Source organism: Oncorhynchus gorbuscha, linkage group LG12 (assembly GCF_021184085.1).
Source record: "Oncorhynchus gorbuscha isolate QuinsamMale2020 ecotype Even-year linkage group LG12, OgorEven_v1.0, whole genome shotgun sequence".
NCBI classification, from domain to species: Eukaryota; Metazoa; Chordata; class Actinopteri; order Salmoniformes; family Salmonidae; genus Oncorhynchus; species Oncorhynchus gorbuscha.
The window spans coordinates 50,706,187-50,778,275 of record NC_060184.1 but is presented as its reverse complement, the minus strand read 5'-3'; the positions used below and the strand labels follow the sequence as shown (position 1 = coordinate 50,778,275).

Here is a 72,089-nt window from a genome sequence, read left to right as displayed (position 1 = left end):
ACTGACTCTGAAAAACACCAAAAGAAAGTTGCCCAGAGTCACTGCTCATCTGCGTGAACGTACCTTAGGCATGCTGCAAGGAGGCATGAGGACTGGAGATGTGGCCAGGGCAATAAATTGCAATGTTCGTACTGTGAGACACCAAAGACAGTGCTACAGGGAGACAGGACAGACAGCTGATCGTCCTCGCAGTGTCAGACCATGTGTAACAACACCTGCACAGGATCGTTTCATCCGAACATCACACCTGCGGGACAGGTACAGGATGGCAATAACAACTACCCGAGTTACACCAGGAATGCACAATCCCTCCATCAGTGCTCAGGCTGTCCACAATAGGCTGAGAGAGGCTGGACTGAGGGCTTGCAGGCCTGTTGTAAGGCAGGTCCTCACCAGACATCACCAGCAACAACATTGACTATGGGCACAAACCCACCGTCGCTGGACCAGACAGGACTGGCAAAAAGTGTTCTTCACTGACGAGTCGCGGTTTTGTCTCACAGGGATGATGGTTGGATTCGCTTTTATCGTCGAATGATCGTGGACTTCAGGAAACAGCAGAGGGAGCACCCCCCTATTCACATACACCGGACAGTAGTGGAGAGGGTAGAAAGTGTCAAGTCCCTTGGCGTGCACATCACGGACAAACTGAAATGGTCCACCCACACAGACAGAATGGTGAAGAAGGCGCAGCAGAGTCTCTTCAAACTCAGGAGGCTGAAGAAATTCGGCTTGTCACCAAAAACACTCTCAAACTTTTACAGATGCACAATTGAGAACATCCTGTCGGCTGTATCACCACCTGGTACGGCATCTGCTCCGCCCATAACCGTAAGGCTCTCCAGAGGGCAGTGAGGTCTGCAAAACGCATCACCGGGGACAACCTACCTGCCCTCCATGACACCTACACCACCCGACCCTCCAGCATGACAATTTCACCACTCACAGAACGAGCAGTATGGCTGATTTCCTGCAAGACAGGATTGTCAGTATTCTGCCATGGCCAGCGAAGAGCCCGGATCTCAATCCCATTGACCATGTCTGGGACCTGTTTGATCGGAGGTGAGGGCTAGGGCAAATTCCCCCCCAGAAATTTCCGGGAACTTGCAGGTGCCTTGGTGGAAGAGTGGGGTAACATCTCACAGCAAGAACTGGCAAACCTGGTGCAGTCCATGAGGAGGAGATGCACTGCAGTACTTAATGCAGCTTGTGGCGACACCAGTTACTGACTGTTACATTTGATTGTGACCGCCCCTTTGTTCAGGGACACATTAATACATTTCTGTTCGTCACATGTCTGTGGAACTTGTTCAGTTCATGTCTCAGATGTTGAATCATGTTATGTTCATACAAATATTTACACCTGTTAAGTTTGCTGAAAATAAACGCAGTTGAAAGTGAGAGGAACGTTTCTTTTATTGCTGAGTTTGTATGTAGAGTGTGAGACTCTCATTATTTTTTAGAGCTTACAGGTAGCCAAGTAGCAACATACAGCACAGCAGTACGGAGACAACGCGATAGTGTGACAAAAGTGCCATGTCACTAACAAGACAAGTCAGCATGGTGTCAGTTCAGTGGATCTCAACCTTGGGACCTTTGGGTACTCGAGGCTGTATTTTTTTTATTTGAAGTGCATTAATGTTTCAGCAGTGCCACCAGGTGGTTATTGTTACCAAGAACATACAGTGGGGAGAACAAGTATTTGAAACACTGCAGATTTTGCAGGTTTTCCTACTTACAAAGCATGTAGAGATCTGTCATTTTTATCATAGATACACTTCAACTGTGAGAGACAGAATCTAAAACAAAAATCCAGAAAATCACATTGTATGATTTTTAAGTAATTAATTTGCATTTTATTGTTTGACATAAGTATTTGATCACCTCCCAACCAGTAAGAATTCCGGCTCTCACAGACCTGTTAGTTTTTCTTTAAGAAGCCTTCCTGTTCTCCACTCACTTAACTGCACCTGTTTGAACTCGTTACCTGTATAAAAGACACCTGTCCACACACTCAATCAAACAGACTCCAACCTCTCCACAATGGCCAAGGCCAGTGAGGGTGTAAGGACACCAGGGATAGAATTGTAGACCTGCACAATGCTAGGAAGGGCTACAGGATAATAGGCAAGCAGCTTGGTGAGAAGGCAACAACTGTTGGCGCAATTATTCGAAAATGGAAGAAGTTCAAGATGACGGTCAATCACCCTCGGTCTGGGGCTCCATGCAAGATCTCACCTCGTGGGGCATCAATGATCATGAGGAATGTGAGGGATCAGCCCAGAACTACACGGCAGGACCTGGTCAATGACCTGAAGAGAGCTGGAACCACAGTCTCAAAGAAAACTATTAGTAACACACTATGCCGTCATGGATTAAAATCCTGCAGCGCACTCAAGGTCTCCCTGCTCAAGCCAGTGCATGTCCAGGCCCATCTGAAGTTTGCCAATGACCATCTGGATGATCCAGAGGAGGAATGGGAGAAAGTAATGTGGTCTGATGAGACAAAAATAGAGCAGACACAGAGACGGTGTATTTACTTGAGACGGTGTATTTAATGAAGTAAAAAGTGAAGTTCTTCAGGAAAACATGTAACTCCACAACCTCAAAAGGAATTCCACCAGGACAAAGGTAATCCTCCAAGACAAAAACGTAAATCCACAAGGTGGAAGCTATAGCACAAAAAAAAACTCAAAAGATACTTAAAAACAAACAAACAAGAACAAAAAACAGAATTCCACAAGAGAGTCCACCGGGATCAACAAGAGTTCACAGAGTACTAGGGCTGGGTGCTAACATACAAACACAGACCAAAGAACTGAGTAAAACAAAGGGTTTAAATACAATCAGGGGAAACGAGGCACAGGTGCAAATAATAATGGGGATCAAGGGAAAAGAAAAGGTCAAAAGGCACAATGGGGGCATCTAGTGACCAAAAACCTGAACAACCCTGGCCAAATCCTGACACTACATGCTTTGTAAGTAGGAGAACTTGCAAAATCAGCAGTGTATCAAATACTTGTTCTCCCCACTGTATATCCACATACTCAAAAATAAGAGCATGGTTCCATTATAGTGTTGATCCCCGGTGTACAAAAACGTCAAAGGTACACACATAAGGTGTCTTCAGAGGTACACATAGGAACTCACATGGAACTGGTCAGTATTTTCAACCTCACTAGGGTACGTTGGATGCAAGCGTCCTACTTGGCCAACTGTGCCATTAAACCCCTTCAACTCATCCAGAACGCCGCAGCCCGTCTGGTGTTCAACCTTCCCAAGTTCTCTCACGTCACCCCGCTCCTCCGTTCTCTCCACTGGCTTCCAGTTGAAGCTCGCATCCGCTACAAGACCATGGTGCTTGCCTACGGAGCTGTGAGGGGAACGGCACCTCAGTACCTCCAGGCTCTGATCAGGCCCTACACCCAAACAAGGGCACTGCGTTCATCCACCTCTGGCCTGCTCGCCTCCCTACCACTGAGGAAGTACAGCTCCCGCTCAGCCCAGTCAAAACTGTTCGCTGCCCTGGCCCCCCCAATGGTGGAACAAACTCCCTCACGACGCCAGGACAGCGGAGTCAATCACCACCTTCCGGAGACACCTGAAACCCCACCTCTTTAAGGAATACCTAGGATAGGTTAAGTAATCCCTCTCACCCCACCCCCCCTAAGTTTTAGATGCACTATTGTTAAGTGACTGTCCCACTGGATGTCATAAGGTGAATGCACCAATTTGTAAGTCGCTCTGGATAAGAGCGTCTGCTAAATGACTTAAATGTAATGTAAAATGTAAGTTGCAGAGCGCCAAATTCAAAAACAGAAATACTCATAATATAAATTGCTAAAACATACAAGTGTTATACATCGGTTTAAAGATGAATTTCTTGTTAATCCAACCACTGTGTCAGATTTCAAAAAACGCTTTACGGCGAAAGCATACCATGCTTCTGAGAACAGCTCCCAGCAGACAAATCATTACAAACAGTTACCAGCCAAGTAGAGGAGTTACACAAGTCAGAAATAGCGATAAAATGAATCACTTACCTTTGATGATCTTCATATGGTTGCACTCACAAGACTCCCATTTACTCAATAAATGTTTGTTTTGTTCGATAAACTCTTTACATCCAAAAACCTCAATTTTGTTAGCGCGTTATTTTTCAGTAATCCACAGGCTCAAACACAGTCACAACAGGCGAAAAATCCAAATACTATCCGTAAAGTTTGTAGAAACATGTCAAATTATGTTTATAATCAAGCCTCAGGTTGTTTTTAGCCTAAATAATCAATAATATTTCAACCGGACAATAACGTTGTCAATATTTAAAGGGTAAACATGAAAGACGCGCTCTCGGTCGCGAGCATGAAAAACCTCTGGGACACTATTGTGGGCACTCATTCAGGGTAGTCTTACTCTCTCATTTTTCAAAATACAAGACTGAAACAATTTCTAAAGACTGTTGGCATCTAGTGGAAGCCACGGGAAGTGCGATTTGAGTCGTAAGTCAATGGATACTGTAACGGCATTCAATAGAAAACTACAAACATAAAGAAATCCCACTTCCTGGGTGGATTTTTCTCAGGTTTTCGCCTGCCAAATCAGTTCTGTTTTACTCACAGACATTGTTTTAACAGTTTTGGAAACTTTAGTGGTTTCTATCCAAATCTACCAAATATATGCAAATCCTAGCCTCTGGGCCTGAGTAGCAGGCAGTTTACTTTGGGCATGCTTTCATCCGGAGGTGAAAATAGTGCTCCCTACCCTAGTGAAGTTAGACTTTAAGGGTCGATGTGCGTATAATCTAGAATAACATTTTTCTACCCAATATATTAAATACAAAGCTGTGTTTGTAACCATGTGGGAGGTAGCAATCTACCAGTTGTAAAGTCATAAAAAACAGTTGGATGCATTCACATCCTTTGAAATCTTTGATAAATGCCAATTGGCTAATGTTCAACAAGCTGCGTCATCCATTAACTAAAAGTGCAGCTTGTAAAAATGTTTTTAAAGTACTGCTTGTACATCATGCTTGTAAACACATTATGGAGTTACAAATCCATATTAATAGATTGTTTTTATAAATAATGTTTGCATGATGGAGAAGTCGGAGCTCAGGGATGATAGATGCGTTTCCCACTAGTAATTAGTAGATGGAGGGCCGTTCAACTGGATTTTTCCCTGTCATATGTGGTAAGTTCCCGCTTCCCACTTACATACTAAAGCAGTATTAGGTACAATAATTACTGCACATTGATATGTAAGTAGGGGCAATGTGCTGCCGGGGGATCGTTAGCGTATTTGAGGGCATGGTTTAAAATATGTTGTATTTGTGTCAACCGTCAGTGGAAATATTGTACCAGTTTAAGTGGTTTAATCGTTATGTTGATGAAGAATGAGCTTCATTTGACAGAGTCAATCTGAAAATGGTGTAAGACTGTGTGTTAAAGTTGCAATGCATTTTCCAGTAGCTTGATGGGAAGCTGGTTCAGAGAGATTGAAACGGTCTGTGAAGAGCCTGCCAGCTGATCTGTACATGCCCTGAGGACAAACAGAATACCTGGAATAGCGTCTGGCCATGTGGCTTTATGAGTATTGACCCATTTAAAAACCTAACTCAGGTCAGCTTCAGAGAGTGAGAGCACCCAATCTTCCAGGTCAGTGGGGGCCCTTCTGCAGGGCTCTGCATTGTTTGTGTCGAAGCACGCATAAAAAGCATTCAAATCGTCTGGTAGAGAGGCATCATTAGGTAGCTCATGGTTAGGTCCTCTTTTATAATCAGTAACAGACTGTAGTCCTTGCAACATTTTTATTTATTTATTTTTTATTTCACCTTTATTTAACCAGGTTGGCAAGTTGAGAACAAGTTCTCATTGACAATTGCGACCTGGCCAAGATAAAGCAAAGCAGTTCGACAGATACAACGACACATACAGTTAATAATACAGTATAAACAAGACTATATACAATGTGAGCAAATGAGGTGAGAAGGGAGGTAAAGGCAAAAAAGGCCATGGTGGCAAAGTAAATACAATATAGCAAGTAAAATACTGGAATGGTAGTTTTGCAATGGAAGAATGTGCAAAGTAGAAATAAAAACAATGGGGTGCAAAGGAGCAAAATAAATAAATACATTAAATACAGTTGGGAAAGAGGTAGTTGTTTGGGCTAAATTATAGGTGGGCTATGTACAGGTGCAGTAATCTGTAAACTGCTCTGACAGTTGGTGCTTAATAAAGCTTGTGAGGGAGATAAGTGTTTCCAGTTTCAGAGATTTTTGTAGTCATTTTTCCAGTCATTGGCAGCAGAGAACTGGAAGAAGAGGCGGCCAAAGAAAGAAATGGTTTTGGGGGTGACTAGAGAGATATACCTGCTGGAGCGTGTGCTACAGGTGGGAGATGCTATGGTGACCAGCGAGCTGAGATAAGGGGGGACTTTACCTAGCAGGGTCTTGTAGATGAATCAATGAATATGGCTGCACAGTAATGTGTCTTATCGATGGCGGTTAAGATATCGTTTAGGACCTTGAGCGTGGCTGAGGTGCACCCATGACCAGCTCTGAAACCAGATTGCATAGCAGAGAAGGTATTGTGAGATTCGAAATGGTCGGTAATCTGTTTGTTGACTTGGCTTTCGAAAACCTTAGAAAGGCATGGTAGGATAGATATAGATAGGTCTGTAGCAGTTTGGGTCAAGAGTGTCCCCCCCTTTGAAGAGGGGGATGACCGCAGCTGCTTTCCAATCTTTGGGAATCTCAGACGACACGAAAGAGAGGTTAAACAGGCTAGTAATAGGGGTGGCAACAATTTTGGCGGATAATTTTAGAAAGAAAGGGTCCAGATTGTCTTGCCCGGCTGATTTGTAGGGGTCCAGATTTTGCAGCTCTATCAGAACATCAGCTGAACGGATTTGGGAGAAGGAGAAATGGGGAAGGCTTGGGCGAGTTGCTGTTGGGGGTGCAGTGCTGTTGACCGGGGTAGGAGTAGCCAGGTGGAAAGCATGGCCAGCCGTAGAAAAATGCTTATTGAAATTCTCAATTATGGTGGATTTGTCAGTGGTGACAGTGTTTCCTATCTTCAGTGCAGTGGGCAGCTGGGAGGAGGTGTTCTTATTCTCCATGGACTCCAGAACACCATAGGATGTTTTTGTGTTGGTTAAGGGCAGTCAGGTCTGGGGAGACCCAAGGGCTATATCTGTTCCTGGTTCTAAATTTCTTGAATGGGGCATGTTTATTTAAGATGGTTAGGAAGGCATTTAAAAAATATCCAGGCATCCTCTACTGACGGGATGAGATCAATATCCTTCCAGGATACCCCGGCCAGGTCGATTAGAAAGGCCTGCTTGCTGCAGTGTTTCAGGGAGCGTTTTACAGTGATGAGTGGAGGTCGTTTGACCGCTGACCCATTACGGATGCAGGCAATGAGGCAGTGATCGCAGAGATCTTGGTTGAAGACAGCAGAGGTGTATTTAGAGGGGAAGTTGGTTAGGATGATATCTATGAGGGTGCCCGTGTTTAAGGCTTTGGGGAGGTACCTGGTAGGTTCATTGATAATTTGTGTGAGATTGAGGGCATCAAGTTTAGATTGTAGGATGGCTGGGGTGTTAAGCATGTTCCAGTTTAGGTCGCCTAGCAGCACGAGCTCTGAAGATAGATGGGGTGCAATCAGTTCACATATGGTGTCCAGAGCACAGCTGGGAGCAGAGGGTGGTCTATAGCAGGCGGCAATGCCTTAGTACCAGTGTAGCTGGATTCTACTTTATTCATGTATTGTCTTTTCGTATGTTTGGTGGCTCTGTGGAGGTCGTAGCGGAACTTCTTGTACGCGTTTGTAGCCTTTAATAGGTAAACACCTTATTTGGCAATCAGTGCCCCGTCTTGGGGCAATAGTTGTGCTTAAAGTGTTTGATGTCAGTGTTTTAAAAGACAATGCATAATGAATTTCAAAGAAAACCAAAAGAAAAAGCATTTTTATCATCAGCTGTATTTTTTTAATTTAACCAGCCAAGTCAGTTAAGAACACATTCTTATATATAATGACGGCCTAGGAACAGTGGGTTAACTGCCTTGTTCAGGGGCGGAACGACAGATTTTTACCTTGTCACCTCGGGAAATTTAACCTAGCAGCCTTTCGGTTACTGGTCCAACACTCTATCCACCACCCCATCAAGATACAGCAAATGGAATGATATCCTGTGTAGTAATCAGTGTGGTCAGCTTTCCATCAAAGGTTTTCTCACTGCCGTTGAAGAACTTCTGGGGGAAACTCACTCATCCCACATCTGGCACCCTGAATAGCACATGTGAAATGCTAATCAGAGTGTTTGATATGAGCCGAGTGAGCTTTCCTCAGAAGTTCTTCACAGTGTGAAAGTCTTTGACAGAAAGCTTGCCACACTGTTTACAACACACAGCTGGGATTCAAACAAACATAGACAAGCAACATGTGCAGTGTCACAAACTTTTATCTGCGTTTGATTCAGTCCAAGCCACATAATTAATCCAGGAAAGAGAATGGAAGAGAAAAGGTAAAGGGAATGATTTTCCTTATTTTATTTGACATATAGAGAAGTCTCAGCCATGTATAATCGTGTCATTCCCCCCCCCCCACCCGGAATCAGGAGTGAAAAGCTTTTGACATGTCTCATCTGTCATCGCTTTATCCAGTCCTATTCTTCTGTGAGTGATGACATGCCCAGGCAGGGAGGGAAGGAGTGGGCAGGGTGAGGGGGAGTGAGGAAGAGTCTCAGAGTTCACAGTCATCCCTATTTCAGTGAATCAGATAGCCCTCATCTTCGCAAAGGAGAGAGAGTGACGCATGAGCGGAATCCCTCACCATCTCTCTTGCCCAAGGGGTGGTGGCCCCCTTCACCACTGATGACTCACCCCATTATAGGTATGGTACCATGGTAACAGCCTCACACCTGCGCCTTTGATCCTCAGCATCGATTGAACAAGGCTTCAGCCGTCAATGTGACGCCAACAATCCAGATTCCTTCTCAACCTTTTTTCTTTGCTTCCTTTCATCCTCTTTCTTTCTAATTCTCACAATCCAAGGAAAAAGAACATATAGAAAAAAACAGTTACTGCCTAGGTTCTATCTGTAGAAGTGTTTGATGCCAGTTCCGAGCTGTCACTTTTATCCCGTGGATCCAATTCACACACTTTGAATCAGTGTTCCCCCTGTGAACAGAATCGCTTACTGTTTGTTTCATTTAGCAGATTTAGCAGTACGTAAGTGTTTATGTAAAGGTGACGTACTGCACTGCCGCAGTGATGCAATGTGAACTAGGGACGTCACACTTCTCTTAATTTGATCACACCGATATATCCATCACCCTTCCTTTCTGGGCCAAAAAGTAGAGCTAAGCATTGCTATCTCTCACAAAGTCCAACCATGTCTCCATGTCAACTGTGGGGGCTGTCAGTAAGGTCAGCCTGTTGGTTCAAAGCCGAGATTGATCCATCAATCCGTGGCTCAATACGTGATGACACACATGCTAAAACTGAAAGGGCTTGACTGTGCCATTATTCATATTCTTTGGAAAGTACTAAAATACAGTCTTGAAACTTTTGCCTTTCATTCCATACAGATTCTGTTTGAAGTATCATTCTTCAGTTTAAAACAGCGGTATCTTAAAGATGCTGTTTTGAAGTCTAGTTTCACATTTTGTCTAGCTAAAGGCTACAGTTGTTTTTACGTTGATAGCCAAATATAATCTCATATCATCTCTCGTTTAAAAATCGCCTATATTCACGTAAGAATTACTTCTAAACAAAATTTGATTTGATTTTGAACTCCGCTCCAACTCGTAATTACTAGTTGGAAACTATCATCCCTGAGCTCTGACTTCTCCCACATGCTGACCTCTGGTGATCTCTGAAGGGAATTACCTCGATAACAGCCTTCCTGGCAGTTAAATGTAACAACAAAACATTATTTATAGAACGTGATCTATTAAAATGGTTTTTGAACACTATAATATGTTTACAAGCATGATAGATTGACGTTTAGTTCATTGTTGACACAGTTTGTTGGCTACTAGTCAAACAATGTTTCTCAACGACTTCAAACGTGAATGATTCCAACTGGTATTCACAGCTTGTATTTACCTCCTTCCCTCTTGCTTATTAACACAGCATGAGCATGACAATCATATTAAGCTTACGATCCAATTATAATGAGGGCACAGTAGCATAAGAGTCTGAACAGTGAGAAATACATAGATGCCTATATATCAGCTCAAGGAACAGCGTTTATTCTTTCATCACTTTTGTTTTCACGGATTTATAGCAACACTGGTGCTTGTTTTTTAGGGCAGTTTAAATGGATAGATGTAGAGGTAATTATTTTGTGAAAACTTTTTGCAAAAGAGAGAGGAACAAAATAAATGTTTCTGGTTCCATTTCAACCAAAATGTGTTCCATGGTCAACTATAGCTTACTACAAGGAGCCGTCCCTTTCTGTGATGACAAAGGAAACTCGCATACTGCATTTTGTTACGTCGCATAAGGTCTGCAAAAGGCTCTAAGGCAAACAATATATGCTTTTGCTCATGGACATGGGGAGGTGTGCCCCTTTCTGCCCAATGAGGTCATTTCTGGGCAAGCAGTTTAGGTCACTCCTTTTGGCTCAGAACCTCCAGACTTGAAAGTTCTTTATAGCCACTTGAATGTATACAGATAAACACTGTTAAATTTCCCCATGGTAAGACGGTAACCCTGGTCCAAAATAGATGAATTATCTCATTTCTGTGTGTTTCATAAAGTCGTAGAGGGGAGTTAAATGCTGAGATCCGTGATAGGTGAAAGAGCGCCATGGCTGCCCCAGGCGCATTTGTTATTATTTTTGTATTGAGGAAATGACCATCCAGCATCGTGGTAAAAAATATATATAGTAGTACATACTCTGCTGTTCTATCATACTTGCATGATTCCTGAGGGGGAAAACCAGTGTTTGTCGTTTAAGTAATATCTTTGTTGCTGTAACATCGCAAAACAGACGTGGCAGTTTCAGCGCTATGGATTCAAGCTTCAACAATGAAACTGTATACGTTGTGAATTACACTTCTATTTGTTGTCGTGGATTAATTATGAAATGTATGGAAAACGCAGAATCACATTCCATAATTATTGTTATTTGGTAGACTCCCTTTTTACTTCACCGTTGTAGCACGTGTTTAACCAACTGCAATCGCTTCACTCCCAAAGCATTCCAAATTGGACCAGCCACTGAAAAACTTTATTTCCTTTAATGCAAACCACTTCTTATTTCAATGAGAGAAACCTACACTGCCTTTTTGTACAGACATTAGATTACTTTATGATTACTGGAAAGTAACAGAATTAAATTCAATGTATGAAAAGATGAGTTTCTGGGTTAAAAAGTCCATATTACTTTATCATCGGCGTGTGACGCATCTTCGGCACAACCTGCGTGTCACGAATATTACCGAAGGTGACTCCCCTTCTTGTTCGGGTGGCGCTCGGCGGTCGTCGTCACCGGTCTACTAGCTATCGCCGATCCGTTGTTCTGTGTTCGTTTAGTTTTGTCTAATTGGTAGCACCTGTTTCTAGTTTGGTTGTTAGGATAGGGTTATATATAGTCTGTTTAGCCCGCTTCTGTTTTGTGCGGGCTTGTTCGTCTGTTTTGTTGTTTGAGTGTATTTTATTGCCATTTGGGTTTCACGCTGTCCGTTTATATTTCTGTTCATTTGTGTTTCCACTTTTGTACATGTTATGTTTCCGGGACATTAAAGCGTGTTGTTTTTCCCACATCTTTTGCTCTCTGCGCCTGACTCCACACCTCTTCACTCATTACCGTAACAGAAGCCCGCACCCCGATATGGAGTCAGCAGGAGCAGCGACCACTCCTCTTCCCACTATGGAGGAGAGAGTCCATCATCACACATCCATCCTCCATCGCCTAGGATCAGCGATGGATCAGATGATGGAGAGGATGGATCATTGGGAGAGGAATGGTTTCCCTACTACTCCACCGACCCTCCCACCAGCAACTCTACCATCTCCCCCATCTGGATCCGGTTCCAGCGCTATGCACATGACGCCTCCGAGGAAGTACGATGGAGCAGCGACAGGGTGCCAGGGATTCCTGCTGCAATTAGACCTCTACCTGGCCACCGTTTGACCGGCCCCCTCGGAGGAGGAGAGAGTAGGGGTCCTCATCACCTGCCTGACCGGTAGAGCCCTGGAGTGGGCTAATGCGGTCTGGAACGGGCCCGACTCGGCGAAAGACAACTATCCGGAGTTCATCCGCTGTTTCAGGGCCGTTTTCGATCACCCTCCAGAGGGTCGTGCGGCGGGTGAGAGATTGTTCCATCTGAGACAGGGAAGAGGAGCGCGCAGGACTTCGCGCTGGAGTTCCGGACATTGGCTGCGGGAGCAGGGTGGAACGACAGGGCCCTGATAGACCATTACAGGTGTAGCCTGAGAGAGGACGTCCGTAGGGAGCTGGCCTGTCGGGATACTACACTTGGCCTGGATGGACTGATAGACCTGTCGATCCGGTTGGACCATCTGCTAGCTGCTCGTGGACGTTCTGAAAGGGTCCTGTCAGTTCTACCTCCTGATCCTCCTGCCCCTATCCCGATGGAGCTAGGAGGTACCGCGTCAAGGGAGATTGGAGGAGGAAGCTCCTCCTGTACCAGTTGTGGCCGGAGAGGGCACACGTCTGGTCGGTGCTGGAGGAATTCATCTGGGAATCATGAGGGCAGGCAGAACACTCATCGGTCACCCCAGGTGAGTAAGCACCACACTCTCCCAGAGTTTCCTGTTGGTCACATGTTCCTATTAATTTGTTTCCTAAATTATTCTCCTTCTCTCCAGCATAAGGCACTGGTAGATTCAGGCGCAGCTGGAAACTTTATAGATCGCGGACTCGCTCAGAGGTTGAGGATTCCGTTAGTAAAAGTAAACCCCCCTTTTCCCGTGCACTCTTTAGATAGTCGACCATTAGGGTCAGGGCTGGTGAAGAAAGCCACAATTTCGTTGGAGATGATTACGCAGGGGAATCACAAGGAGCGGATTAGTTTGTTCCTTATCGATTCACCTGCGTTTCCAGTTGTTCTGCAGATTCCCTGGCTAGCTATTCATAATCCTACGATTTCGTGGAAACAGGGAACTCTACAGGGGTGGTCTGATGAGTGTTCAGGCAGGTGTGTAGGGGTTTCCATCGGTGCTACAACGGTGGAGAGTCCAGACCAGGTTTCCACCTTGCGCATTCCAGCTGAGTATGACGATTTGGCTATCGTTTTCAGTAAAAAGAAAGCTACCCAATTACCACCCCATAGGCAGGGGGATTGCGTGATAAATCTCCAGGTTAACGCTGCACTCCCCAGGAGTCATGTGTATCCTTTGTCCCAGGAGGAGAAGGTGGCTATGGAATATTATATCACCGAGGCTCTGGGACAGGGGTACATTCAGCCCTCCATGTCACCTGTCTCTTCGAGTTTCTTTTTTGTGAAGAAAAAAGATGGTGGTTTACGTCCGTGTATTGATTATAGAGGTCTAAATTCCATCACAGTGGGTTTTAGTTACCCACTACCTCTCATTGCTACGGTAGTGGAATCATTTCACGGAGCGCAGTTCTTCACTAAACTGGATCTCAGGAGTGCTTATAATTTGGTGCGTATTCGGGAGGGAGATGAGTGGAAAACTGCATTTAGCACTACGTCGGGCCATTATGAGTACCTCGTCATGCCATACGGTTTAAATAATGCTCCAGCTATATTTCAATCCTTCGTGGATGAAATACTCAGAGACCTGCACGGACAGGGTGTAGTGGTTTATATTGACGATATTTTGATCTACTCCGCTTCACGCTCTGCGCATGTATCTCTTGTGTGCAAGGTTCTTAGACGACTGCTGGAGCATGACCTGTATGTGAAGGCGGAGAAATGTGAGTTTTCCAAACAATCAGTTTCCTTCCTTGGTTATCGCATTTCCAGCTCTGGTTTGGTAATGGAGGGTGACCGCGTTAAGGCCGTGCGTAATTGGCCTACTCCGACGACAATAAAAGGAGGTGCAGCGGTTCTTGGGATTTGCCAATTACTACCGGAGGTTTATCCGGGGTTTTGGTCAGGTAGCTGCCCCTATTACCACACTGCTGAAGGGGGGTCCAGTGCATTTACAGTGGTCAGCAGAGGCGAACGGAGCTTTTCATAAGTTGAAGGCGATGTTTACTAAGGCGCCGGTGTTGGCACATCCGGACCCTTCTTTGGCGTTTATAGTAGAGGTGGACGCATCCGAGGCTGGGGTTGGAGCGGTGCTCTCACAGCGTTCGGGTGTGCCACCGAAGCTCCGCCCCTGTGCCTTTTTTTTCTAAGAAACTCGGGCCAGCGGAGCGGAATTATGATATGGGGGATAGGGAGTTGTTGGCTATAGTTAAGGCCCTGAAGGTGTGGAGACACTGGCTTGAGGGGGCTAAGCACCCTTTCCTTATCTGGACTGACCATCGTAACCTGGAGTATATCCGATCAGCTAGGAGACTGAATCCTCGTCAGGCAAGGTGGGCCATGTTTTTCACCAGATTTCGTTTCACTATCTCATATAGACCAGGTTCCCTCAACACTACGGCTGACGCGCTGTCAAGACTCTATGACACTGAGGACAGGTCCATCGATCCTACTCCCATCATTCCGGCAGCTAAGCTGGTGGCACCGGTAGTATGGGATGTGGACGCGGACATCGAGCGGGCGCTAAGGGGGGAACCTACGCCTCCACAGTGTCCGGAGGGTCGTAGGTACGTGCCGCTGGCTGTTCGTGATCAATTGATTCGATGGGCTCATTGTCTACCCTCGTCGGGTCACCCAGGTATTTATAGGACAGTGAGAGGTCTTGAGAGGAAGTACTGGTGGCCCACTTTGAGGAGGGATGTGCGATTCTATGTTTCCTCCTGTTCGGTGTGCGCCCAGAGTAAGGCTCCTAGACACCTGCCAAGAGGTAAATTACAACCTCTTCCCGTTCCACAACGGCCGTGGACACATCTTTCGGTGGATTTTCTTACTGACCTCCCCCCCTCTCAGGGTAACACTACTATCCTGGTCGTTGTGGATCGGTTCTCTAAGTCCTGCCGTCTTATCCCATTGCCGGTCTCCCTACGGCCCTACAGACTGCGGAAGCTCTTTTCACCCATGTCTTCCGGCACTACGGGGTGCCCGAGGATATAGTTTCTGATTGGGGCCCCCAATTTATCTCCCGTGTTTGGAGGGCATTTATGGAACGTCTGGGGGTCTTGGTCAGCCTTACCTCAGGGTATCACCCGGAGAGTAATGGTCAGGTGGAGAGAGTTAACCAGGAGGTGGGTAGGTTTCTGCGGTCGTATTGCCAGGACCGGCCAGGCGAGTGGGCGAGATATATTCCCTGGGCAGAAATAGCCCAGAATTCACTAAGCCACTCTTCTACCAACATGTCACCATTTGAGTGTGTGTTGGGGTACCAGCCGGTCCTGGCACCGTGGCATCAGAGCCAGACTGAGGCTCCTGCGGTGGAGGAGTGGGTACAGCGCTCTAAGGAGACCTGGAGGGCAGTCCAAGAGTCATTACGCCAAGCGAGTATAAGGCAGAAGAAGAGCGCTGATCGTCACCGCAGTGAGGCCCCCGTGTTTGCACCTGGGGACAGGGTCTGGCTCTCGACCCGAAACCTGCCTCTCCGCTTGCCCTGCCGGAAGCTGGGTCCGCAGTGTATAGGGCCATTTAAAGTCCTGAGGAGAATAAATGAGGTTTGTTATCGATTATTACTTCCTTCGTATTATCGTATTAACCCCTCATTTCATGTGTCTCTTCTCAGGCCGGTGGTAGCTGGTCCCATGCAGGAAAATGAGGTACCGGAGGTTCCTCCGCCCCTCTGGACATCGAGGGTCCCCGGCGTACAAGATACGAGCTATTCTGGACTCGAGACGCCGGGTGAGAGGCTTGCAGTACCTCGTCGACTGGGAGGGGTACGGTCCGGAGGAGAGGTGCTGGGTTCCGGTGAGGGATATTCTAGACCCATCCATGTTGAGTGAATTCCATCGCCTCCGTCTGGATCGCCCAGCGCCTCGGCCTCCGGGTCGTCCCCGAGGCCGGCGTCGGCGCTGCGGGAGCTGCGCGTCAGGAGGGGGGTACTGTCACGAATATTACCGAAGGTGACTCCCCTTCTTGTTCGGGTGGCGCTCGGCGGTCGTCGTCACCGGTCTACTAGCTATCGCCGATCCGTTGTTCTGTGTTCGTTTAGTTTTGTCTAATTGGTAGCACCTGTTTCTAGTTTGGTTGTTAGGATAGGGTTATATATAGTCTGTTTAGCCCGCTTCTGTTTCGTGCGGGCTTGTTCGTCTGTTTTGTTGTTTGAGTGTATTTTGTTGGCATTTGGGTTTCATGCTGTCCGTTTATATTTCTGTTCATTTGTGTTTCCACTTTTGTACATGTTATGTTTCCGGGACATTAAAGCGTGTTGTTTTTCCCACATCCTTTGCTCTCTGCGCCTGACTCCACACCTCTTCACTCATTACCGTAACACTGCGTTGAGTAAACAGATGACGTGAACGGCTCTGTATACCCGGCGTGATCGGGTTGAGTATTCGACTAAATTTACCAGGGTTTCCCGACAACGTGTACTGCATTGAACTCACACTGGTGTGTGTGTGTGTGTGTGTGTGTGTGTGTGTGTGTGTGTGTGTGTGTGTGTGTGTGTGTGTGTGTGTGTGTGTGTGTGTGTGTGTGTGTGTGTGTGTGTGTGTGTGTGTGTGTGTGTGTGTGTGAAAAACTTCCAAGCACTCTTCCCCACCGGATTGAAACTCTTGCAAACCTACAGTACACTCTCTCCCACATCATATTAATCCCTGAAAAAACTTTGCTACCCCAGCTGCAGTAGTCAATACAAAAAAGATTGTTTGGGCCTCCCTAATGGTTCAACTTTCTAAGGCACTGATGGTATAGAGTAAAGTATATGCATATGAGATGAGTAATGTAGGGTATGTAAACATATAAAAGTGGCATTGTTTAAAGTGGCAAGTGATACATGTATTACATAAAGATGGCAAGATGCAGTAGATGGTATAGAGTGCAGTATATACATATGAGATGAGTAATGTAGGGTATGTAAACATTATGTTTAGTGGCATTGTTTAAAGTGGCAAGTGATACATTTTTACATAAATTTTTCCATTATTAAAGTGGCTGGAGTAGAGCCAGTATGTTGGCAGCAGCCACTCAATGTTAGTGGTGGCTGTTTAAAAGTCTGATGGCCTTGAGATAGAAGCTGTTTTTCAGTCTCTCGGTCCCTGCGTTGATGCACCTGTACTGACCTCGCCTTCTGGACGATAGCGGGGTGAACAGGCAGTGGCTCGGGTGGTTGTTGTCCTTGATGATCTTTATGGCCTTCCTGGAGGGCAGGTAGTTTGCCCCTGGTGATGCGTTGTGCAGACCTCACAACCCTCTGGTTGTGGGCGGAACACTTGCCAAACCAGGCGGGGATACAGCCCGACAGGATTCTCTCAATTGTGCATCTGTAAAAGTTTGTGAGTGCTTTCTGTGACAAGCCAAGAAGAAGGGGGGGGGGTTCTCACTGCATGGCTTTTGTATGTATGTCAAATCACATTTTTTATTGGTCACATACACATGGTTAGCAGATGTTATTGCGAGTGTAACGAAATGCTCATATGTGTGCTTGCACGTGTGCGTGTGTTTGTGTGGGTGTGTACCCTATGCTATATCTTCATCCTCCTGAGGGGCGATAGTCGTTAAGCTCAGTTACCTTAGCTTTCTTGTGAACAGGAACAATGGTGGCCCTCTTGAAGCATGTGGGAACAGCAGACTGGGATAAGGATTGATTGAATATGTCCGTAAACACACCAGCCAGCAGGTCTGCGCATTCTCTGAGGACGCGGCTGGGGATGTCCTCTGGGCCTGCAGCATTGCAAGGGTTAACACGTTTAAAATGTTTTACTCAAGTCGGCTGCAGTGAAGGAGAGTCCACAGGTTTTGGTAGAAGGCCGTGTCAGTGGCACTGTATTGTCCAGAAAGCGAGAAAATAAGTTGTTTAGTCAGTCTGGGAGCAAGACATCCTGGTCCGCGATGGGGCTGGTTTGTGTCTGAGCCGTTGAATTGCGACTCTACTTTGTCTCTATGCTGACACTTAGCTTGTTTTATTGCCTTGTGGAGGGAATAGCTACACTGTTTGTATTCGGTCATGTTTCTGGTCACCTTGCCCTGGTTAAAAGCAGTGCTTCGCGCTTTCAGTTTCACACGAATGCTGCCATCAATCCACGGTTTCTGATTTGGGAATGTTTTAATAGTTGCTGTGGGTACGACGTCGCTGATGCACTTGCTAATAAACTCGCTCACCGAATCAGCGTAATCGTCAATGTTGTAGTTCGCCGCAATGCGGAACATATCCAAAATCCACGTGATCGAAGCAATCTTGAAGTGTGGAATCAGATTGGTCGGACCAGCGTTGAACAGACCTGAGCGCGGGAGCTTCCTGTTTTAGTCTCTGTCTATAGGCAGGGCGCAACACAATGGAGTCGTGGTCAGCTTTTCCAAAAGGAGGGCGGGGGAGGGCCTTATATGCGTCGCGGAAGTTAGAATAACAATGATATAAGGTTTTACCAGCCCTGGTAGCACATTCGATATGCTGATAGAATTTAGGGAGTCTTGTTTTCAGATTAGCCTTGTTAAAATCCCCAGCTACAATGAATGCAGTCTCAGGATATGTGGTTTCCAATTTCCATAGAGTCAAATAAAGTTTGTTTAGGGCTGTCTGCTTGCGGGGGAATATTGTGATTATAATTGAAGAGAATTCTCTTGGTAGATAATGCGGTCGATATTTGATTGTGAGGAATTCTAAGTCAGGTGAACAGAAAGACTCGAGTTCCTGTATGTTGTTATGATCACACCACGTCTCATTAATCATAAGGCATACCCCCCGCCCCTCTTCTTACCAGAAAGATGCTTGTTTCTGTCGGTGCGATGCGTGAAGAAACCAACTGGCTGTCCCGACTCTGATAGCGTGTCTCGAGTGAGCCATGCTTCCGTGAAGTGAAGAACGTTACAGTCTCTTTATGTCTGTCTGGAATGCTACCCTTGCTCGGACATTGGCGAGTAATATGCTTGGGAGCGGTGTGCGATGTGCCCGCTTCGTCTGCCCCTTTTACGGCGACGTTGTTTTGGTTCGACGGCTGGGAACCAATCCATTGTCCTGGGTGGTGGGCAAAACACAGGATCCGCTTCGGAAAAGTTGTATTCCTGGTCGTAATGACGGTGAGTTGACGTTGCTCTTATATCCAGTAGTTCCTCCCGACTGTATGTGATAAAACCTAAGATTACCTGGGGTACAAATGTAAGACCTAACATGTAAAAAAAAAAGAATACTGCATAGTTTCCTATGAACACGAAGCGAGGCGGCCATCTCTGTCGTCCGTGACTGGGAGTCCCATAGGGAGGCAGACAATTAGCCCAGCGTCGTCCGGGTTAGGGGTTAGTTTGGCAGGGAGGGCTTTACTTGGAATATCGCTCTGTAGCGACTCCTTGTGGCGAGCCGGGCACCTGCAGGCTGACTTCGGTCAGCAGTTCGTGTTTCCTCCAACACATTGGTGCAGCTGGCTTGCGGGTTAAGCAGGCGGGTGTTAAGAAGCGCGGTTTGGCAGGTCATGTTTCGGAGGACACATTACCTGATCTTCACCTCTCCCGAGCCTGTTGTGGAGTTTCAGCTATGAGACTTTTTAAAAGGGGGGAAAGTTTAAAAAGGCTTGTTTACAAAAGATTTTGTGTTGTTACTTTCAAACATCCACTTGCCAAACTATATTGGCCCATGCTGAAACACACATTTGCTTACCTGCAAGGGGATGGGCTATAAAATGTTACTTTTTCAAGCATCCAAACTCACTTTCACATTATACATTCAAACAAATATGTTTTTTATTGTGATTGAAATAAAATCTTCCAACAATTACAAATAAATAGGCCTAGATAAGTATACAGTGGATAGAGAAAGTATTCACTCCCCTTGGCATTTCTACTATTTTGTTGCCTTACAGCATGGAATTATGGGTTTATATCATTTGATTTACACAACATGCCTGCCACTTTGAAGATGCAAAATGTTTTTTATTGCGAAACAAACAAGGAATAAGACAAAAAAACTTGAGCGTGCATAACTAGAGCCACCTTTTGCAGCAATTACAGCTGCAAGTCTCTTGGGGTATGTCTCTATAAACTTGGCACATCTAGCCACTGGGATTTTTGTCCATTCTTCAAGGCAAAACTGCTACAGCTCCTTCAAGTTGGATGGGTTCCGCTGGTGTACAGCAATCTTTAAGTCATACCACAGATTCTCAATTGGATTGAGGTCTGGGCTTTGACTAGGCCATTCCAATACATTTAAATGTTTCCCCTTAAACCACTCATGGTCCTTCTGTAGCTCAGTTGGTAGAGCATGGCGCTTGTAACGCCAGGGTAGTGGGTTCGATCCCCGGGACCACCCATACGTAGAATGTATGCACACATGACTGTAAGTCGCTTTGGATAAAAGCGTCTGCTAAATGGCATATATTATTATTATTACTCAAGTGTTGCTTTCGCAGTATGCTTAGGTTTATTGTCCTGCTGGAAGGTGAACCTTCGTCTCAGTCTCAAATCTCTGGAAGACTGAAATAGGTTTCCCTCAAGAATTTTTCTTTATTTAGCGCCATCCATCATTCCTTCAATTCTGACCTGTTTCCCAGTTTCTGTCGAGGAAAAACAGCTCCACAGCACGATGCTGCAACAAACATGCTTCACTGAGTGGGTGATGTTCTTGGGGTGATGAGAGGTGTTGGGTTTGAGCCAGACATAGCGTTTTCCTTGAAGGCCAAAAAGCTCAATTTTAGTCTCATCTGTACCTCCGTCCATATGTTTGGGGAGTCACCCACATACCTTTTGGCAAACACCAAAAGTGTTTGCTTATTTTTTTCTTAAATTAATGGCTTTTTTTCTGGCCACTCTTCCATAAGGCCCAGCTCTGTGGAGTGTACGACGTAAAGTGGTCCTATGGACAGATACTCCAATATTCGCTGTGGAGCTTTGCAGCTCCTTGAATAAGTCATGAATAAACACACAATGCAGGATATTGTATTCTACTTGGAGTTCTATCACCTTGTCTGTCCAGAGCAAGTTAGGCAACACTTCCACTATGTATGAGGCCTTTAAGTAAAAATCTACACTAAATGTATTTGTGGTATTTCATTTTGGCCATGTTCAGATTGAAACTGGTAAAGGGATTATTTTTATCCCAAGCCATACACATCTTAAATGTCACAGCCGAGATGTTTATTTTTGTCTCCTTTTCCAACGTTCTCGGAATAGTAACCACAACAGAAGAATAGAAAAGAGGACGCTGAAACATCCTCCAAGTGCTAATAAGAGCTGCATGGCCCTCAAATCTGAACCCAAAGCACTTAAGAAGCTGTTACGAATCCTTGTGCGTTGCATGTTATCGCTTGTTTTTAATAGTGTCCCTCCCCCTCTTTCCTGGCCTCCAAAAATAACTAACACTGGTACTTTCGGCCTGTCTGGCATGAACGGTGCACGTGTCGTAGAGCGCTCTGGTTAAACCTGCACTCCAGCTTTACGAAACAAACAAGTGAAGGGAAAGAGAACCCGGGAGAACAGAGGTGGCTCATGTTTTTGCAATATAAACAGTTTCAGTAGATGTGAATGAGTTGCGAAGACTGCATAGTAATCCAAAATGTCTTTCTATATTTTTCCAGAGCAGCCGAGGGAGAGCAGGAGTGTCAGAGTGTCAATCTTAGCTTTGGAGAACGTCCAGACTCCACTTCCTCTATAATGGTTAGAGAGCTGGTGGTCTGTGGCCGGCCCAGGCAGGGCAAGCCCGCCCACTTGGTAGGATTAGGCGGCTGCCTAGTGCGGCAGATTGACGAGGATGGCATTTTCTGAGCCAATGACCAAGAGTCACCTCCAACACCTCACATAATTCTACCCCAAAACAATGATGAACACTTTCCTCACCCGGTGGTATATGGGCTATTAAAGTGAGCACTGATGCAGGAGTACAAAATATGTATCTTGACCATACCCAGCATGTCTCTCAATAGTGCTGTTGGAGAGACGCTGTGCTCCATCGCTCCACAAACGCTCCGTCAAAGTCATCTAACATATATGGTAGAATGAGTATATAGCCTCAGTGGTCTTTTCTGTAGCCTATAGTGTAGAATGAGTATATAGCCTCAGTGGTCTTTTCTGTAGCCTATAGTGTAGAATGAGTATATAGCCTCAGTGGTCTTTTCTGTAGCCTATAGTGTAGAATGAGTATATAGCCTCAGTGGTCTTTTCTGTAGCCTATAGTGCGACCGAATGTCATGAGACCGACACTGTGTTTCCAATCAATTAGCCTAAATCATCAAAGAAAAAAATGCCTAAATGTAAGTATTAATTCACATGTTAACAAACACACCATATCCTAAAAACAAGACAATTGACAATAGCCAAAGTAAAATGGACAATTCTCCAAGATAGCGCAACGCCTAAAAAAACTTTGGTAGGCCTATAACTGACACAGGCGGCACGACATGTGACTTTCAAGTTTGAGGAAGCTAAGAATCGATGTGTCAGTTATGATTTTCATATTCACATTTTTGTGGAACAGTTTCATTTCAACAATAATATTTTAATTTCTCCAAATTATTGTCACATTTGGTGGTTGTAGATTTCCCTCTAGTGGTGTGGGGGCTGTGCTTTGGCAAAGTGGGTGGGGTTATATCCTTCCTGTTTGGCCCTGTCAATGGGGCCACAGTGTCTCCTGACCCCTCCTGTCTCAGCCTCCAGTATTTATGCTGCAGTAGTTTAATGGACAGTTTGTTTATCTGGAGTACTTCTCCTGTCCTATTCGGTGTCCTGTGTAAATCTAAGTGTGCGTTCTCTAATTCTCTCCTTCTTTCTCTCTCTCGGAGGACCTGAGCCCTAGAACCATGCCCCAGGACTACCTGACATGATGACTCCTTGCTGTCCCCAGTCCACCTGGCCATGCTGCTGCTCCAGTTTCAACTGGCCTGGGCCCTAGGACCATGTCCCAGGACTACCTGACATGAGGACTCCTTGCTGTCCCCAGTCCACCTGGCCATGCTCCTGCTCCAGTTTCAACTGTTCTGCCTTACTATTATTCAACCATGCTGGTCATTTATGAACATTTGAACATCTTGGCCACGTTCTGTTATAATCTCCACCCGGCACAGCCAGAAGAGGACTGGCCACCCCACATATGCTCTCTGAGGACCTGAGCCCTAGACCGTGCCCCAGGACTACCTGACATGATGGCTCCTTGCTGTCCCCAGTCCACCTGACTTGCTGCTGCTCCAGTTTCAACTGTTCTGCCTTATTTGCTGGTCATTTATGAACATTTGAACATCTTGGTCATTTTCTGTTATAATTCAAGCAAGAGGACTGGCCACCCCAATTCCTTTTCTTCCTAGGTTTTGGCCTTTCTAGGGAGTTTTTCCTAATTTTTATTGTTTGCTGTTTGGGGTTTTACATTTCTGTACAGCACTTATCAGCTGATGTAATATAAATTTGATTTGATTTGATTTGATTTGGTTAATAATACAAATCTTAATTTACAAAAATGTTTGACTAACTAATGCAAGAGCACCAGCCTCTGTCATATGGACACATTGATAGGCCTATACCATGAGCCATTGGCGGCTAAAGAAATGAGTGCATGGAACACAGAGATAGCCTATAGGCCAAATTGGCCTAAGCAGCAGTAGGCCTATAACTTCCATTGTCAACAAAGTAAAAATAGATAAAGCCAACAAATAAAAACAGTAGAAAATATCCTGATGAAACTTCAGCTTCTTTCAATCACATTAATCTATCTACTCTGCCTCCCTTTCCGTCTTAACTTAAGCTATCGCTAGTGAAGTGCAACATTGCATCAAATCAGTCAACTGGCATGAGTGGCGTCAAGAATGCCGGCATTAAGTATAAACCTACGTTCCAGGAATACAAGCCAACTGGAATTACTTATAAATCTACTTTATCGCTTGAGAACCTTGAGATGAAGGCGGATAATGGGAGTTCAGAGATCGAATCCAACAAAAGTGAAGAGAAAGAACCTGTGTTGACAGGTGTGGGGAAGGCATCCGAGCCTCACCCCAATGAGCAGGAAACTGCCTGAGATGACTCTGGCCCAGTGGGAGTGAGTTTGTGGAGAAATTGAGTTGTCTTTTGGCTGACTCATTTCTATCCTTTTTAGGACCCCATCTGTCCTTTTTAGTTTTGATATTGAGTGTTTGCCTGATAAAGTCATGCTAGAATATATGAGTTATCCTGTGAGAGCTTTTGTTCCGAATCTGCTATGATTTTTCAGGTGCCAAGGTAACGTAGCAGCAGTGTGTCGGGTGAAGATGCCGTGGTGTGAGAAGTGTGCAGGAGGACATGAGACAAAGGAGTGTGTAGTGTCAGAGGAAAAAGTAGTGTTTCAATTGTGGGGTCAGAAATGTCCCGTGCAAGTGAGACAGGTTGAGGCTGCCAGGGTTTGAGCAGTGAGGAAAGTAGAGAATGGTGGGCTAAGAGTGAAGGATCATGAGAGGATACCAGTAGTAGGTCAGTACTGAGTGACCCGAACAGTATGTGTTTTAGCAAGGTTGGTTTCTTGGCGTTCATTGCTCTGGTAATTAACTGTATTTTACAGATGGAAAGAAAGTCTCAGAAGCTCAAAGTAGTAGAAGTAGTGAAAGATCTTATGGCAGAATGGTTACAGGTGTTGAAGGAAGGAGTCCCGTCCTCCCAGACCAGTGACCAGGAGAAGGAATGGTTAGTTCAAAGTAGTGGGATAATGGGGGTGTTTTGGATTTATAGTTGCAGGGTTAAGGCTGGTGTCATTTTTATTTTTCCCCTTCCCTTTTCCCTCAATTGTTTTGTTTTGTCACAATTTGGAATGCACACTCCAAACTGAGAATTGCAGCAATATGCCAAAGTGTCACGCCCTGGTCGAGGTATTTTGTGTTTATCTTCATTTATTTGGTCAGGCCAGGGTGTGGCATGGGGTTTTTGTAGGTGGTGTGTTGGTATTGGGATTGTAGCTTAGTGGGGTGTTCTAGTTAAGTATATGGCTGTCTGAAGTGGTTCTCAATCAGAGGCAGGTGTTTATCGTTGTCTCTGATTGGGAACCATATTTAGGCAGCCATATTCTTTGTGTGTTTCGTGGGTGATTGTCCATGTTTGTCAATTGTACCACAGGAATGGAACGTAAATCAAAGAGGACAGATGTTGTGGTGGCAGCTTTAGAGAAGTACTTGGGTATACGAGATTTTACTGCAGAAGAGTTACAAGATGTTTTGAACAACAGTGTCTCTTCCTCCCAGGCTAGGATCAAAGTAGTAAAATAGTGGTGAGGTTTTAATGGGTGCAGGGTTAGTTGGAAGGCAAATTTTTCCGCAAAGTCTAATGAATTCATACTAAAGAATACACAGCCAATACAGTAGGTGGCGGCATGTATCTATAATATTTGTTTTTGCGGACCGCCATAATACCAAAGAAGGAAGGGATTACTGTTTCTGTTTTTTTCACTGCTGTAGTAATGGCAGATGCTGTAAACTAAGGGCACAAATAGAACGCAGAGCTAGTTATTCAAATCTTTGCTACAGTGCATCAAAAGTAATTATCCATTCTTCAGTCAGTCTTTCTTCTAAATTAAGCTAGAGCTGTTTTTAAAGCCATTTTTATATCGCCTAAACTTGATGCTAGCTAGCTAAATATTATTGCTAAAAAAAGCCTGCTGCCTAAGAGCTTGCTATGACTACGTATATACTGTATATATAATAAGATAAACATATGTTATGTCAAAAACATTAACATTAAATAATGCTAGTGCTTGTTAGTTCTATTTTAACTCTGCGATAGGGGACGTGAGGTAAGATGGCGGACTGAACACAGTGCAGATCGCCTCAAGATAAAATCATATTCAACATCTTTTACACTAGATATTATCACTTTATATACGTGTGTGTTATAACCTTCAATTTGCATAACAACACAAAACAAATCATAAGGCTAGAGAAATGTATCGACAAATATTCTGAAAACAAGCAACACCCGAACATGACGGAGAGTAAACAAGAAGAACCAATCTCCTCGACGGACACCGTCGATTTATGCTTTTCACCACCGGGAATGATAAGGGTGGAAACATGATCTGTTAAAATGAATAAATGACAAACTGGGCCTACTTGAATTAGTCAGTAAAGATATAAAGGAGTTGAAGGCGAGCCTCGAGATGAGTGACTAAAAAGCTGCGACAATGGAGCAAGAAACAAACCAGCTAAAAGGGACAGTCAATTAGATTGAAACGGATGTTAATGAATTTAAAAAGAAGGAATATCTTTCTGAGAGAAGCCTTACTTGACATACAGATTAGACCTATAAGAGAAAATCTGATACTTACTGGTATCCAAGAAAAAGAAGGCGAAGTTGCAGAACGGCACAAGGTTATGTTCCCAATATTCAAGGAGAATAGATTAAAAGGGAAATGGGTAGCTCTCGTAGTTGATAAACTGTATATTGATGACCAAATATTCGGAGACCCAAAGACTACTCGATAGCAATTCTAAATATTACAAAGTTCCCATAGAGGAGTCGAATAATGGAACACCCAATACTAGCGATGGTAGGGATTGTAAAAAAAAGAGAGAAAATCAATAAAATGCAACAATTATTAAAGAAAGAAACTACAGTATACCATTCTAGATAGGGAATGTTGGAAAATAATGAGTATTAGACTTTCCATGTAAAAGTATTTTATAAATGAATAAGACATCATTAGAAGAAAGGATAATTAGTTAAATAATATATCTTCAAATATAAGCAACTGGAACACAAGTACTCAACATGGTAGAGATAAAACACAGCAAACAGAGGACATAGAAGGCAGAATATGTGGGTATGTGCGGATGTATTGTGGTGAAAGGTGAGGGGGAGGGTTGTGTTTGGAAAAGTGTGTTGTGAGTTAAGTGAAAAAGGAAAATGGTTGCATATCCCAGAGCCCATGTGTGTTGGTGAGGAAGGGGTTGTGAGAGAGAGTATTCAAGTTTGTGCAGATATGGGATATACATTTTAAAATATGGTTATTTATTGTCATATCATGATGGAACTGTCCTCAGTTGTTGAATCTTGTTATGTTCTTACAAATATTTACACATGTTAAGGTTGCTGAAAATGAACACAGTTGATAGTGAGAGCACGTTTCTTTTTTTGCTGAGTTTAGTTGCCTATTATGTAGTGGGTCCTTAAGGCTGCAGGGTGCGGTCAGAGGCTTGGCATCTTAAACCTCTCTGGGATATGTGGGACGCTAGCGTCCCACTTGGCCAAAAGCCAGAGAAAATGCAGAGCGCCAAATTCAAAAATTACTGCAATAATCAAACCTTCCTGAAATCACACATGCAAGATAGCAAATTAAAGCTACACTTGTTGTGATTCCAGCCAACATGCCATATTTCAAAAAGGCTTTTCAGCTAAAGCAAACAATGCTATTATATGAGGATAGCACCATAGTAAACAAAGTGAGAAAAGCCTATTTCAACCCTGCAGGCGCGACACAACGCAGAAATAAAAATACAATTCATGCCTTACCTTTGACGAGCTTCTTTTGTTGGCACTCCAATATGTCCCATAAACATCACACATTGTCCTTTTGTTCGATTAATTCCATCGATACATGTCCAAAATGTCCAATGATCCAGAAAAACACCGGTTCCAACTTGCAACGTGACTACAAAATATCTCAAAACTACTTTTGCAATACAACTTGAGGTATTTTTTTTCGTAAATAATCGATAAAATTGAAGACTGGATGATCTGTGTTCAATACAGGAGGAAAACAAACTGTAGCAAACAGTACACTTCAAGTTACTCTCGTTGGCAGTACTTCTTCATTACACAAAGGAAAAACCTCAACCAATTTCTAAAGACTGTTGACATCCAGTGGAAGCGATAGGAACTGCAAGAAGTTCCCTTAGAAATTTGGATTCCCAATGAAACCGCATTGAAAAGAGAGTGACCTCAAAACAAAAAAATCTGAATGGTTTGTCCTTGGGGTTTCGCCTGCTAAATAAGTTATGTTATACTCACATATATGATTCAAACAGTTTTAGAAACTTCAGAGTGTTTTCTATCCAAATCTATTAATACCATGCATATCTTATCTTCTGGGGACGAGTAGCAGGCAGTTGAATTTGGGCATGCATTTCATCCGGACGTGAAAATACTGCACCCTGTCACCAAGAAGGTTTAATTTGTCTGCAAGCCCATTTTGAGAGAGAGCTGGCATTGTTTTTCTGTGTGCCATATACGGATTTCAGGCCTCTTTTCTCACCCAATCTACTGTTTGTTGGTTAGTATTGGCCAGATGGAAGCCACACATCAGTAAAAGGCACATGACATCCCGTTTGGAGTTAGCCAAACGGCACCTAAAGATTCTCAGACCATGAAAAACAAGATTCTCTGGTCTGATGAAACCAAAATTGAACTCTTTGGCCTGAATGCCAAGCGTTACGTCTTGATGAAACCTGGCACCATCCCCACGGTGAAGCACAGTGGTGGCAGCATCATGCTGTGGGGATCACGATCGAGGGAAAGATGAGCAGAGCAAAGTACAGAGAGATCCTTGATGAAAATCTGCTCCACAGCTCTCAGGACTTCAGACTGGGGCAAAGGTTCAGTTTCCAACAGGACAACAACCCTAAGCACATAGCCAAGACAATGCAGGAGTGGCTTCGGGACAAGTCTCTGAATGTCCTTGAGTGACCCAGCCAGAGCCTGGACTTGAATCCGATCGAGTATCTCTGGAGAGTCCTCAAAATAGCTGTTCTGCGACACTCCCCATCCAACCTGACAGAGCTTGAGATGCTCTGAGGATAATAAAGGGAGAAACTCCCCAAATCAGATGTGCCAAGTTTGTAGTGTCATACCCAAAAATTTCAAGGAGTATCAATACTTCCTAATGCACTCTGTGTGTGTGTGTGTGTGTGTGTGTGTGTGTGTGTGTGTGTGTGTGTGTGTGTGTGTGTGTGTGTGTGTGTGTGTGTGTGTGTGTGTGTGTGTGTGTGTGTGTGTGTGTGTGTGTGTGTGTGTGTGTTAGATCTAACACAGGAAACTTTTTTGACTGCACTGACTCCCCGGCCAACAGCTCTTTTGCTACCAAATCACCTTCTACCACCAACCACTGCGACCTGTATGCTCTAGTCGGCTGGCCCTCGCTACATATTCTGGCTCCAGGTCATCTATAAGACTATGCTAGGTAAAGCTCTGCCTTATCTCAGCTCACTGGTCACAATAACAACACCCACCATAGCACACATTCCAACAGGTATATCTCTATATATCTCACTGATCATCCCCAAAGCCAACACCTCATTTGGCCGCCTTTCTTTACAGTTCTCTGCTGCCAGTGACTGGAACGAATTGCAAAAATCAACTTTAAACATGAGCAATCTGAGCAGCTAACCGATCGCTGCACCTGTACATAGTCCATCTGTAAATAGCCCACCCAATCTACATACCTCATCCCCATACTGTTTCTATTTACTTTTCTGCTCTTTTGCACACCAGTATATCTACTTGCACATCTTCATCTGCTCATTTATCACTCCAGTGTTAATCTGCTAATTTGTAATTATTCGCTCCTATGGCCTATTTATTGCCTACGTCCTCATGCATTTTGCACATACTGTATATAGACTTTCTTTTTTTATACTGTGTCATTGACTTGTTTATTGCGTTATTGGCTTGTTTATTATTTATTCCATGTTTAACTCTGTGTTGTTGTCTGTGTCACAATGCTTTGCTTTATCTTGGCCAGGTCGCAGTTGTAAATGAGAACTTGTTCTCAACTAGCCTAAAGGTGAAAAAAACAGTTTTTAGCTAGTTTAGCAATCACAACTAGTATCTAGCTAACAACAAACATATCAGGAATACTAAATGACAAAGCAATGGACAGAACAGACTCACACTCAAATAATCTGTCTCCGTTTATTGCTGTTATACTGCCTTAGTAGTTCTAACATAAGTTTCCAAACCTTGAATCCATCCATACTCTTTGACTACAGGCAGTAGCTAATCCTTCGATGTTGGTAAAAAAGGAAAGCCTGCTAGTTATTGTGCGCAGCCCTGTGAAGTTGGTAGCTAATTTAAATGTCCAAATGTATGTGAGTCTCATTGGCTGAGATAGCAAATGTGTTTTTGTTTTTTTACCAGTATACGCCCAAACATTTAATTATCTTAACCTGCTGCGAAAAGGCACTTCTTATTGATAACAACCTATTCCTTCTAGTCTCAACATAATAATAGGACATAATAGTAAAACTGAAGTATTGAATTTACAGGTTTGCATTAAAATGAATGCATTTTATCCAAAGCTAACAAAACATAAATGTGACCCATACAGAAACATCTAAATCATCAACTTTGCAAACAGTGTACACTCTAATGCAAGCAATGTACAGAAAGGGAAGTTCACTCCAGGTAGCAGGCAGCATACACAAGGGGGAGAAAAATATCTGCCCTTTTTCATCATTGGTGCCTTCCTTGAAGTTGGGTGTGTGAATGTTTCCTTTTTTACTATGTAAGAGAGTCAGCCGCCCATGACTGTCGCTCCCCAAGCCCCCAAAGTGCACTTGTGATGTAATAAACATTTCACGCCTGAAGGACCTCCTGTTAGACGCCTACGGTCCTCGTGCGGGACGGACCGATACCCAGCAACAGGGATGCTGTGGCCCTCTTATCTTTCGTTCCTCCCCTCTTCTTCCCTCTTGTCCTAATCGGAGCCCCTGGAGCCCCATCTTTGCCCCCCACCACCTAAATGTTAACTGAGGAGTCCCAGCTTAGGCAGGACTTGCTTGGGGTAGGAAGGTGATCTCCCCTGGGGAACATCACTCATCTCGTGGCCCTTCAGTCTACCCCTCGTGCAGACAGGGGCCTTCCTCGGACTCTTAAAACCCCTCCGTCCCCTTGCTCCTCCTTCCACAGAGCTGCCGTCCACATAGCGATGACCCACAGGCCTTATCTCCTCGCACCCTATAAACAGTGTCACATGTTGGAAGGTTCGGCGTATGTGGGGTACGTCGAATGCTTGTGTAGGAGCACTCAAAGGCACCTAGTTAATTAACACGCTGACAATGAAAGAGGGAAACAAAGTGAGAGATGTCTACCTATAGGCCTAAAGACCCAGGTGGGTCCCCTCTACAACTCTGGTTTACACTGTACATTTATGATGAAGTCACCGGGACACAGTATTCATGACCTATGGGGGTCATCCTTGGATTAGCAAAAGCATACATTCTTTATCCTTTTTTACTTGGACAAGGATTAACTGCATGCACAGTAATGGTGCTGTATGTGACTCACCGAGTACACATTATGGATAATACCACACTAAATATATATGGGAACAATTATTTAAGGGGGATTTTTAAAAAAATTATACTGAAGCCTGTTTACGTCTATGTATCCCTACAATGCAGTCTGCATGCAACACAGGAAGGACGTGATGAGTTGGAACTGAAGTCCACCTTGACATCTCTCTCTCTCTCCCATTATAGTGCCTGTGGAATCATTGTTATTTGGGAAGAAAACAGACCCAACCTTTCATGGGGAAAACTTTGTTACCAGATATGTAGTGTCTCTCCAAGGCACTCTGAATACTAATCTGAGGTGGGCCAAGGCCCAAAGCAGTATGTCCCTATACAAAAATTAAGAATAACATTAGCATGTGTTCAGGTTAATCTTTGCCTTGTAATAAGAATTCATTATGCTGTACCTGATTTAGGTTGAATAGTAAGTGTGTGAAATTGCTACCTAATCAATGGCACCAATTGGCCAATTACCTTGTCAGCAATAAAAGTGAATATGTTCCTTCCGAGAGTTTGCTAATTATCTTTTGCACCTGTAAGAGCAGAGCTGCTCTCCCAGATGTCCGACAACTACAGTATTTCCACCCCCACCCCCTCCCTCACTCTCGTATGGGTCTTCGATGCGCTTCCCTTTCTCTGTTCCTCTTTTACTTCCTCCCCATGGCTGTGCCTCCAGTGTCTGTGGTAACACTAGACAGAGGCCTGATTGCCGGTCCCTGTTGGGAGGGCTCATTCATCAGCAGTGTGACGGGCTGTGCTTAACTGCCATCTGTCAAACACAGAGTGGAGTGGGAGAGGAAGGAGAAGTCTGTCTGGCCTTGGCTTCGGCTTGCATGCCGAGGCCCCATATAGGCGTACAGTCAAAAACAGAACATTTACAAAATATTGTAGCTGGACCGCCCACTCATATTTCAATGGTTGTGGATCAAGTTCACTGTACATACATTACTGACATCCTCAATGAATGGTCACATCTGGTTGTTCACATTTCAATGTCACATGAATACTACTGTATTAATAAGGAGAAGGGTAGCAAGCTCATTCGGTTTCAACATCGGATTTTTATTTCCGACACCATCAATAAGGAGATGGTTTAATATAGAGTTAACTTTAGGAGTGTGTTTATCAAGATGAACTGGAAATAGTTAGAGCATTATGGGTAGTGCAGTGCATCCTTTTACAACCACTAACGCATCATAGATGGACAGGTCAATTGTCCTTGATGGTCAGACAACACTGCAGCTGAGAGAGTGATGCCGATTCAAATCTGAGCTCATCAAGGACTCCTAGTTTTCAATGGAAGTATCAGTCAAGTCGGTCAATTCCACCATATAATTAGAGAGACTGTGATATGATTGCGATGGCTCGGATGGTCTCTGTTATAGGGTTTGATCTGTTTTCAGCTTCAGAGGGAAAGGGGGTTTGAGATGGTGCTGTAGTTTTATGTAATACGGGATAGTGTTGCTCTCATGAGTCTTGAGTTTACGACGTTGATCTTATGTTTCTATCACTTTGGAATGATTGAATCAGGGCAGAGAAGTAACAAGCTTCTGAGTTATCATCCCATCATAGAGCTGTTTTATATTGCCAGCACCCATGTAAAATAAAATAGACATGGGTTTCAGAGGCCTCCACTCAACACTTGTAATGGTAGATTAACTGCTCTGCATAAGATGTTTTTCTTTTTTTAAACACAAAATGAACATGACACAGTCGGATGTCTTTTCGATTTGACTTAATCTGTCAGAGGTTGTGAATCAGGAGGAGCCCGGCGGTACATTCTACAAGGAAACCACAACAGTCCATTATGCTGGGTCCAACCCACTGAAACATTGACTATTCAACCGGCGAGGGAGCCACCGTCTGGCTTTTAAACAAAAATGTCATACCGGCACAATAGCTCCACCGCCACTACCGGTCTTCCAATCCGTCTGTCCTTGGACACTGGCCCGGGTTGCAGCGCCATGAGCGGAATTCAAAATGTTGTGGTTGTGGGCCCTACTCTGTGGCATCACTCAGGGAAACGTTATCAGTGTTATTGCCCAGCCACTTCTGGAAATGCGAACATTTGGTTGGATGGGTCATCAGGGGGCGGTGGGTGAAGCGTGACTGTGAAGCGGTGCTGACTGCCCGGAGAGGAAAGTTGGGCGATAAAGTGGCTAACTTCCTGGACAAAGGAGACTGGTGTTTCAACGTTCGCCTTTCAGTGACAATGCTAACATGTGCCTCATCACGGCAGGTAGGAGTTAATGAACAGATCACTGCAAATGTTCCTTACCTGGCTATGTCGGTCTAGGCTATACATCTCTATATGGATATTTCCTTTTATATATATATACAGTGCCAATCAAAAGTTTGGATACACCTACTCAGTCAAGGGTTTTTCTTTATTTTGACAATGTTCTACATTGTAAAATAATAGTGAAGACATCAAAACTATGAAATAACACATATGGGATTACATAGTAACCAGACAAGTATAAAACAAATATATATTTACATTTTAGATTCTTTGCCTCGGTGACAGCAGTGCACACACTTGGCATTCTCTCAACCAGCTTCACTTGGAATACTTTTTCAACAGTCTTGAAGGAGTTCCCACATATGCTGAGCAATTGTTGGCTGCTTTTCCTTCACTCTGTGGTCCAGCTCCTCACAAAACATCTCAATTGAGTTGAGGTGGGGTGATTGTGGAGGCCATTAAGTGCAAACCAGTTGGAATGGCATATCACTGCAGAATGCTGTGGTAGCCATGCTGGGTAAGTGTGCCTTGAATTCTAAACAAATCACTGACAGTGTCACCAGCAAAGCACCTCCACGCTTCATGGTGTGAACCACACATGCAGAGATCATCCATTCACCTACTCTGTGTCTCACAAAGACACGGCAGTTGGAACCAAAACTCTCACATTTGGACTCATCAGACCAAAGGACAGATTTCCACAGGTCTAATGTCCATTATTCATCTTTCTTGGCCCAAGTCCCTTCTTATTATTGGTGTCCTTTAGTAGTGGTTTCTTTGCAGCAATCTGACCATGAAGGCCTGATTCATGCAGTCTCCTCTGAACAGTTGATGTTGAGATGTGTCTGTTATTTGAACTCTGTAAATAATGTATTTATCCTCTGCAGCAGAGGTAACTCTGGGTCTTCCTTTCCAGTGGCGGTCCTCATGTGAAGACAGTTTCTTCATAGCGCTTGATGATTTTTCTGACTGCAATTTCCCGCATTCACTGACCTTCATGTCTTAAAGTAATGATGGACTGTCATTTCTCTTTGCTTATTTGAGCTGTTATTTCCATAATATGGACTTGTCTTTTACCAAATAGGGCTATCTTATCTATACCACCCTTATCTCGTCACAACAACTGATTGGCCCCAACGTATTAATGAAACAAATTTCACAAATTAGTATTTTAACAAAGCACACCTGTTAATTGAAATAGATTCCAGGTGACTATCTCATGAAGCTAGTTGAGAGAATGTCTTGATGACAGCTCTGCACACTTGGCAAAGGGGTGGCTACTTTGAAGAATCTCATCAAATATATTTTGATTTAATCCTTGTTTTGGTTACTACATGATTCCATATGTGTTTTTCGTAGTTTGTCTTCACTATTATACAATGTAGAAAATAGTAAAAACAAAGAAAAACCCTGGAATGAGTAGGTGTCAACTTTTGACTGGTACTGTATCTACTCATTACTTCATTGATTCCTCAATGTCAGTTCACTGTAGGATTTATAATCTCCTTGGTAGATTTCAGTGCTGATGAGGTTTGAATATATCCAAATGAGTCAAACCCATTCATTATCACTTATTTATTTGACCAGTCTTGGTTACATTCAAAGTGACTGATTTCACAAAAGGTATGATTTATTGAAAGGGTGGTACAACCTTAAACATAATTTGTTTGAACTTCCATTATTCTAAATACCGAGGAGTCTAGTTTATCGTACTTCAAACTATGTTTTGTTACACTAGCGTTGTACCCAATTTATCACGTTCCATATCCATTCCGTTCACAAACATTTGAATTTGCAGCCCACAGATAGTAAATAAGACATTTTAAGTGTTTTGTTTGGCTACAGCAGGTGATGTACCTGCTATCGATAAGTGAAAGGTTAGGCAAACCAGGTGGGACATGCAAAGCAGGGCCCCCGTAAGGGACAGACAGGTGTGGACAATGTGTTGTATTTTCCATCTCAGTTGTGTTAGTATGGAACATCATGCAAAAGAAATGTACTTCTCTCTCATGCCTTAAGGTACACTGTCAAACCAAATGCAATGGATAGAGGACCTATGCCATCTAGTGGGGAGGGTCTCAATAGATTCAGTGTTGGAATGTGCCTCTGGGGTGCTATTGGGCAAAAAGGGGTCACTCCAAATGGACAGAAATATAATCTGTCCCGTATTTAGCTTATTGGACAGACGAGGCACACCTCCCCATACCCATGAGGAAATGCATACAGGTTTCATGAGAAATTGATTCATATTATATAATTTAGGTATAACATTCAAACCTATGTATACAAATTGCAAATACACTTTCATAGTTCATCTTTCAAATGAAAAGGGACAAACTCACATTTCTGGCATGAAGGCTGAAGAGCTGTTGAATACGTTTTTTGTTTGTTGGTGCAGTACGCCCTCTGTGGAATATTAAGGGAAAGGGCAGACTTATCCTACAACCCATCCCTATCCTCTTCCTCAAATCATTGTCCCTTTGTCACAAAAACACATTGAAAAACATATTTGCTTGATTGCAGAAATAGATTTATTTTCAAACAGATATAGTTGGCCGTGTGAAACAATGTCATCTCCACAAATGATTTTTTTGTGCATATAAAACCACAAGACACTTCCTCTTGGAGGTAATTCCAAAGCCTTTGTTCAATCCTAAGGCAATCTGGACTAAGGCACCACCCACCTTCAATTTACAATACACACCCCTTGGTAGCTTAAGTCCATGTAAGTTACATTCCCTCAAAGGTGTTTCAAAACAGGGAATGCCCAGATATGTTAAATGCAAAACCAACCAGGTCAACGGTCAAATGTACATAATGGGTTTTTGTGTATTATTATAATTAATTTACACAGCCAATCCGATAAAACAGTAGAAAATAAGGCATCTGCTTAAGGCTGGTGTAATGTGGGTAATGCTCATTAGGGCACGCAATGGAATACATTTTTTAAAAATCAATCAAAAATAGAAATTTGTGTTTCTTCTAAGAACAAGAACCATCCCTGTAAGTCAGATTTTTCTTCTGCTTGGTACCTAATGAACACGACTCAGGCTAGGCGCTCTGCTCCGTGGGACTCTGTCTGCGGGACTCTGCAGGGGGAGGATCACCTCCTCACAGCTTAGACTTAGCCTGGAAGAAGCTCATGATGGCCTGCTTGCACTCGTCTGAGAGCCAGCGCTCCACCAGGCGCTCCACCTCCTGGTCGTTGACAGTGTGGAGACGTTCCTTCTCTGTCCCACGGATCAGCTGCTTGGAAAGTGTTAGGGACTAGGACAGCCAGGAAACAGCAATAGGTCAAATAGACAGAATAAAAATATGGATACAAAACAAAAGTGGATTTTTTTTTAAACGGTAAAATGTGGAAATGTGTCTATGGTTTCATTATACTGACATAAAATAATAAACAGGTTTTCAAATGCAGTGCCCTGCAATTTGGATGTAATATCAATTGATGTCTACAGTCCTTTATGGTACTTTCATGCATAGCAGTTTTTTTATATTAGAAATAAAAAGCACATTATGCCTCTAGTCCACCTTTTTAGGGAACCATAAGTAGGTTGGTCCCATATCCCTTGCATGCAATAAAGGCATCAAGCCTGTGACTTTAGAAACTGTGGATGCATTTAAATTGTGTTTTGGTTATGCCTTGCACAATAGTGTGAAAGTGAATGGTACTGCCCAAACGACCAGTGTCACAGCGGAATCAACGGCTGAATATGAGCTGAAATCTATTTAAAGCCTTCACAACATGACAAACAATTATAGGCTTATCTTCCTACTGTTCTGAAGCAGAACAATCTGTGTTTTAACCATATTACAACTATAATTTTGCTTCCTAGTTGTCTCTAACTGCCTACCAATTGTGAACATATTGTAGCATCGCCATCAGACTATACAGAATGAATGACGCTTTCCTGTAACATTTTCCCTGCTTATTTGAGTGATTATGTAATATTGTGACCTATATATACTGCAATGTCCTATATTACTGACACTTAACATTTTGGAATATTCATTCAAATCACTGTAAACTGTGCTGTAATCAAATCAGACCTTGTTGAAAATGTCAATGAAATTGTGAATGAAATTCAATGTGCAGAATGTGGCTCCGGTCACAGTTTACAGTGAAAAGGAGTCCGTCCACGGAAGCACAGCCACGGCCAATAACACAATACAAAATTCCTGGTACGTTCCGAAAGGAAATGATGTAAAATTACAACCAGCTTTCATCCATATTGATTCGTTCAGGAATGTTTCTGAATACACAACTTTATACAAAACACACAAACATTTCAAACGTTGCGTGATGTTCAATGTTTGCTGGGGATTTGACTCACATTCCTGGGAAGCTTGGCATAAGCCTTCAGTCTGGTGGCCACCTCGGTTTGGAAGCTGCCGTCGGGAAAGACCTCGGTAACCAGGCCCTGGGCACACGCCTGGGTGGCTGTCAGTTTCTTGTTGAACAGCAGCATCTCACTGGCCTAGTCACAGAGCATGACAATGTTGTCCATTAGTGTAATTTCATTCAATTCAAACTGCAAGTCTAATACATACTAAAAGAACAAAAGTAAAATAAATACCTGGGAAACCTCCTCTATGAAATGCATCAGTTGCAGCAAAGGAACAAGGGGGAGTATCCATACCTTTGCATTGCCCATCATTTTGGGGAAGGTGTAGGAGGAGCAGGCCTCTGGGCTCTGTCCCAGCTGGCTGAAGGGGGTGTGGAATGTAGCCTGTCAGGAGGGGAGGGCACAAGTTAGGCAGGAACAGCCCCAACCGCTTACGGCAGAGTGTAGTGAAAAATGGAAGTGGAGAATGGCAATGTAGTGGTATGGGTGGTGCGCTAGTGGTCACAACACTGTTTTGCTTATTTGACCTCGATTGAGGTATGCATGTAAAACAGTGGTCTCCAATTAAGATCCTGGAGAGCTTTTCATCCAGCCCAGTATCAACACAAGTTTCAGAAAATCAACTAATCATAGTCAATATGTCAGTGCTGGTGGACAGGATCCACAGCCTGGACACCCAGTTTCTCTCCAGGACCGAATTTTGATACCCCTAATATAAACCAATGCTAGTCTTGTACCATCAACTAACATACACATACAGAGGGAAGATATATGTTCTAAGCTAACACTGAGTGGACATGACAAAGCACCTTACCCTCTCCGTGGCGTAGACCACCTCGAACAGGCCCAGTAGAGTGACGGACACGCCCACAGCCGGACCGTTGATCACTGCAATCAGGGGCTTGGGGAAGTCGATGAATGCTTTGACAAACTCCCTACATACACACAACCACCCACACACACACACCCACCCACACACACACACACACACGTTATAAAAATGGTTCTCTCAAAGTGAACCTCTTGCTTGCTCTTTTTGGGTAAGTCCTTACCTCAGCAACTCGCCTCCATCTTTTGCCATCTGCTGCATCCCGCCCTCAGGGATTTTGGTGAAGTTTGTCAGGTCGTTGCCACTGCAGTAGAAGTCTCCACTACCTTGAGGGGGTGGACGAGAATAGCCACATTTAACAATTAAGAAGACCGGAGCACTATTTGCAAGTCACTGCATCACTGTAAAGTCTTAAAGGGGCAATTCAAAGAATTAAAAGGGGCACCCCGCCACCGTTTTGGTAAAAATCCAAAGGGATGGGACTGGTGAAATATAAGTACTCTTAAATTAATAGACAGAGGCTGTTCATCCACGACAGCAATTTCCAACATTTAATCATGTTTTAAGGCTATAGAGTGTTTGTTTACAATTACATCGTTTACAGCTTATATTTTGGGTTCTGGTGGGGTTAGACAGTTGAACTAAGCTCAAGAGGGATTTATAAATTGTATTTTTCAAGACTCAATGGCTATATATCATTAATTTAAAAGTAAAAAAAATGGATGTAGCAATTACAGATTGCCCCTTTAAAGATATAAAGAAGGGGTGGGGTGTCAAACTAATTCCATGGAGAACCTCTGCTGTTTTTTTTGTTTTTCCTTTCAGTTAAGACCTAGACAACCAGGTGAGGAGAGACACTTACTAATCAGTGACCTTAATTCATGAATCAAGTACAAGGGAGGAGAGAACCCCCAGACACTTGGCCCTCCGTGGAATGAGATTGACACCTGTGGACTAAAGAAAGAAAAACTCACGCACAGTACATTGCAACCACATGCTTTTTTTGTGCACCATAATAATAATATACTGTGTTCTGGCTTTTCTTTAGTCCTAGTGTTAATTTTTGGCCCAGCAATGCATACAGTGATCTCAGAAAGTATTCAGACCCCTTGAATTTTTCCACATTTTGTTAGGTTACAGCCTTATTCAAAAATGTATTCCGTTGTTATTTTTCCTCATCAATCTACACACAGTACCACAAAGGGGTATTGTGTGTTGGGGCTCCCGAGTGGAGCAGCGGTCTAAGGCACTGAGTCTCAGTGCTAGAGGCGTCACTACAAACCCTGGTTCCATTCCAGGCTGTATCAAAACCAGAAGTGATTGGGAGTCCCATAGGGCGGCGCACAATTGGCCAAAAGTCATCCAGGTTAGGCTTTGGCGGGGTAGGCCACAATTGTAAATAACTGACTTGAATAGTTAAATAAAGGTTAAATAAAATGACAAAGAAAAAACAGGCTCTTAGAGATTTTTGGTAATTTATAAAATAATTTAAACTGAAATATCACATTTACATAAGTATTCAGACCCTTTCCTCAGTACTTTGTTGAAGCACCTTTGGCAGCGATTACAGCCTTGGGTCTTCCTGGGTATGAAGATACAAGCATGGCACACCTGTATTTGGGGAGTTTCTCCCATTCTTCTCTGCAAACCCCCTCAAGCTCTGTGAGGCTGGATGGGGAGCGTTGCAGACCAGCTATTTTCAGGTCACTCCAGAGATGTTCGATCGGGTTCAAGTCTGGGCTCTGACTGGGCCACTAAAGGACAATCAGAGACTTGTCACAAAACCACTCCTTGGTTTTCTTGACTTTGTGCTTAGGGTTGTTGTCCCATTGAAAGCGGAATCTTCGTCCTAGTCTGAGGTCCTGAATATAAAGATATCTGTACTTTGCTCTCTTCATCGTTGCCTCGATCTTGCCTAGTCTCCCAGTCCCTGCCGCTGAAAAACATCCACACAGCATGATGCTGCCACCACTATGCTTCACCATATAGGTGCCAGGTTTCCTCCAGATGTGACGCTTGGCATTCAGGCCAAATAGTTCAATCTTGGTGTCCTCAGAGCAGAGAATCTTGTTTCTCATGGTCTGAGAGTCTTTGGGTGCATTTTGGCAAACTCCAAGAGGGCTGTCATGTACCTTTCACTGAGGAGTGGATTCACTCTGGCCACTCCACCATAAAAGCGTGATTGGTGGAGTGCTGCAAAGGCTGTTGTCCTTCTTGAAGGTTCTCCCATCTCCATAGAGGAACTCTAGAGCTCTGTCAGAGTGATCATTGGATTCTTGGTCACCCCCCTAACCAAGGCCTTTCTCTCCCGACTGCTCAGTTTGGCCGGGCTGCCAGCTCTAGAAAGAGCCTTGGTGGTTTCAAACTTCCTCCATTTAAGAATAATGGTGGCCACTGTGTTCTTGGGGACCTTCAATGCTGCAGACATTTTTTGGTACGCTTCCCCAGATAAGCGCCTCGACACAATCCTGTCTCTGAGCTCTACGGACAATTTCTTTGACCACATGGCTTGGTTTGACAGGTGTGTGCCTTTCCAAATCATGTCCAATCAGTTCAATTTACCACAGGTGGACTCCAATCAAGTTGTAGAAACATCTGGTGGACTCCAATAAAGTTGTAGAAACATCTCAAGGATGATCAATGGAAATAGGATGCACCTTAGCTCAATTTCGAGTCTCATATCAAAGGGTCTGAATACTTAAGTAAATAAGGTATTTCTGTTTTTCATTTTGAATACATTTGCAAACATTTCTAAAAACCTGTCTTTGCCTTGTCATTATGGGGTATTGTGTGTAGATTGCTGAGTATTTTTAAAATACATTTTAGAATGAGACTGTAACGTAACAATATGGAAAAAGTCAAGGGGTCTGACTACTTTCCGAATTCACTGCATGTTACTCGTTTCAGGAAACTAGGCATATGTCGCACAGCACTACTTCACAGGAGCGCCACATGAACGTAAACTTTTTTTTTGTTTTATCAAAATGCGTTTTTTGGCCGTCTGGAACATGTGAACTTTCATGTGCCTTAATAACAAACTTGTATGCCATCTGTAAATATTAATAAAATTGTTAAATTACAAGCCTAGTTTGTTTCGCCACGAAAAAATCCATAACCTTCCCGCTAGATAATGAGTGGACTGGACATGCCAAGAGACGAGGTCAGATTGGTCCGCCATGTAGCACGCTTCTGTCTATAATATGAGCTGGTCAGTATGGGTAGGTAATCCTTTGTGACGCTGCTTTTTTGAAAGATATTACGTTGTAGAACTGCATAAAAGTTACTCTCCATGTTCTTTAGGACCGAGTTTTGAAATCAGTGGAATTAGAGTATGATAGAGAAAATTCTGGTGTTTAATTGCAAATATGCAGACAGTCGAAAAAAGAACACAGAAGGCTGTTGTATAAAACACCTGTCTCCGGATTACATCTTCAAACTAAGGGCAACTATGGCATCCATGACAGAGAGGGAGAAGTGTCCATCCATGTATATGGGTAAAATAGTCTCGCTAGCTACATTTTCACGTTACACGTTACTAATTTTGTCAGAAAGTCGTAATTGAACCTGGTTGGTTAGCTACCTGCAGATTCATGCAGGGAAGTAACATCTGTGTAGTAATTGAACCTGGTTGGTTAGCTACCTGCAGATTCATGCAGGGAAGTAACGTTATGAGTTGGGATTATGGTTTACTGTTTAGCTAGCTAGCTACATGCCTAAACAAGACTCCTTATGCAAGTAACTATTTCAATAGAATGCTTACGAAGTCACTGTGAAAACTGTCGATAGTCAGTTAGCTATGGGGCTTGACTGCTGTTAGGTCAGAACGATCGGATCAACCCTACTTTTCAGCCAGTGCGTCCAGTGTGTGCTATGAATGCTCTGAGAACGAAACTATTTGAATTTACGAACGAACAATCATAACGCTCTGAGTTATGAACGCCCTGAGCACTCTCTGGCACTCCAGATTAAATTTACGAACACACCCGTAGTATAAGCCAGCCTTTAGTCTTGAAATCTTTAGTTGTTTAGCACATAGCCTCACATGTGAATCTTTAACTTCTTGGTGACTGGGGGACAGTATTGAGTAGCTTGGATGAATAAGGTGCCCAGAGTAAACCTCCTGCTACTCAGCCATAAAAGCTAAGTAATGTGTATGTTTGGATAGAAAACACTCTGAAGTTTCTAAAACTGTTTGAATGATGTATGTGAGTATAACAGAACTCATATGGCAGGCGGAAACCTGAGAGAAAAATCCAACCAGGAAGTGGGAAATCTGAGGTTGGTCGATTTTCAACTCAGCCCCTATTGAAGATACAGTGGGATATTGGTCATGTTGCACTTCCCAAGGCTTCCACTAGATATCAACAGTCTTTCGAAAATTGTTTGAGGCTTCTACTATAAAGGAGGGGCTCATTTGGGCTCTTTGAGTCAGTGTCAGTGGCTCGTGACGCGCGGTAATGTGAGAGGTAGCTTCCGTTCCATTGCATTTCTGAAGATACAGGAATTCTCCGGTTGGAACATTATTGAAGATTTATGTTAAACATCCTAAAGATTGATTCTATACATCGTTTGACATGTTGCTACGGACTGTAACAGAACTTTTTGACATTTTGTCTGCTCCTAGTGAACGCGCTTCGTGACTGGATTTTTTTATTTGCTATTTGGACATAAATTATGGACATTATCGAACAAATCAAACATTTATTGTGGCACTGGGATTCCTGGGAGTGGATTCTGATGAAGATCAAAGGTAAGTAAATATTTATAATGCTATTTCTGACTAATGTTGAATACACAACATGGCGGATATCTTTTTGGCTTGTTGGGTCTCTGAACGCCATACTCAGATTATTGCATGGTTTGCTTTTTTTGTTAAAAAAATTGAAATCTGACACTGGTTGCATTAAGGAGAAGTTTATCTAAAGTTCCATGTATAATAGTTGTATCTTTTATCAATGTTTATTATGAATATTTCTGTGAATTGATGTGGCTCTGTGCAAAATCACTGCATGTTTTGGAACTACTGAACATAACACGCCGATGTAAATGAGATTTTTGGATATAAATATGCACTTTACAGAACAAAACATACATGTATTGTGTAACATGAAGTCCTATGAGTGTCATCTGTTGAAGATAATCAAAGGTTAGTGATTAATTGTATCTATATTTCAGCTTTTTGTGACTCCACTCTTTGGTTGGAAAAATGTCTGTTTTTCTGTGACTTGGTGGTGACCTAACATAATCTTTTGTGGGTATTTTTCGCTGTAAAGCCTTTTTAAAATCAGACACTGTGGTTGGATTAACGAGAATTTTATCTTTAAAATGGTTTAAAATACTTGTATGATTGAGAAATTTAAATTATGAGATTTTTGTTGTTTTGAATTTGGCGCCCTGCATTTTCACTAGCTGTTGGCGGGGTGGGACACTACTGTCCCGAATATCCCAGAGAGGTTAAAGAGATGGGTGGAGCTAAAGCTTAAAGGGGTGTGAACGATGCTGCATGGGTGTAGACAAAGAGCTCTCCAGTCGGTACCAAAACAGTTAAAGGCCATTTTCTCAAAAGTGAGGTTACAAGTTTATCAACTTTCAAAGCATAATTACTTTACCATTGTTCCTCAAGTGCAGTGTATGATATACAACTTTCTAGCTCTGAGGCTCTACTTTCATTCAATGTATAAAAAATTGTAAAAACATTACAAATTCTAATTTTGCTACACAAGACCAAATCGAGCTGGTCGGTCACATATTCATATCACCGATGCTCTCTTTAACGGATTCACTATTTCAAATGGGATTAATAGGTTGTTTGGCTCTACCTGTGATTACAGTAATGACAGAGTCATCTTTGCCAGATTCCTCCAGAGCCTTGATGATCTCGTTGTACATCTGGATAGGAGGAGGAAAACAATAGAATTGAAGAACTGGATGATTACTGGATATTTGGGATGTGCATAGGCAGTTGGAAATTTCACTATTACAGTGCTTTGCAAAAAGTACTCATCCCCGCTCAAGTTTTCAGTTTGTCTTATTTCTAGTTTGTTTCACAATAAAACATATTTTGCATCTTCAAAGTGATATGGATGTTATGTAAATCAAATGATACAGACCCCCCCCCCAAAAAAATAATAATAATAATTTCCAGGTTGTAAGGCAACAAAATTTGAAAAATGCCAAGGGGGGGTGAATACCTTCGTAAGCCACTCTACAAGGCATGTCACAAAATGGCACTGGTGAATCTGCGGCAAACTTTTGGCAACAATATTTATTGCCACTAGTGGCAATAACACTAGTGGCAATGACACAAGTTCCAAGACCAGTAACAGCTGATGACCAGTCTGTGGGAGAAGAAAGCTTAGTTTCCATTTTCCAACAGTTATCTAGCTACTTACCAAAGTTGTCCAGTGAGTGTCTAACTTAATTAAACTTCATACTTATGTTAGCTAATTGATGCCTAGTTAGCAATGTTATGCTTTATGGGATAGAGTGAAACACATTTTGTTTATCAGTTTCAATCCATCAGTACCACTGACTGGCTAGCGCTTAGCTAGCTATCATATTTGTGCACAATTAATTTGATAGCTAGCTAGCTAGCTAACTAATTATTTGCCTAAACCTTTTTAGGTGAATACATTGTTGTCTTTTAATAACAATATGCCATTCAATATGCTAGTGTCACTGTTCAGTAAAATGTTAGCTAGCACAACAGCTAAGGTAGCAACAATATTAGCTGATTTGACAAAGCATCGTAGATGGATACCATTCCCTTCGCCGTGGTGTTGGAAGAGGATGCATCAAAACTTCAAACTTGATAAGGTAAGCAAATAAATGCATTATCATAAATGTAAATTCCGACTTTGTAACAATTAGATCTTTCATTGCTTTAAACTAGTAGCTAGCTCATCTTGTTCATGTGTTGTTCCTTCTCTCTTTCTTTCTAGATGTAATCAAGACAGATTGACTGAAGGCTTCAAACTAAGGAAAGAGAAATGTGTGCACCAGGTCAAGGTTCCTTGCATGGCTTTGAGATGTAAGTTAACAATAATTCATTCAGGAAGTCAGTTCAGGAGTCAGGAAAAAGAACCAACTATTAGACAACTGGCTCTTAAATTATGGAGACCCCAGTCTATATTGAAGATCATATTTAGTTGATTAGTTTGAATCCATTTTGTTTAGGCTTGGATGGAGACAGACACTACATACAAAAGTTGGCCACACATTTAAAAGTTAGATTTAGTAGGCCTAAGTCCCAGATTCCAAGAACACAGGATGAGATGTTACTATACTTTGTGCAAGCACTTCCTAGAGTTCATGAACAGTGAGCCTGGTGAAATTTGGGGAGTGCATCGTCAGTAGTGTACCTTTGGTTCCTAGGGTGTTTCGGCCTTTCACACTATACACCCTCCCCAAAGGCAGCCAGCGACAGGGTGATCAATCCTACGCAGTTTATGCTAGCTAGATTGTTTGTTTATATAGCATTTATACAAGGCAGAGACATTTTATTGCTGAAAAATATATACACTACATTACAAAAGTATGTGGACACTAGGGCTGTTACAGTGACCGTATTACCAAACAAGTGCTTGTCAAATTGTGAATGAAAGACTGATGAAGTATGTACAAACCTGCACAAAAACACAAAGCAGAGCTCATGCCTTCAATGCAACTTTTTTTAAATCCTCATCAGTCGCACCATACAGCCTTAGAATGTATAAAAATCTAAACATACATCGACATTTCTATCACAACTAAAGTTACATAAATAACTCTAAATTATACAGTTGTTGTTATACAGCATATACAGCATATACATATTCTTCCTTGCTGAGCGGCCTTTCAGGTTATGTCAATATAGGACTCGTTTTAATGTGGATATAGATACTTTTGTACTAGTTTCCTCCAGCATCTTCACAAGGTCCTTTGCTGTTGTTCTGGGATTGATTTGCACTTTTCGCACCAAAGCACGTTCATCTCTAGGAGACAGAACGAGTCTCCTTCCTGAGTGATATGACGGCTGCGTGGTCCCAAGGTGTTTATACTTGCGTAATGTTGTTTGTGCAGATGAACGTGGTACCTTCAGACATTTGGAAATTGCTCCCAAGGATGAACCAGACTTGTGGAGGTCTACAATCATTTTCTTAAGTCTTGGCTGATTTATTTTGATTTTCCCATGTCAAGCAAAGAGGCACTGAGTTTGAGGGTAGGCATTGAAATACATCCACAGGTACACCTCCAATGCCCTAATTGAAATAATTTCAGTCTATCAGAAGCTTCTAAAGCCATGACACCATTTTCTGGAATTTTCCAAGCTGTTTAAATGCACACAGTCAACGTAGTGTATTCTGATCCTGGAATTGTGATACAGTGAATTATAACAATTGTTAGAAATATTACTTGTGTCATGCACAAAGTAGATGTCCTAACCGACTTGCCAAAACTATAGCTTGTTAACAAGAAATGTGTGGAGTGGTTGAAAAACAAGTTTTAATGACTCCAACCTAAGTGTATGTAAACATCCGAGTTCAACTGTAGGAGTACCTGTTTCTACGTACTCCATCAAATCTTTTGGAGAACATATTTTCTATTTTATTCAGCCATGTTCAATTTGATTCCTTATACTATAAAATAATAACTTGGAATTCTAAGCAAATCTTGTCTGCTAAATGAACTAGTGTAGCCCACAGCCAGATCAGGACCAAACATAAGGACAACGCAGGATATGCTATTCTTTTCTTCTGAAATAGACTACATTTTCTTCATATCAAGTTGATTTAGATCTGTTTAAAATAAATAATGGATTTATTGTGATTTAGGCTATATTACATGGATTTATTAAACTTTTTTAAAATTGTGGATGTTCCAAAAGGTCTGAGTCAGCGGCCAGGAGATGCTAAATGTGTTTGTTAATTAACGATCAATTACCCGTGAGACCGGCAGTTATTTGCTTGACAATCACCGGCTTTACAAAATTTCATGACTACCACAGCCCTAGTGGATACCTGCTCGTCGAACATCTCATTCCAAAATCATGGGTCCCACCTTTGCTGCTATAACAGCCTTCACATTACTGGGAAGGTTTTCTACTAGATGTTGGAACGTTGCTGAGGGGACATGCTTCCATTCGGCCACAAGAGCGTTAGTGAGGTTGGGCACTGATGTTTGGTGATTAGGCCTGACTCGCAGTCTGCATTTCGACTCATCCCAAAAGGTGTTCGATAGGGTTGAGGTCAGGGTTCTGTGCAGGCCAGTCAAGTTCTTCTACACGGATCTCATCAAACCATTTCTGTACGTACCTTGCATGCTGAAACAGGAACTGGCCTTCTCCAAACTGTTGCCTCCAAAGTCGGAAGCACAGAATCGTCTAGAATGTCATTCTATGCTGTAGAGCGAAGATTTCCCTTCACTGGAACAGTGAGTTTTACAACCAAGGACAGGCACTTATTTATTTTTACACACTACGCGCTTCAGCATTTAGAGGTCCCGTTCTGTGAGCTTGTGTGGCCTACCACTTTGTAACTGTGCTGTTGTTGCTCCTCGACGTTTCTACTTCACAATAACAATGCTTTCAGTTGACCCAGGCAGCTCTACTCTAGCTGGACATATGACGAACTGAAAGGTGGTATCCCATGACGGTACCACGTTGAAAGTCACTGAGCACTTCATTAAGGCCATTCTACTGCCAATGTTTGTCTATGGATATTGCATGGCTGTGCATACATTACAATTATTTGAGCAGACAAATCATTACAAACAGTAACCAGCCAAGTAGAAGTCAGAAATAGATATAAAATGAATCACTTACCTTTGATGATCTTCATATGGTTGCACTGAGAAGACATTCATTTATTCAATAACTGTTCAATAATGTCTCTTTATATCCAAAAACCTATGTTTTGTTCGCGTGTTTTCTTCAGTAATCCACAGGCTCAAACGCAGTCACAACAGGCTGACGAAAAATCAAAATTGTATCCGTAAAGTTCATAGAAACATGTCAAATGATGTTAATATTCAATCCTCTGGTTGTTTTTAGCCTAAATAATCAATAATATTTCAACCGGACAATAACGTTGTCAATATAAAAGGTAAACAAGAAAGGCACTCTCTCGGTCGCGCGCATGAAAAAGCTCTGTGACACGGCAGGGACCACTCATTCAGACTGCTCTTACTCCCTCATTTTTCAGAATACAAGCCTGAAACAATTTCAAAAGACATCTAGTGGAAGGCATATAGGAACTGCAATTTGAGTCCTAAGTCAATGGATACTGTAATGGCATTGAATAGAAAACTAACAACAACAACAAAAAATCCTACTTCCTGAATGGATTTTTCACGGGTTTTCGCCTGCCAAATCAGTTTTGTTATACACAGACATTATTTGAACAGTTGGAAACTTTAGAGTGGTTTCTATCCAAATCTACGAATTATATGCATGTCCTATCTTCTGGGCCTGAGTAGAAGGCAGTTTAATTTGGGCATGCTTTTCATCCAAAATTCCAAATGCTGCCCCCTACCCTAGAGAAGTTAAGACATTGAAAACATGTTTAGTAAGTTTAGTTCTCACTGGGAAGCAAGTTCATTTAAAGTTATACGTGTAACCAAAAACCTGATTTGCATACACAATGAGTTATTAGCAAACAGATTGTTTGCCACAAGCTTCACAAAATGATTTGCCAGAAGTTCAAAAGTCACCGGTAGATGTTTGCCAGAAGCCTGTTTGGGTGATGTTGGGAGGAGGGAATAGACAATGACACGAATGCCTTATAACTTAATTGATGTACCTCCACATTGATGGCGTTCTTCTTCTGTGGCCTATTGAACCGGATAGTGGTGACGTTGTCCTCTGTGGAGACCAGCAGCGTGTCAAAGGTGGCAGCGCTCCCAGTGGGCTGTGCGGCTACCACAGGTCCCTCAGGAGCGAGGAGAGAATCAATCAGGTCCACATACTGCTGTCTGGCATCTTCCTGAGAGAGAGGAAGAGAGGTATACAATGTATCAATGTATGCCTGTCAATGTCATTGTGTGAAGAAAATGTCACTTTACCACATTAGAGTTGTTTTTATGGGCACTGAAAATTGTGACATTCAATAAGAATGGCTGCTTCTGATTTGTTTTTAATTTTATTAACTATAATCATTTTCAGCTGTGTTTGACCTTTCTCACAAGTCTTGTATTTTCGTCTGTTGTTTTTTTAACAAACTTGGGAGGAATAGCCTTGATAGACAAATGGGTATATTGCTCCCCAACTTTTGTATAATTTCAGCTAGTAGTTTTGAAAGTAGTGCTCACGAGCCAAAACGGGTCCGCGAAAATGGTAAAGTTGTGAACTACATCATCCATTTCGTATGATATGTTACATCCTGAATAAAAAACAAAACATGTTTTGCCATCTGTATACAGTATGTTACAAATTCCAATTTGTACAATAAGTTATGAATTAATAAGTGCTTAATATCCCGGACTGCATCTTCAATAAAATGTGTATGACAGTGCTGTTATGTATATTCAATAATGAGACTGCAGATTACCTGAGATACAGAGCCCAGAGACTTCCAGGCATCCCATTTGGCCTTGCTGACAAAGTCAAGCATCCCTGGTTTGGGGGTGTTACAGGGTCCCTGAGTAGCCTAATAAGACAACAAAGAGAGAGGAGAAGATACTAAAATGTGAGGATCAGTGTCTCCAATAGACTTTAAGGTGCTTACTTTCTTCATCCTGTCTCCCTCATGCACTCTGATAGGTTAACAATCTGGGTCATTGTCATTAGGTCTCAAATGAAAGAAAACAGACTGAAACAGGGAGAGACTACTTTTACTTGTCCAATAAGAAACTGCCCTGGATAGCTTTACAACCATTACAACAGTTATTCATCTACTGTACAATGGAAACTTGTCTTTTTGCTGACACAGCATCCATCGTGCAAACACCCAATCACATACATACATACATACACACGACAGCCTAATGGCAGAACTACATCTAGCAAGCACATAGGGGGCGATAAAACAATGGAGCCCCATTAATTTTCAATGAAGGGAACCTAAGTGGGCGGGGGACCGTTGGCCGACGTGAGCATGGGCGATGGAACGTGAACAGGGCGGGACCAAAGTTGGGAAAAGCTGAAATGTATTCACATACTCCACGACATCGCGTTGCTATTGACCAATCAAAGCTTATAGTTTCCAGCCTCTACTGGATTGGCTGTTGATACCTAGCATTAGCTAGCCTCCGACATGAGGGCGAGGTTAGCATGGCTATCCCTATAGTGAATCACTGAGGTAAGACCCATACAGGGTCAGTTGAGTCAGCCGAGTTGATGCCAGCAACCCTCAAGATTTTTCCTGTAAGCCCTGGGATTCAATATCTTCAACCGTTCAGATACTGGCCCGCTCCTATAACAAGTTGCCCACCCCCTCTATCGCTCATGCTCTTGATGTTCGGAGACATGACAGCCAAGTAGCTAAGAACAAAGACCTTTCACCTGTTTGAAGAGAGCATAGATTTTCAGCTTGGCCTCATTGCCAGGGTCTTTCTTCAGCGTGCCCATCTGACTCTTTGCACAGTTGAATTGCTCCACTGTCGCCCCCATCATAGAATCAGCTGTGTGCAGGTTCAGAGTGGGAATATGTTATACTTGGACAGCCCTGAAGAGATCATTTCAGGACAAATGAGTGACAGCTAACTGGTACTGTTTCCTAAACAATTGTGAACTGCCACAAAAGGTTAAATAATATTATACATAAGCCTAAATGTTTCAATAAAATGCAAAATCACAAATGAACTTGGCTGAGGGCACTAAAATCGCTCCGAACACCTACAATGACCTTTTTAAATTATCACATTGGATATGGGGAGGATTGGGACAGGATGACACATAAATGTACTGTGAGAGTTGCAGTACTGTTTGTGATACAACCATGTTGCGACAGAATTCGATGGGCCATCAATAATTAGTTACTTGACGATTCCTCTGATTTTCATTCATTGGTAATTAGACATACCCTCATTGGTCTGATGATTAGACAAGGCTCATAAATCTGGATGTGGGGGAAAGGTTATAGTTATTCAAAGTTTAGCTACTTCTATAACCACAAAATATTTGCTTTAACTAGAAGTATTAACTAGTTAGCTACCAAGCAGATCATCATGCAAGCTTTTGTGGTGGAAGCTGATACGCTGGAATGTAGGGTAATTTATGTACAGTAGATCTCCTACAGAACAGCTCAGCGATTATTAGCATGCATGGTTGAGTCTTTCCAAGCAAGACAGACACCACTTGCTCGTGAGTCGTGCATAAATTAACCGGTAACGTTATCTGTGCAGAACATGACATCTTTGAGACAACCTTAGCTAAATACAGGCACCGATAGAGGCTCTCGTGCCAACCAGCTACAACTACATGGTGAAAATAAAATGACCATTCGTTTCCATTAATGCTAAACTGAGCTATGCTAAACTAGCAATCTATTGCTCCCTTCATACGGAACAACTAAACTAAAATCTACTCAGTTTGACCTCAGCTCCGTGCACCATGTCCACATCAAGTTAGCTGTAAATCCACCTTTAGAGTGTGGTGTTTTTAGGTAATCTTACCTGAAAAATCGCCACGGTGAAAATATGCGTAAAGCTACAGACGTGACAGTGGTGTAATTTCAGTCCAAAGTACAGTAGCAGCCCTGGTTGTACAAGACAATTCGAATAAATTAATTCGCTGTTTACAATACAGAACCCTCCCCCTCACCTTCGTTGCTTTCACCATTGGCTAATGCCTTGTTTACATCATGACGTGTTCATTACGCCTTACGTCATCTTCATGCAATCTTGTACTGGGGCCTGTTGCACAAAAGTAGAATTAAGACATCCGGGATAAATGACTCAGCTGAGCTCAATGAAGCCAAAACATGTGCGTCCAGGCTTAATTGGTTGCACAAAGACCAAGCCAGGATGAGCAGACACGGATTCATTAAGCCAGGTGAAACCAATCCTGGATAGGTGCGAGCTCACGGCTCACTCAAATAGACCCCGCCACAGATCACAGATTAACTGATTTACCATGGCAACTAGAGCCGCGTACTTTTCCCCGTCGGAAGCACAAATCCTCATGGAGGCATACGAGGAGGTAAAAGATATAATTAAGAAGAAAGGCAACACCGCCACAGTGATAAAGCAAAGAGAAAAAGCGTGGCAAAGTATTGCAGACCGCCTGAATGCGTAAGTAGTGCACAATTACACACTCACCGCTCCGCTGAAACATCACAATTACAATTCAAATATTTAATTCACATCTCCAAAAACGCAGTTGTACTGTAATTATGAAACGGTTAAATTTTTAATTGAAATGCACTGCAGATATGAGTGAAATTGTGTAAAGTAAGTCCATCACACTGTATAAAGCTATGATAAATTATTATTAAAGCCTTACATTATTATTTAACGTTACTACGCTCAGTACGGTTTAATCTTAGCCGTTGTCCACCGTTTTTTTGTGTTTCTCCTGCTTTCATTAATGTAAAGCTGCTTTGACAGAATGAAACAATTGTGAAAAGTGCTATATAAATAAAATTTAATTGAATAAATAGATGAGCTATAATAATAATCACTTTAATTTATATAGCGCCTTTCAAAGGACCCAAGGTCGGTTGCTCACTGCACTGCAAAAATGTCTTTCTTACTTAGTATTTTTGTCTTGTTTTCAGTAAAAAAAAATATCTAAAAAACATCTTGAATATTTTCTTGAGCAAAATTACCTAGGAAAATAAGCAAAAAAATCTGCCAGTGAAACAAGAACTTTTCTAAAATTAAGTGTTTATGGAAAAAGTAAACTTATTTCAAGAGAATTTTTATTATATTGACAGATTTTTTATTTGCTTGTTTTAAGCACACCTTTACTTAAAGTTTATATTTTTTGTCTAAACTATACTTATTTTGCTAGGTCATTTAGCAAATCAAGAAAATACATCTTTATTTAAGTTTTTTTTTTTGTTGATATTTTTACTGAAAACAAGACAAAAATACCAAGTAATTTTTTGCAGTGTGACTCCATTAAATGTGTGTGTGTGTGTAGATTAAACATGAACGGGCCAAAACGGACATTGCAGCAGGTCAAAATCAAATACAAGAACATTCTGCAGAATGGTATGGTCCCTGACTAATATTTAACAAAGCACAAGCATATATTGTACCCAGAAGGTGCCTGCTCACACATTGTCTGTACTGTTTTAGCAGTGAAAAAGAATACCCACAGACAAGGCACGGGTGGTGGGTCACCAAAGGCTGACCTTACCCCAGCAGAGGACATGGCCTTGGAGCTAAATAAAGGCAGGCCCGTCTTAGGGGGGGAAGAGACGAGCATAGGTTCCTCCCAAGATGCCACCCGCTTCATTCAAGGTATGTCCTTCCATCTCTACATGGGATACAACCACATTCATATTGAATCAATTTGGACTGTCTGACTTTGGTTTACCTATTGCCTTGCAGTGTCTGGCAGCACTGTGTTCCTGTTAGAGCCACCAGCACAAGCACCAGACGATGCTGATCCAGTGAGTACTCCATCAAAGGCATACTGTAGGCCTGGCATGTCTTGTCTACTAGCTTCAATATGAATCCGATTAAATGTGATAGGGTGAAGGCCCCAGTGCAGCAGCAACAGCACATGATGGAGACGATGATAATGAGGAGGAGACCATCTCTCTGGATTCCAGAAGGCATGAGGTATCATGGTAAGACTGTGAAAGTACTATTTACTCTACAATGGTGAGGAGTCCTCATCAAAATCAAAAAATCTAATTTATTTTACAGGACCCAGATGCTATACAGTGGGAAAACCAGCCTGGCAACATAGTGCGTATTAATAAAAGGACACCACATCCTGCCAAATTCCAGCTGCGCTAATTGTATTGTGTTCACAGAGCTCACAAGCTATCAGAAAGTTGTATGGCAACTACCTCCGGCGCCAAATAGAACTGGCAGACATAGACATTCAGTACAAGAAGAAAAAGATGGAAAATCTTGCACTGGAGTCCGAAATAAAAAAGAGGACAATTAGGAAACTGGACCTTGAAATAAAAAAACTTGAGAGGGAGGTGAGATATGCCTTCAATGTACACTGTATGCTAACTGTAACACAAATGTATTAATCATTATTTGTATTTCCTCCCCCAGCTCCAAGAAGATGACACAGCTCAAAATAAAAATTAGGTATATTCTCGTAAAGTCAAGTGAGCCATGACATATGAGCTCTTATTGTGAGCACACAGGACGGTGGCATTTTTCTAAGTTTTTTTTAATTTTCCCAGCAATCAGTACAACCAAGTCATCGTTATAAGGCATCGCCCTCTTTTGCCCACCCCCCCAGCACCAGGTGTGGCCACTAGCCTATATGAAGGCCCAAAATTGTGTGTTCCTTTCTGCTCTGACAATGGCATGCCCATTCGTGCGAGATGTGGTGGATGAAGAAGCACTTGTGCTGAGGAGATCCTTCAGGCGAGAAAGGGTCTTCAGGGACCGGTTGGACCCACTGGCCTTCCCTGACGACCATCTATATGAAAGATACAGGTTTTCTGCAGATGGCATCAGGTATCTATGCAGACTACTGGGTCCCAGGATTAAGCACCGCACTGCACGGAGCCATGCACTGAGTGTGGAGCAAATGGTTTGTGTGGCCTTGCGCTTTTTTGCTAGTGGAGCCTTCCTGTACTCAGTGGGGGATGCAGAACAGCTGAACAAGGCCACAATTTGCCGCACAATAAGGAGTGTGTGTCTGGCTATCAAAGCATTAGCAGATGTCTTCATCTCCTTCCCTGGCCACAGAAGACTCTGTGACATCAAAGAGGAGTTCTATAGGATTGCAGGTAAGAGGATCTACAAATTACAGGAGAACTGTTAACACATAGTAGGATAGTCATTACTTTGTGTGACAGGTTTCCCCAATGTCATTGGTGCAGTGGACTGCACACACATAAGGATAAAAGCCCCCTCAGGTGCCCATGAGGCCGATTTTGTGAATAGGAAATCCTTTCACAGCATTAATGTTCAGGTGAACATAACTTTTTGATATTGTCCATTGACGAACACTCTGCATTGCCAGTGATGTGCATTGATTGGTGTAATATTCCTCATCTTATGATTTCAGATGGTCTGCAATGCTGACTGTGTGATCGGCAATGTTGTGGCAAAATGGCCTGGCTCAGTCCATGACTCCAGAATCTTTCGGGCCTCTGAAATCTATCAGTGCCTATCACAAGGTAAGCCACACAACCCCTATTTATAACCATCATGGCTGTGTCAAGAATATCACTGTGTTTATGAGGTAGTAATGATGAGATTTTGTGTTGACAGGTGAATTCTCTGGTGTGTTGCTGGGAGACAGGGGGTATGGCTGCCAGCCTTTTCTCCTGACACCTTTCACAGACCCCCAGGAAGCACAGCAGGCCTACAACCATGCCCATGCCAGGACCAGGGCCAGAGTTGAAATGACCTTTGGCCTCCTGAAGGCACGCTTTCACTGCCTTCACAAATTAAGGGTCAGCCCTGTTAGGGCATGTGATATTACTGTGGCTTGTGCTGTCCTCCACAATGTGGCCTGCCTGAGGAAGGAGAGGGCCCCAGAGTGCCACCAGCCATGGACTGGGACAATCCGGCAATCTTCCCTGATGACGACAGTGGTCGGCTGCTGAGGGACCAATATGTGTTGAATTATTTTAGTTAGTATGTGTGCTTTCAATTTTGGTTAAATATGTCCTGCGGTGGCAGAGGAATTTGGGTTTTTTTGGGTTCGTTTTTTACGAATTTGGCCTCTTATGATGTTTGTGCGGTATACTGTGTGTAATACAAGGCTGCAGGGAGGCTACTGCATCCATTCATTTGTCTGTTCAGTTGATGTGTATGGATTTGTCCTGCATTTATTTTAGTGTGCAGACATGCAGGGTGTGTTATATACAGACCTTTGAATGTGTATGTATCATTTTGTATAATATGCTTGGATTCTGTGCTTTCCATCTTGTAGAGTCACTGTGACTTCAGTTTCGAAAGGAGCTGATGGTTTACCTGCTTTGTTTTGTCCTTATTCAATAAAGGAACATAATGTTACACATTGTGTTTTTATATTCATATGGAATGTGTATTTGTTTATATGACAGAGTACTAGGGCCACACTGAAGAAAAAGGATAAAGTCATAAATTTATGAGGCTGGTTCTTTCTGCAGAAAAGCTACATATTGTTTTTACAGTTTTGATACTTATGACAATGTGATACTTAATATTCTGGCACATCAGCATGTCTTTGTTTATGAAACCATACTGAAGTACAATTTCACGAAATGCCCCGCATCTGTCATTTTAACAACTGTCCTCCTTTAAAACAACTGGTTACAATATTATGACTTGTCTTTTTTTTCCCTCTGTGGCCCTAATATTCTATCATTTTATATATAGTCTATGGGAAACTGTAAATTATCTAATGATAGCAACATCTAAAAATATTTTTTTATCCAAAATCATTGAAATTAATGATCACAAACGTTTAAATAATGACAGTGGGTCTAGTTATATGTGATAACAATGTATAGTGAGCAGTGAAATAACTATTGGTTTCCATTTGTGGTGACTGCTGACTGACATTAGGGATGAGATTAAATAGATCCTGGAATTTAGCCTGGTCTGGAGCAGGCTAGCTCCACAGAATAAATCTCCATGGTAATTTATACCATAACATATCCTCCTGCCCCCTATCCATCTTTAGTGCAACCGGATTACGGATCAATTGAGCCAGGATCACCAAGATATCCTGGCTTAATCCCTTATCCTAGTTTTGTGCAACAGGCCCCTGGACAGAGAGCATAAAGTCAATAATAGGGGTGCCTTTTCAATTGGAGCCTCCTCGTGTCATGTTTCCTCTTTGCTCGTCTCCTCACAACCCATTGAAGGAGAAGGTCAGAGGGGCAGGACCTCTGGCTTTCTCATCCAATGGGTTTTGACTGAGACGAGGAGAGAGGACACAAGGACCAAAAAAAATAGAAAAGGCCACAGTTTCACAACACAAGACAGGATGGAGGAGATCATAGTCGCTTGTCAGATATCACATTTATTTTGGGAGATTGTAAAATAGGACCTTTTCATTCAGACAGGATAAAAATATTGGGCGCATTTCGGCTGGTCACTGCGGTCAAGCGGTTGACCATTGTTGGAAACAACCTTTCAAATTGTGATGCATTATCTGGTTATAAAAATTATCATACTTGCAACCATGTAGAAGAAATGAAGAACATTACAAAAATCATGTGATCAAAGGTCATGGAGTTTGATGAAACTGCAGTTGCTTCTCACCAACTGCACCATGCAACCATCATCTGTCATCCTCAAATTGTTTCTCTAACCTAGGTTGTAGATACTGTAGCTAGCCACTGCCACCTAATAATTATAGTAAAAAAACAAACGTCATTACCATCACAATAAACTAAAGCGGGAGGCAACACTCAAAAAGTGGCTTAAATCCATAGAATTGATGTCTGCGGAAATCTAATTAACATTTAACATAACATTACATTTAAGTCATTTAGCAGACGCTCTTATCCAGAGCGACTTACAAATTGGTGCATTCACCTTATGACATCCAGTGGAACAGCCACTTTACAATAGTGCATCTAAATATTTTAAGGGGGGTGAGAAGGATTACTTTATCCTATCCTAAGTATTCCTTAAAGAGATGGTTTCAGGTGTCTCCGGAAGGTGGTGATTGACTCCGCTGTCCTGGCGTCGTGAGGGAGTTTGTTCCACCATTGGGGAGCCAGAGCAGCGAACAGTTTTGACTGGGCTGAGCGGGAACTGTACTTCCTCAGTGGTAGGGAGGCGAGCAGGCCAGAGGTGGATGAACGCAGTGCCCTTATTTGGGTGTAGGGCCTGATCAGAGCCTGGAGGTACTGAGGTGCCGTTCCCCTCACAGCTCCGTAGGCAAGCACCATGGTCTTGTAGCGGATGCGAGCTTCAACTGGAAGCCAGTGGAGAGAGCGGAGGAGTGGGGTGACGTGAGAGAACTTGGGAAGGTTGAACACTAGACGGGCTGCGGCGTTCTGGATGAGTTGTAGGGGTTTAATGGCACAGGCAGGGAGCCCAGCCAACAGCGAGTTGCAGTAATCCAGACGGGAGATGACAAGTGCCTGGATTAGGACCTGCGCCGCTTCCTGTGTGAGGCAGGGTCGTACTCTGCGGATGTTGTAGAGCATGAACCTACAGGAACGGGCCACCGCCTTGATGTTAGTTGAGAACGACAGGGTGTTGTCCAGGATCACGCCAAGGTTCTTAGCGCTCTGGGAGGAGGACACAATGTAGTTGTCAACCGTGATGGCGAGATCATGGAACGGGCAGTCCTTCCCCGGGAGGAAGAGCAGCTCCGTCTTGCCGAAGTTCAGCTTGAGGTGGTGATCCGTCATCCACACTGATATGTCTGCCAGACATGCAGAGATGCGATTCGCCACCTGGTCATCAGAAGAGGGAAAGTTAATTAGCGAGGGAAATGTTTTTTTTTTGTTGCAATAACGATGTCGGCCTTCTACAGCTGTGGTGGAAGGTGGCAGAGCTACAGGGGTGTTTGTCAGAACAGACATGAAAATGTCTGTAGGGTCAAACGGGTAGGCCTACTAACTACACTGAACAAAAATATAAACGCAACATGCAACAATTTCAAAGATTTTACTGAGTGACAGTTTATTTCAATTAATTAATTAGGCCCTAATCTATGGATTTCACATGGCTGGGCAGGGGCAAGCCACGGGTGAGCCTGGGAGGTCATAGGCCCACCCACTGGGGAGCCAGGCCCAGCTATTAGGCCCAGCCAATGAGAATCGCTGGGCCTGTCTCCCCAGTGGGCTTTATTGCAAACAGAAATACTCCTCAGTTTCTTCAGCTGTTCGGGTGGCTGGTCTCAGATGATCTCACAGGTGAAGAAGCCGGATATGGAGGTCCTGGGCTGGTGTGGTTACATGTGGTAGTGTGGCCAATTGGACATACTGCCAAATTCTCTAAAACATTGGAGGTGGCTTATGGTAGATAAATTAACATTACATTCTCTGGAAACAGCTCTGGTGGACATTCCTGCAGTCAGCATGCCAATTGCACGCTTCTTCAAAACTTGAGACATCTGTGGCATTGTGTTGTGTGGCAAAACTTCACCTTTTAGAGTGGCCTTTTATTGTCCCCAGCATAAGGTGCCCCTGTGTAATGATCATTCTGTTTAATCAGCTTCTTGATATGCCACACCTTGCAAGTGGATGGATTATCTTGGCAAAGGAGAAATGCTCACTAACAGAGATGGAAACAAATTTGCATACACAATTTGAGACCTTCTTGTGTGTATTTAACATTTCTGGGATTTTTTACAACACAGGAGGTTGGTGGTACCTTAATTGGGGAGAACGGCCACGTGCTAATGACTAGAGCGGAATTATGGAATGGTATGATTTACATCAAACACATGATTTCCATATGTTTGATGCCATTCCATTTGAGCGGTTCCAGACATTATTATGAGCCATTCTCCCCTCAGCAGCGTCCTGTGCTTTACTGTGCATTTATATTTTTGTTCAGTATAATATGAGCCATCTATGGAAAGGTGAGGCTCTCACAAACACATACGTCAGTTGTTTTGCCCACAATACATGTCTGAAGGTAGACCGGTACAAGTCAAATAAAGAAAATGGAAGTACAGTATATAAGGACATAGTTTACTGACAAAATAGGGGTTAAATATTGGTAAAACAATATACACTGCTCAAAAAAATAAAGGGAACACTTAAACAACACAATGTAACTCCAAGTCAGTCACACTTCTGTGAAATCAAACTGTCCACTTAGGAAGCAACACTGATTGACAATAAATGTCACATGCTGTTGTGCAAATGGAATAGACAACAGGTGGAAATGATAGGAATTTAGCAAGACGCCCCCAATAAAGGAGTGGTTCTGCAGGTGGGACCACAGACCACTTCTCAGTTCCTATGCTTCCTGGCTGATGTTTTGGTCACTCTAGTGGTAGCATAAGACAGAGTCTACAACCCACACAACTGGCTCAGGTAGTGCAGCTCATCCAGGATAGCACATCAATGCGAGATGTGGCAAGAAGGTTTGCTGTGTCTGTCAGCGTAGTGTCCAGAGCATGGAGGCGCTACCAGGAGACAGGCCAGTACATCAGGAGATGTGGAGAAGGCCGTAGGAGGGCAACAACCCAGCAGCAGGACCGCTACCTCCGCCTTTGTGCAAGGAGGAGCAGGAGGAGCACTGCCAGAGCCCTGCAAAATGACCTCCAGCAGGCCACAAATGTGCATGTGTCTGCTCAAACGGTCAGAAACAGACTCCATGAGGGTGGTATGAGGGCCTGACGTTATGGTGGAAAATAAGTATTTGGTCAATAACAAAAGTTTATCTCAATACTTTGTTATATACCCTTTGTTGGCAATGAGAGGTCAAATGTTTTCTGTAAATCTTCATAAGATTTTCACACACTGTTGCTGGTATTTTGGCCCATTCCTCCATGCATATCTCCTCTAGAGCAGTGATGTTTTGGGGCTGTTGCTGGGCAACACAGACTTTCAACTCCCTCCAAAGATTGTCTATTGCTTTAGGACTGGAGACTGGCTAGGCCACTCTAGGACCTTAAGATGCTTCTTACGGAGCCACTCCTTAGTTTCCCTGGCTGTGTGTTTTGGGTCGGTGTCATGCTGGAAGACCCAGTCACGACCCATCTTCAATGCCTTTTCTGAGGGAAGGAGGTTGTTGGCCAAGCTCTCGCGATACATGGCCCCATCCATCCTCCCCTCAATACGGTGCAGTCGTCCTGTCCCCTTTGCAGAAAAGCATTCCCAAAGAGTGATGTTTCCACCTCCATGCTTCACGGTTTTGATGGTGTTCTTGGGGTTGTACTCATCCTTCTTCCTCCAAACACGGCAAGTGGAGTTTAGACAGAAAAGCTCTATTTGTGTCTGATCAGACCACATGACCTTCTCCCATTCCTTCTCTGGATCATCCACATGGTCATTGGCCAACTTTAAACGCGCTTGGACATGCGCTGTCTTGAGCAGGGGGACCTTGTGTACACTGCAGGATTTTAATCCATGACGGCGTAGTGTGTTACTAATGGTTTTCTTTGAGACTGTGTTCCCAGCTCTCTTCAGGTCATTGACCAAGTCGTGCTGTGTAGTTCTGGGCTGATCCCTCACCTTCCTCAAGATCATTGATGTCCCACGAGGTGAGATCTTGCATGGAGGCTCAGACCGAGGGTGATTGACCGTCATCTTGAACTTCTTCCATTTTTGAATAATTGCACCAACAGTTGTTGCTTTCTCACCAAGCTGCTTGCCTATTGTCCTGTAGCCCATCCCAGCCTTGTGCAGGTCTACAATTTTATCCCTGATGTCCTTACACAGCCCACTGGTCTTGGCCATTGTGGAGAGGTTGGAGTCTGTTTGATTGAGTGTGTGGACAGGTGTCTTTTATACAGGTAACGAGTTCAAACAGGTGGAGTTAATACATATAATGAGTGGAGAACAGGAGGGCTTCTTAAAGAAAAACTAACAGGTCTGTGAGAGCCGAATTCTTACTGGTTGGTAGGTGATCAAATACTTATGACATGCAATAAAATGCAAATTAAAAATCATGTTATTTTCTGGATTTTTGTTTTAGATTCTGTCTCTCACAGTTGAAGTGTACCTATGATAAACATTTACAGACCTCTACATGCTTTGTAAGTAGGAAAACCTGCAAAATCGGCAGTGTATCAAATACTTGTTCTCCCCACTGTATATACATACAGTTGAAGTCAGATGTTTACATACACTTTAATGACTTGGAGTCATTAAAACTAGTTTTTCAACCACAAATTTCTTGTGAACAAACTACAGTTTAGGCAAGTCGGTTAGGATATCTACATTGTGCATGACACAAATCATTTTTCCAGCAATTGTTTACAGAAGGATTATTTCACTTATAATTCACTGTATCACAATTCCAGTTGGTCAGAAGTTTACATACGCTAAGTTGACCGTGCCTTAAAACAGCTTGGAAAATTCCAGAAAATGATGTCATGGCTTTAGAAGATTCTGCTAAAATCAAAATAAATCAGCCAAGACCTCAGGAAAACAATTGTAGACCTCCACAAGTCTGGTACATCCGTGGGAGCATTTTCCAAACGCCTGAAGTTGCCACATTATGGCAGCCGCCATACCGCTCAGGAAGGAGACATTTTCTATCTCCTAGGGATGAACGTACTTTGGTGTGAAAATTGCAAATCAATCCCAGAACAACAGCAAAGGACCTTGTGAAGATGCTGGAGGAAACAGGTACAAAAGTATCTATATCCACAGTAAAACGAGTCCTATATCGACATAATCTGTAAGCCCGCTTAGCAAGGAAGAAGCCACTGCTCCATAACCACCATAAAAAAGCCAGACTACGGTTTGCAACTGCACATGAGGGCAAAGATCGTACTTTTTGGAGATATGTCCTATGGTCCGCTGAAACAAAAATAGAACTGTTTGGCCATAATGACCATCGTTATGTTTGGAGGATAAAGGGGGAGGCTTGCAAGCCGAAGAACACCATCCCAGCCTTGAAGCACAGGGTTGGCAGCATCATGTTGGGGGTGCTTTGTTGCAGGAGTAACTGGTCCACTTCACAATATAGATGGCATCACAAGGAAGGGAAATATTGAAGCAACATCTCAAGACATCAGTCAGGAAGTTAAAGCTTGGTCGCAAATTGGTCTTCCAAATGGACAATGACCCCAAGCTTACTTCCAAAGTTATGGCAAAATGGCTTAAGGACAACAAAGCCAAGGTATTGGAGTGACCATCACAAAGCCCTGACCTCAATCCTATAGAAAATGTGTGGGAGTAAGGAGGCCAACAAACCTGACTCAGTTAAACCAGCTCTGTCAGGAGGAATGGGCCAAAATTCACCCAACTTATCGTGGGAAGCTTGTGGAAGGCTACCCAATTAAACCAATTGACCCAATTAAACCATTTAATAAAAGGCAATGCTACCAAATGCTAATTGAGTGCATGTAAACTTCTGACCCACTGGGAATCTGATGAAAGAAATAAAAGCTATACATATAAACATCTGACTTCACCTGTATATATGTTATTCAATGTGTTTTTATAGGCTAATAGGATTAAGGACAAATTATTTTTATACTTACAGGGGTCCTGAAATTCTGAATCAAATAGCTAAATTATCTTTGGTATGACCATTTTAAAAGGGGAATTTCCCCCTGGGGGAATCTGTGCTTGTTTTGATTATGTCTTAGGAATTTCTTGGACAGTGATTTTTACACATTTTTTATTTATTTTACTAGGCAAGTCAGTTAAGAACAAATTCTTATTTTCAATGACAGCCTAGGAACAGTGGGTTACCTGCATGTTCAGGGGCAGAGCGACAGATTTGTACCTTGCCAGCTCGGGGATTTGAACTTGCAACATCCCGGTTGCTAGTCCAATGCTCTAACCACTAGGCTACCCTGCTGCCCCAACTATGACAGCAAGACATGCACAGATCTTGTTTATGCCTGGCTCCAGTATATTTATTTGTTCGTCATGGAAAGGTTTAATGGATTTTAGTAACATTTTTGTAGGCACCTTACAGTAGTTCCTGGTGCTGAGCTTGATATTGACCTAAAGCTAATGTTAGCTTGCAAATCATTCACAAATCACATCGCCAGATAGAAGGTGGTTAATTAAATTGATAGCTTTGGAATGTCTAGACAGCATATTATGAAAGCTAGCTAGATTTTGGTTAAGATAAAAAAAAATGTACTTCGCTGGCTAGCTACAGTGGCTAACAAAAGTATACACCCCCCTTGGCATTTTTCCTATTTTGTTGCCTTTTGCGTGTTTATATAATTTGATTTACACAACATGCCTACCACTTTCACGATGCAAAATATTTCTTCTTGTGAAAATAACAAGAAATAAGACAAAAAAACAGAACACTTGAGCGTGAATCATCCCCCCAAAGTCAATACCTTTTAGAGCCATCTTTTGTAGCAATTACATCTGCAAGTCTCTGGGTCATGTCTCTATAAGAATGGCACATCTAGCCACTGGGATTTGTTGCCCATTCTTCAAGGCAAAACTGCTCCATCTCCTTCAAGTTGGATGGGTTCCGCTGGTGTACAGCAATCTTTAAGTCGTACCACAGATTCTCAATTGGATTGAGGTCTGGGCTTTGACTTAGCCATTCCAAGACATTTAAATGTTTTCCCTTAAACCACTTGAGTGTTGCTTTAGCAGTATGCTTAGGGTCAATGTCCTGCTGGAAGCTTAACCTTTGTCCCAGTCTCAAATCTCTGTAAGACTGAAACAGGTTTCCCTCAAGAATTTCCCTGTATTTAGCACTATCCATCGTTCCTTCAATTCTGACCAGTTTCCCAGTCCCTGCCGATGGAAAAAATGGTGATGGTGTTCTCGGGGTGATGAGAGATGTTGGGTTTGCGTGAGAGTTGGCATTTTTCTTGATGACAAAAAAGCTCAATTTTAGTATCATCTGACCAGAATACCTACTTCCATATGTTTAGGGAGTCTCCCACATGCCTTTTGGCAAACAATATATTTTTTCTCTTCCGTAAAGCACAGCTCTGTGGAGTGTATGGCAAACGCAGACCATCATATTTCAACCCTCCAGGCGCGACACAAAATGCAGAAATAAAGATATAATTCATGCCTTACCTTTGACTAGCTTCTTCTGTTGGAACGCCAATATGTTCCACAAACATCACAAATGGTCCTTTTGTTCGATTAATTACGTTGATATATATGCAAATGTCCATTTATTGGGCGTGTTTGGTCCAGAAAACGCACCAAATATTATAAAGAATCGTTCAAATTGAAGACGGGATGATCAGTGTTCAATAACGGAGGAAAACAAAGTGTAGTATGCTTTCAGGTCACGCGCCTCTAAAGAGTACACTTCCCTCGAGGCTCATTCTGAACATGGCTACTTCTTCATTTCTCAAAGGAAAAACTTCAACCAATTTCTAAAGACTTGACTTCCAGTGGAAGCGATAGGAACTGCAAGAAGGTCCCTTAGATATCTGGATTCCCAATGAAAACCCATTGAAAAGAGAGTGACCTAAAAAATTAAATCTGAATGGTTTGTCCTCGGGGTTTCGCCTGCCAAATAAGTTCTGTTATAGTCATAGACATGATTCAAACAGTTTTAGAAACTTCATAGTGTATTCTATCTAAATCTAATAATATGCATATTTTAGCTTCTGGGCATGAGTAGCAGGAAGTGTATTTTCATCCAAAATTCCAAATGCTGCCCCCTATCCTAGAGAAGTTAAGACTTCAGTTCCTTTTCAAAATCCTCTGGCTGAACCTGCTGGCTACAAACACAGACATTTAGATATTTCTCACACCACAGGGTGGTCCTCCTCTTCCTGAAATCGCTATGTGGTTTGCTTACAATCAGGCAATGTAGCTGGAGGTTGCAGAAACACTCATATCTACGTGTAGTGAGGAAATTTGCAATTGTTCTGACACATTTTTAGATCAAACCCTTTTTTTCAATTTGCCTAAAATTACATACCCAAATCTAACTGCCTGTATCAGTAAAAATAGACTGAATTACCACATTTACATAGGTATTCAGACCCTTTACTTTCCCATTTACAGATCCTCTCAAGTTCTGTCAGGTTGGATGGGGAGTGTCGCTGCTTTGCCATTTTCAGGTCTCTCCAGAGATGTTTGATCAGGTTCAAGTCCAGGCTTTGGCTGGGCCACTCAAAGACATGCAGAGACTTGTCCCAAAGCCACTCCTGCATTGACTTGGCTGTGTGCTTAGGGTCGTTATCCTGTTGGAAGGTGAACCTTCCACCCAGTCTGAGGTCCTGAGCACTCTGGAGCAGGTTTTCATCAAGGATCTCTGTGTACTTTGCTCTTTCCCTCGATCGTGACTAGTTTCCCAGTCCCTGCCTCTGAAAAACATCCACACAGAATGATGCTGCCACCAATCCAATTTGTAAGTCGCTCTGGATAAGAGCATCTGCTAAATGACTTAAATGTAAATGTAATGTAACACCATGCTTCACCGTAGGGATGTTGCCAGGTTTCCTCAGACGTGAGGCTTGGCAATCAGTCCAAAGAGTTCAATCCTGGTTTGATCAGACCAGAGAATCTTGTTTCTCATGGTCAAGAGTCCTTTTGGTGCCTTTTGGCAAACTCCAAATGGGCGGTCATATGCCTTTTTCTGAGGAGTAGCTTCCGTCTGTCCACTCTACCATAAAGGCCTGATTTATGAAGTTCTGCAGAGATGGTTGTCCTTCTGCAAGGTTCTCACATCTCCACAGAGGAACTTGAGCTTTTTCAGAGTGACGTAATGATGGACTGTTGTTTCTCTATGCTTATTTGAGCTGTTCATGCCATAATATGGACTTGGTATTTTACTAAATAGGGCTGAATTATTACCAAATTTATTAGAGCAGTGGTGAAATGTCCCTTTAAGAGACTGTGGAGCCGCCCATATGGGTCAGAAAACGTACCTCAATCCAGGGGATTGGAATGAACGTGTCAGCCAATCAAGCTCGTTTGTTCAACACGACGTGTCATTCCATGACTGCTGCTGTTGGCTACTGCTAGCTAGCATGAGGATTTAAAGGGCAGTTTTACAGAAAAACTAGCAGTATTTAAAATCTTCGATGGAGCAGTGAGGATAAAGATAACATTTGGAGAGGCATATCAGAGGCATATCTCACCCTTGCATATATGTTTTACAACCCATATCTTGCGCCGGCTCAACGATGTCAATGATTGCGTTCAGACTCCAATACCTCGGTATCATCTGTCAACAGAGCAGCTAGCTAGCTAAAGGCTAGGTTGAAGATACCACTGTATCTAGCAACCTCCACCTAATAATTATCATCAAAAACAAAAATCATTACCAGCCAGATAAACTTAAACAAGAGGCAACAGTCATATAATATAATTGGCTTAACATTACTATTAAAATAGTACTCAGTTATAGGACTGGGTAATTGTTTAGAAGAAAAACACATTTTTTCCTTCTGTGTATGGTAATTTTCTGTTCTTCGATGGAAAGGTGTTGTGATTCCATCCATTATGGATATTGCCATTGAAATTAATGACATCTGGCACAATGAAACGGACTGCTTATTGTCAGAGATACTTTTGAGGAGATAGGAAACTCCATTTGAATCGTATTATAGCCCACTGTGGACGTTGCCTCACTGGGCCGCATAGTGCATTCTAGGTACACTCCAACAAAGAGCGCTTTCCTTCCAGGAGTTGGTGGGAGTCAATTGGGAGCTGGCACAAAAACTCAACATGAGCACGAATTACGTGAACAAGAAGCTCAACATTACAAATCTTTCCCAGAATTTGAGATAATGAACTTGTCCTCTGTAATATTGTATCTCTTTGAAATCGTGACATTACCACGGTTGGCTAGGATACTTTCTAAATGTAACCTGTTACAGTTACTAGTTACCTGTCCAACATTTTAATCAGTAACGTAACTTTTGGATCACCCCAAACTTAGTAACGTAATCTTAAGAGACATTAGAAGACACAAATGTATGTTACCAATTGAATGACATCTATTGCAGGATACATCAATGTTAACGTTTACATAGCTGGCCTTATATGGATGTTACATTTTCACTTTGTGGGTTGGATAAGTAGGCTGCTTTTAACTCATCGCCTTATCCTACATATAATAATAATAATAATATGATTAAATTCTTACGGCTGAGATCCAGTTAACAGGATCGACTTGACAACAGCCAGTGAAAGTGCAGGGCGCCAAATTCAAACAACAGAAACATCATAATTAAAATTCCTCAAACATACAAGTAATTTACACCATTTTAAAGATAAACTTGTTGGTAATCCCACCACAGTGTCCGATTTCAAAAAGGCTTTACGACGAAAGCACACCATCTGATTATGTTAGGTAAGCACCTAGACACAGAAAATCACAGCCATTTTTCCAGCCAAAGCGAGGAGTCACAAAAAGCAGAAATAGAGATAAAATTAATCACTAACCTTTGATGATCTTCATCAGACGACACTCATAGGACTTCATGTTACACAATACATGTATGTTTTGTTCGATAAAGTTCATATTTATATCTAAAAATCTTAGTTTACATTGGTGCGTTATGTTCAGTAATGTTTTGCCTCCAAAACATCTGGTGATTTTACAGAGAGCCACATCAATTTACAGAAATACTCATAATAAACATTGATAAATGATACAAGTGTTATACATAGAACTTTAGATAAACTTCTCCTTAATGCAACCGCTGTCAGATTTCAAAAAACTTTACGGAAAAAGCACAGCATGCAATAATCTGAGTACGGCACTCAGACACAAAAACAAGCCAAACAGGTACCCGTCAGGTTGTGGAGTCAACAGAAGTCAGAAATAGCATTATAAATATTCACTTACCTTTGATGATCGTCATCAGAATGCACTCCCAGGAATCCCAGTTCCATAATAAAGGTTTGTTTTGTTCGTTAAAGTCCATCATTTATGTCCGAATACCTCCTTTTTTTCTTTTTCACTCATTTAGTTCAAAAATCCAAATTCATGACACACAGGCCAGACGAAAAGTAAATCAATTCCATTACAGTTCATAGAAACATGTCAAACAATGTATAGAATCAATCTTTAGGATGTTTTTAACATAAATCTTCAATAATGTTTCAACCGGAGAATTCCTTTGTCTTTGTCTTGAACCCAGCTACCTCTCACGGGGGCGCGCCTGAGTGAGCTCATGGCACTCTGCCAGACACCTGGTTGAAACAGCTCTCATTCCCTCATCCTTCACAGTAGAAGCCTGAAACAAGGTTCTAAAGACTGTTGACATCTAGTGGAAGCCTTAGAATGTGCAATATGACCCCATAGACACTGTATATTGGATAGGCAAACCTACAAACCTGCCTGCCATATGAGTTCTGTTATACTCACAGACATCATTCAAACAGTTTTAGAAACTTCAGAGTGTTTTCTATCCAGATCTACTAATAATATGCATATCCTAGCTTCTGGGTCTGAGTAGCAGGCAGTTTACTCTGGGCACCTTATTCATCCAAGCTACTCAATACTGCCCCCCAGCCACAACTAAGTTACAACTTAGACTTTGGTTTTTAATGTAAAGATATATCAGAATTCCAGTCATTCCAATAAATGTTGTACCCCTTGATCTTCAAGAATAGGAATTGGAAATGTTTTACCTGAGCATAACCCAAAAATGAAGGACTTATTAGCCAGCCCTACACTGTTGTTTATGATTTTGTTGTCATGGAGGACTGATTGGGCTCATTGATTTGAGTTGATACTGAAATGCTGCGCTCATGGAATGGCATGCTTTGAGCATTACTGAAAAGTGCTATTTACATGTGAAAAATTAATGCCATATTCTGCATTTTCTCTAGGCCTATTGTTGACCTTTTTGTTGGTGACACTTTGATATCTTGCAGCTGTTTAAAGGGCAAATCCACAGTTGAAACAATAACAAAACAACACCCTGCCTCTGTTTCAAGTGTCCACCACATTAATATATGGCGGATGCATCTGTTTATGGACTGTACATGTGCACCTCACTCAGGTTTCAACTCAGCTTGCATGGCCTTAACTTATTTATGGAATATTATGTGATAAGTGCGTGTGTAACAGTTTATAAAGTACACTAATGTACTGGTGTGAAGGCATTTGGTCAGAGGGTGTAAAGTACTTCAGTAAAAATACTTTAAAGTACTACTTAAGTCTTTTGGGGGGTATCTGTACATTACTTTACTATTTATATTTTTGGCAACTTTTACTTTTACTTCCCTACATTCCAAAAGAATATAATGTACTTTTTACTTCCTGACACCCAAAAGTACTCGTTACATTTTAACAGGAAAATTGTCAAATTCACACACTTATCAAGAGAACATCCCTGGTCATCCCTACTGCATCTGAACGGGCAGACTCACTAAACACACATGCTTCGTTTGTAAATGATTTCTAAGTGTTTGAGTGTGACACTGGCTATCAGTCAATAATAATTATTTTTTTAAATACAATTTGTGCCGTCTGGTTTAATTTATAAGGAATTTGAGATGATTATACTTTTACTTTTACTCAAGTATGACAATTTACTTTTTCCATCACTGGATGTGGCTGGGGGTTATAGCATTTATTTCACATGACCCATCAATTTGTGTGTCTGGATAAGCGTCATCTAATATTTAGAAAATATTTTTAACTGGATGCTGTGTTTACCTGGAATTTTTATTTTCTTATTGTAGGCTACTACCACTTTTAGTCTTAATTTTTACTACACTACTTAGTGTTTAGCACATGACCTCACATGTGAATCCATAAAGAGATGGGTGGGGCTGGCTTACGAGTGTGTAAAACAATGCTGAATGGGTGAAGACAAAGGAGAGCTCTCCAGTAGGTACCAAAACATTCAAAGCCCCTTTTCTCAAAAGTGAGTTTACAAGTTTATCATCTTTCAAAGCAGAATTACTTTCCCATTGTTCCTCAAAAATGCAGTGTATGATATCCTCTAAGCCTATGGGATCGGTGTCCCTATAACGGGACAGTTGTTGCTAACGTGCACTAACATGCGCTAATGTGACAAGAATGAAGTTGTAACAGCAACCTTTCTAGGATATAGACATGGCTTATATGGGTAGAAAGCATAAATTCTTGTAAATCTAACTGCACTGTCCATTTTACAGTAGCTATTACAGTGAAAAGATACCATGCTATTGTTTGAGGAGAGTGCACAACAACAAAACACTTTTATCACGGCAATTGGTGTGATACATTCACATCTGAAGTTAAATACTGTACTTACATTCAGTAATCTTGCTCTGATTTGTCATCCTGGGGATCCCAGAGATAAAATGTAGATTAATTTTGTTTTATAAAATCAAATTGTATATTCAAATGCTCCTGATGTAATGTGTGCGCTGGGAGTTGGGAAGAAAGTTCAGGGTGTGAATAATTTAATAAATAAACTAAACACAATACAAAACAAGAACCACGAACAACGCACAGACATGAAACTGAAATAGAAACAATAACGCCTGGGAATGGAACCAAAGGGAGTGACATAAATAGGGCAGGTAATCAAGGAGGTGATGGAGTCCAGGTGAGTGTCAATAAGCTCTGGTGCGTGTGATGATGGTGACAGGTGTATGTAATAATCAGCAGTCTGGGGACCTAGAGGCCAGAGAGGGTGTATACGTGACAGTACCCTCTCCCTGCCGCGCGGCTCCTGC

The 72,089-nt window shown here is 42.5% G+C and overlaps 2 protein-coding genes across 10 annotated transcripts; one reads left to right on the top strand and one right to left on the bottom strand.

Annotated features, from left to right (window-relative positions):
- Positions 1-36,138: 36,138 nt before the first annotated feature.
- LOC123991117 (enoyl-CoA delta isomerase 2-like) lies at positions 36,139-52,549 on the bottom strand. 4 transcript variants are annotated; one of them, XM_046292340.1, is made up of 11 exons: positions 52,399-52,481; positions 51,807-51,842; positions 51,287-51,405; positions 50,334-50,432; positions 49,587-49,769; positions 44,628-44,697; positions 39,032-39,134; positions 38,794-38,914; positions 38,274-38,363; positions 37,968-38,111; positions 36,139-36,897 (listed from the first exon to the last, which is right to left on the bottom strand). In XM_046292340.1, the coding sequence occupies exons 3-11, from the start codon at positions 51,395-51,397 to the stop codon at positions 36,742-36,744; spliced, it is 1,077 nt and encodes a 358-aa protein (XP_046148296.1). In that variant the 5' UTR covers positions 51,398-51,405; positions 51,807-51,842; positions 52,399-52,481; the 3' UTR covers positions 36,139-36,741. The 4 variants fall into 4 exon arrangements, with proteins under 4 accessions (XP_046148296.1, XP_046148294.1, XP_046148295.1 ...); XM_046292338.1 differs by lacking the exon at positions 51,807-51,842 and having other exon boundaries at positions 52,399-52,549; XM_046292339.1 differs by lacking the exon at positions 51,807-51,842 and having other exon boundaries at positions 51,287-51,449; positions 52,399-52,513.
- An 88-nt stretch (positions 52,550-52,637) lies between these two features.
- On the top strand, positions 52,638-56,913 carry LOC123991116 (putative nuclease HARBI1). Of its 6 annotated transcripts, none has more exons than XM_046292335.1 (10): positions 52,638-53,016; positions 54,028-54,192; positions 54,283-54,344; positions 54,427-54,516; positions 54,604-54,887; positions 54,967-55,002; positions 55,101-55,655; positions 55,725-55,840; positions 55,937-56,048; positions 56,143-56,913. In XM_046292335.1, the coding sequence occupies exons 7-10, from the start codon at positions 55,184-55,186 to the stop codon at positions 56,478-56,480; spliced, it is 1,038 nt and encodes a 345-aa protein (XP_046148291.1). In that variant the 5' UTR covers positions 52,638-53,016; positions 54,028-54,192; positions 54,283-54,344; positions 54,427-54,516; positions 54,604-54,887; positions 54,967-55,002; positions 55,101-55,183; the 3' UTR covers positions 56,481-56,913. The 6 variants fall into 6 exon arrangements, 5 of the variants coding, with proteins under 5 accessions (XP_046148291.1, XP_046148289.1, XP_046148290.1 ...); XM_046292333.1 differs by having other exon boundaries at positions 54,427-54,524; XM_046292334.1 differs by having other exon boundaries at positions 53,870-54,192; positions 54,427-54,524.
- Positions 56,914-72,089: the final 15,176 nt, after the last annotated feature.

Bases quoted from the DNA above. Each gene is read 5' to 3' on its own strand.
- LOC123991117 (XM_046292338.1), bottom strand. From the start codon at position 51,397: ATGATGGGGGCGACAGTGGAGCAATTCAACTGTGCAAAGAGTCAGATG. The intron at 39,135-44,627 runs GTAGAGCCAAAC...CACCCCCTCAAG, and splicing joins TGTCATTACTGTAATCACAG to GTAGTGGAGACTTCTACTGC. The intron at 38,364-38,793 runs GTAAGGTGCTTT...CCCTCCTGACAG, and splicing joins TGGTCTACGCCACGGAGAGG to GCTACATTCCACACCCCCTT.
- LOC123991116 (XM_046292335.1), top strand. From the start codon at position 55,184: ATGAAGGCCCAAAATTGTGTGTTCCTTTCTGCTCTGACAATGGCATGC. The intron at 55,656-55,724 runs GTAAGAGGATCT...TTTGTGTGACAG, and splicing joins GGAGTTCTATAGGATTGCAG to GTTTCCCCAATGTCATTGGT. The intron at 56,049-56,142 runs GTAAGCCACACA...TTGTGTTGACAG, and splicing joins CTATCAGTGCCTATCACAAG to GTGAATTCTCTGGTGTGTTG.